The sequence below is a fragment of the Miscanthus floridulus genome, unplaced genomic scaffold (assembly GCF_019320115.1).
Source record: "Miscanthus floridulus cultivar M001 unplaced genomic scaffold, ASM1932011v1 fs_863_1_2, whole genome shotgun sequence".
In the NCBI taxonomy this organism is placed as follows: domain Eukaryota; kingdom Viridiplantae; phylum Streptophyta; class Magnoliopsida; order Poales; family Poaceae; genus Miscanthus; species Miscanthus floridulus.
Genome location: NW_027097364.1, coordinates 136,498 through 208,586, shown reverse-complemented (window position 1 = coordinate 208,586; position 72,089 = coordinate 136,498). Strand labels below are relative to the sequence as shown.

Below are 72,089 nucleotides of genomic sequence, written 5' to 3'. Positions count from 1 at the left end.
TAGATTTATCTTGCTCTCACATGTTTCTTGCGTTTGCAATTTGTCCTTTTAGTAATAATTAATCTATAAACCCTGAGCATGTAAGATTTGTACAATAATCATATTTTGTCATCATCTATCTCTCATAAAATTTGAGATCCAAATGAGATGTTTGCAACATCACCTATAATTAATATATAGGTTTTTATATATAGAAAAGCTAATGAAAGTTTGCTAGTAGATGCTTATGTTTATGGCATGTAATACTTCTAATAATTGTTGCTAGGTAATGTGACTACTTATTTATAGTTAGGAGTTGCATGGATCTGTATATATAGCAACAAAATGTTAGTTGCTTAACAACCTAAATGGTAAATGCATATAGTTGTATCTCTGCTGTTATGGCTGCATGTATAGTTTTTGTGGTGGTGATATTTTTGTAATGCAAATGATGTTTTCTGTAGATATGTTGAATACAAAAGTTGTAGATAATTTCCTTATATTGCGTGTCCTATAATTTCATTATTTTAGTCCTGATGGTTTAGGAGTTATAGATTTTAGAAGTTTGCTGTCAGGTTTTGCATGTCCTCTGGACAGATAAGAATGATTGTATTGTTTGGCTTATGTAAACATGGAATCATGTATTGGTGATGATAGGATATTTGTAGTGCTTTTCCTAAGATTTCTAAAATGTCTAAGATCTCTATTTTTGGTTGTCTAGAACTCTAGTGATTGCTATTCAAAGTGGCAATGGCAGATTCTGTGCAAATCTGGACTAGAGATGCCTTCTTAATATTGTTTAACCTTGTTAGCTGTAGAATCATCTTAAGATGATAATAATAAAGTTATAGGTAACTTAATAAGATTTCCATAGAGTTAAGAATCATGCTTGTTGGATGATTAGAATTCTAGTTATGCATTTCTGAAGTTCATGATAGTTTTCTGTCCTAATTGGTGTAGATCTACTTATTAGTGTTTTTCAACATTGTTAACCTTTGAATCAGCTCTAGATGTAAATAATAAAGTTATAGGAAATTTCTAAGCTTTCCAGAAAGTCCTAGGATCACCTTTGTTTGATGCTTATAGCTCCTAGTTATGGTTAAATTGATTGGCTGCTATGTTGCTGTCCAATTTTTGTGCATATACTTGAAGTTGATTGCTTATGCTTGATCTTGATTTTGTGATTGCTAGGAGTAGCTGGTGCTAGATGGTTGCTTAAAGTAGCTTAACTTGAGTGCCTCCTTGGTGAACGCTTGGTGTTATTTTCTTCTAACTTACCATGATAGGTTTGTGCAATAATTAGTTAAACGACTTGCTCTCTAAGTGCTTATGTCTTGAGGTGTAAACTGATGCTAGTCTTGAATGCTTTTATATGATGCATCTCATGTTACCATTCTTCGCATTCATGCACTTAAATTGTTGCATCTCATCTAGGTACGCTAGATGCACAATGCTGTGGATGTGAAGCACGTGATGATGGAGTCGAACCAGAAGACGGTGTTGGTGGACCTATCCCGAAGATGGAAGGACCCCTAGAGTACATGCCTGAACAGGAGATGCTTGCCAAGCGAGTGTCATCTAACAAACTCTGAACCTAGTGTTGGAGCCCTAGGCAAGCCCCAGAGCATTCTAAGCCTCCTATGTTTTTACAAATATCACTTGCGTCCTCTATGTTTGATGCATCCGGTTATAGGAGTTGATTGGAAACACTTGTTGCATATACTTTCCTTGTCCAGACAAATGCATCTTGAATCCTATGTAGGTCTAGGATCAAATATATGCTTAGCCATGCTTAGTCTGGTAGAAGTCGGGTGATTTCCTATCACCTAAAAGATATAGGTAGATATCTGGTCATGTTTGGTTATAATTGCTATCGTGGAAATAACCATGTGTTGATGAATAAAAGGAGACCTGGGCGGGATTGTGATAGACAAGCAACAAGGCATGGAGGTCTTGGTGCCTATTTATCCCTGTCTATGTCGGTTAAGGACCGATTCGCTGTACGTCCTCATGTCATGTTGAACAGCATGCCTAACACTTAGCTGCCCGGATAACTCGTTTTGACCATGAAGCTGAGTAGCTCAACTCAGACTGGGACCCGATAAGTGAAAGTGCGCACACTAGAGGAAGTAAGGATGTGTGGGGTGCTAGTGGCATGAGTCCAAGGGTAGGCCTGGGCCTGAACTTCCATTGTAGACTAGTAGTATCCCTAAGGGTGCGGCGCTGCTCGGACCAACAACTGTACCTAAGTTGTACCAAAGGTGACCTAAAACTACCTTGGCACAAGTTTGTCTGGGTTTATGTTAGGAATAACTCCCTAGTTGGTTGGAATCTATTTGAGTCACCATCTCTCCTGGATAGTGAAAACTTGACTGAGTAGCGGCAATGTAGCATAATTGATGGAACTTGATGGTTATGATGATGCTCAAATTAATATACACTGGATATGGTTACTAATGCTTGTTAGCTTAATCATGTGATGGCTCTAGTACAGGTGCTAAGCTAGAGATGCTTAATTCAATAGGTATTCAATTTGATACTAAATATATTAAATCTCCAAGTTATGTTATTTAAGCTTTTACGCAAAATGTTGTCCAGCTAACTCCACCAATAAAGCCTTGCATACTCCTTGGTGTCACTTTATTTTTGGTTTATGACGGGTAAGTCTAGCTGAGTACATTCGAGTACTCAGGGTTTCTCCCACCATGTTGTAGGTGAAGTTCTCGGCCTACTGAAGATGGTGGCTAACCGCCAATGGGCTTGGCGACTCTATATAGTGTTCTTATCTATATGCTTTTGTCAGAGGATGTCCCATATGCTAGCAATGTTTTTGGAACTTATATTATTGTAATCAATTGAAAGCTATGTTGTTTTCACTAATCGGTTTTGAAACCCAAACTTGTATTATTATTTGTTAACTTAATGTAAACATTATTTCTCCTACAACTCTATGTATGTGATGTGTATTTGCTTAATCGTGCGATCTTGGTTGTGATGTTGATTTACCTGAGGCCCTTCGTGACACTTGGTGGACTACCAGGTTTATATAAGTGAAAGTATGTACTGCGTCAACATGTTAAACGGGGACAGCCGTACTTGATCTTGTATAAATTAGGGTGGTTCTATCACAGATAACAAAGGAATGTATACTAATCAACATACTAGCATAGCTAAAGCAAGGGGTAAAGGTAATGATAAGAATTAAATATAATGACACTCAGGGGATAGGTCACTATGATAATGTAAACTAGTCAACTCGAGAGAACAACGAGTGAGGTAGATTCCTTTGATATTCTTATTATAGGATCAAAGTATATATATACCCAACTATAGCTAAAACTAATTCTACTCTTGTGCACTTCAGGGACGCCGCTTAGATGGTAGAGCACCTACAATAGATAACTCTACTGACTCGACTATGGTCCTATAATTTAAGAACCTGCACAATTCGGAGTGGACTACAAAGGATTGATGGGGCTATCACCTCAAGCTGCTACCACCCAACCAGAGAACAAGGTGTGCTCATAGGCAGAGCATCAGTATAAGCACCATGCTTACACAAGACTTGGCTACTTAGCCCAATCAATAAACTATAGTAAGCTAAGTGCTCTATGAACCCACACACAAAAGCAATGATAATCTTAACTAAGCAAGATATATATTCAAAGTAAGCATGTCCATGTAGAAAAGAATATATGAATTAATAATAAAGCTTACAAGATGTAGAAGTGAAGATACAAGGCTTCACTGAGCCTCCAAGACTAGATCTAGAACTTGAGCATGAGCCTAACTCGACTCTCACTCCTAGTGCTACTAATCTACTACATTGGAGAGCTCTAGACCTAATCGCTCTGGTGTATGCTGATCTGAAGGAGAGATATGAATTAGGGCTTTAGGATTTGCTGAGGGAGGGGGTAGGGGATGGTATATATAGCCCTAAGGGTCCAATGTGAGCCCTTAGATCAAACCGACTTAAGCAATGACTTAGATGCAATCCTTAAGGTAGTGGGGAACCGACATTCGAAGGAGGCTGATAGGTGGGGCCCATAGGGGCCAGGGCAGCCCTAGCTACTAGGCCAACCACTCCGACATGGCAGTGGGTCAAGCCCCGCTTTGGTGATTCACCTTCTAGACCCTTCTTAAGTCTTCCCACATTGATACCATGGCAGAATTCTATGATTTCCTTTGAGGATTAGGTCCTCCTTGGTGGATTTTCTGATTAAACCCTACTAAGTACATAGATTCACCAAAACTCATCGAATTTATTAGTTTAAACCCCTATACCTATGTGTCGGGGACCTAATACTAGGGTACCCCAGGAGGTGGAACCAATAACCATCGAACGTTAAAAACTTCAGGACGGACAAGGGCGCCGCTACGTTCCTTGCCCGAATGATAGAAGTTTGGTTCCGTCTCACTTGACGCCTTTAGGCTAGCCCCGCCCCGCCCGAGGGCTAAGGGCTAGTCTTCGCCTCCGCCCGACACCTTTGGGTCAGCCTCGCCTCGCCCGAGGGCTAAGGGTTGGCCTCCGATCCGCTCGACACCTTTGGGACAGCTCCGCCTCGCTCGAGGGTTGAGGGATAGACTCTGCCTCGCCCAACCCTCGAGGGGTGGGCTCGGTCATGCCCAAGGGATAAGGACTGGACTCTGTCTCACCCGACGACCGAGGACGAACCTCGCCCCATTTGATGTCCAAAGACTGGTTTCATCTTACCTGATAACTTCTCCTTCATTCCCTCATGATCATGGGCATAGAGCAAGACAAGATGTTCAGGTCAACCACGGCTTCAAGGACCATACCCTACGCCCCAGTAGGAAAGGTACTGCTAGGGAACAACTAGACGGGAGCTTTAGACCCTTCCGGGCGCCGCAGAGCCCAAAAGGTATTGCAGGAGCATGCTCCTCGCCCAGTAGAGTTGTAGGCGCCGCCTTTAGCTCTAGGACATGGAACCCGACGAAGATATATGACAACCACTATACTCTAGAAGAAGGTTTGCGATCTCCACGAAGGACGGACATGCCGTAGCCACGTTATGGACCCAAGGGAGCGGTGCCCGCTTCCTGACCCCTCAGGTCCACCAAATCAAAGGACCTTGCCCACAGCGCTACTCCGGACCCTGACCCCGCATCCCTCCGATAGAGACTCATAGGAGCCAGAAGGCGTGCGGAGCAAGGCTGGGCAAGGTTCATAAGTCAAGACCATTGTACTACAGCCCATACCCTGCGCAGGGCAGTATTCTGCAAACATCCTATCATTCTACAGGGGCGTCAACAATATTGTAGGCGCTTATCATCCTTCATGCTCACTAGAATGAGAAACCAGGCTGGGTAGACATGAGCCACAAGACTAGGTAGAGTACGCATTCTAAGCCCTGACCCTTATAAAGCTAGCCCCTTCATCTATAAAAGGGGATGTGCTTCCTCCAAATATAGGGACAAAAAAAACATGAGACACACACGCACAGTCAAGTTGCTACCAAGCTCTTGGCCTCCTTTCGACCCTTCCATCAGAGACTTGGGACCTATCCCTCTCTCGATCAGTTTGTATCCCCTACTACGAACCATTCACGGTGCTAATAACACGAGCAGCAATAAACTGGATGTAGGGATATTCAGCCTGAACCTAGTATAAATCTTGTGTCCTTTAGCGCACCATCCGAGCCTAACACGCATTACTACAAATTTACTTGCCGGTGCTTGTACGAAACACCGACAGTTGGCACGCCAGGTAGGGGGCTTGCGTGTTCCAAATCAAGCCTCGGATGGCCACCCTCGTAATCAGCTGGGCCCCAGGCGCACACGTGCGTTTTGGCGACCTAGATGTCATCGTCACACTAGGAGGTGAACTGGCGCTGACTCACACGGCCGCCTAGTCTCTCCCTTCCATCAACCTCAGCCATCTGAGGCTTGAGGTCCCGCTGGGCAACTCCCTTGGACCCTAGTTATCCAGGGAGGCCTCGTGCAATGTCGCCCTATTTCCGGAAGGCCCCATATGGAGCACCCCGACAGCATTTCCGTTTGGTCTCCGCAACGCTGCGGCGACCACTGGCCACCTTCTGGCACTACGTATGGTTTAGTCGCCCACGAACAATGAGTTCATGGGGATGATTGAGCATGATACGGAGACTCTCTACGAGCTCCTCAACGAGGAGCTAGGATCGCTCTCCAGCTCAGACTCCAGTAGGGGGAGGCACCACCCTTCCTGGGAATGCTTCATGGCACAGACCCCCGAGGGGAACGTCGAAAGTGTCTCTGGGGAAGAGGTTACCCCGTCAAATAACCCTGACGGTAGATTTGGGGAAGAGACAACAGCCCCATCTCACCTAAGGATGGAGCAACTAAGGGCCCATCAGCTAGAGATCGATGAGGCCGGGCAAGGGCTCGTCCGGGAGTACGCGGACATCAATCGTGAGATTGAACGCCGCAAAGACGGGGGGCACGCATGCGCCACGACGCGCACCATACACCAAAGGATCCTCACCGACGACGGGACCCTTCCTCACTTCGCTCGGGAAAGCCAAAGCATCGCCGCAGCAACTGCCTTGCTGCATGGCCTACCAGAGGCCACGACGTCCGAGGATCACCGCGCCCCCAAGAAATTCGCACGTTGCTCGAGCGTGCGGCGGTGCAGCAGGTAGAAAGTTCGCTATCTCGACGACGCGAACCCGACATAGCCAGCGCATGCCCTCAGTGCATGCCACCAAGGACGCATCCATTCACCAAACACCACCAGGTGACAGGCAGCCCTCCACCGTCCCGGTGCATCAACGCCTCGGCCATGACCGCGACGTACGCAGCATCATCGACGCTTGCAAACGCGCCCACGGCGACTATGGAGAGGTAGCATGCCACGGCTACCATCCTTGACATGGCGGACGCTATGACAGCAATGAGGACCAAAGCCCGAGCCCCAGCCAGCCAGGCCCTCAGGCCTTCAATCGACACATCCTTAATGCTGCATTCCCACTAAGGTATCGACCGCCTACCAACATCCCTAAATATTCTGGCGAAACAAATCCCGGGCTTTGGCTCGAAGACTATCGGCTTGCATGTCAGGTCGGTGGTGTGAGTGATGACGATTTCATTATTTGCAATCTCCCGCTGTTCTTGGCCAATTTGACATGAGCATGGCTAGAGCACCTACCGTCCAACACCATTCAAAGTTGGGCGGATCTGACGGAGATCTTCGTGGGCAATTTCCAGGGCATGTACAAACGCCCTAGAAACCCATGGGACCTCAAGAACTGCCGCCAGATGGCTGATGAAACCCTCTGCGGGTACATCCGGCGCTTCTCTTGGCAGTGCAACGAGCTCCCTAACGTCGCCAATGCCGACGTGATAGGAGCCTTCCTATCTGGGACAACCTGTGAATCCCTGGTCCACAAGCTAGGATGCAGGGGTCCATGGACTACCAAGGAACTCCTGGACACCACCACCAGTCATGCCTCTAGAGAGGAGGCGGTCGGAGCCATCTTCGACTGCTTCAACGGAAAGATGAGGCGGGACGAGGACATCGGTGAAGGCGCCTCCAACCGTCCTGCCAAAAGGAAAAATAAGAAGAAACAGCGCGACAACTCGCTCGTGGCCGCTACCGATCGCAAAGGTGGCCAGAAGCCCACAGAGGGCACTCCAATCCACTTCGAGAAAATGCTCGAGGGGTCATGCCCAAACCACGCCTTCTCGGCCAAACATCTATACAAGGATTGCGGCGTCATGCGCAAATACTTGTCTGGGGGCCTTAACAAAGGGGAGCAGGGGAAGGAGCCTGCTCTTGCCACAGATGACACAGAGGAGAAGGACGATGCCTTCCCAACGCTGACTGGTGCCCTCATGATCTTCAGAGGATCAACGGCCTACGACTCCAAGCACCACCAGAAGGTCGCACGCCGCGAGGTCTATATAGCTGGACTGGCCACGCCTGCCTTCCTCCGGTGGTCAGAATCCGCCATAACCTTTGACCGGACTGACCATCTGGATGCCGTCCCACACCCGAGAAGGTACCCGCTTGTCGTCGATCCAATTGTCGGCCCAAAGCGGCTCACAAAAGTACTGATGGACGGAGGCAGCGGCCTCAACATCATGTACGCCAAGATGCTCGACGAGATGGGCATCGACCGAACGAACCTTCATCCCATCCGAGCGCCTTTCCATGGCGTCGTGCCTGGTAGGCAAGCCGTGCCACTAGGGCAGATCGATCTGCCCATCACTTTCGGGGATCAGTCCAACTACCAGACTGAGACCCTCACCTTCGACGTAGTGGGGTTCCCAGGGACTTTCCACGCCATCCTGGGACGACCATGCTACGTGAAGCTCATGGCCGTCCCTAATTATATGTACCTTAAGCTGAAGATGCCGGGCCCCCACGGGGTCATCACCATCGGCACCTCCCTAGCACGCTTACGAGTGCAAAGTCAAATGCTGCGGACACGCATCCATAGTCATCGCCTTCGAAGAGCTTGCCACCCTCAGGGAGGAGGTCGTTGAAGAAGCACCCGACGCGAAGAGGTCGTCTGGGTCATTCAAATCGGCGGAAGGACCCAAGGAGGTCCCCTTGGACCCCAGCAACTCCGAGGGCAAAAAAGTCCGTATCAGGACCGTGCTCTCCTCCGAATAGGAAAGCACGCTCGTCGACTTCCTCCACGATAACAAAGACATCTTTGTGTGGAAACCCTCGGATATGCCGGGCATCCCGAGGGAGGTCGCCGAGCATACTCTCTAGATCCTCCTAGGCTCCAAGCTAGTGAAGCAATGCCTACGCCGATTCGACGAGGAAAAACGCCGAGCCATCGATGAAGAGATAGCAAAATTGTTAGCTACTCGGTTCATCAGGGAAGTACACCACCCAGAGTGGTTAGCAAATCCTGTTCTTGTGCGAAAAAAGAGCGAGAAATGGAGAATGTGTGCCAATTACACAGGCCTCAACAAGGTGTGTCCAAAGGATCCGTTTCCTTTGCCACGAATAGACCAAATAGTTGATTCCACCTTGGGGTGTGAAACCCTCTGTTTCCTTGACGCATACTCTGGTTACCACCAGATCATGATGAAAGAGTCCGACCAGCTTGAGACATCTTTTATCACCCCCTTCAGATCGTTCTACTACATTTCAATGCCGTTCGGTCTGAAGAACACTAGGCAACTTACCAGCGCTGTATGCTCAATTGCTTCGGAGACCTCATCGGGTGGACCATAGAGGCCTACATCGACGACATCGTAGTCAAGTCCAAGCGATCTGACCACCTTGTCGCCGATCTTGAAAAAACCTTTGCGAAACTCCGGGCAAACGGCATCAAACTTAATCCCAAAAAATGTATTTTTGGGGTTCCAAGGGGCATGCTACTCGGCTTCATTGTTTCCGAGCACGGCATCGAAGCCAACCCAGAAAAAATATCAGCCATTACAAAGATGGGCTTGATCCAAAACATAAAGGGGGTTCAGCGGATCACAGGGTGCCTTGTTGCCCTCAGCCAATTCATTTCACGCCTCGGTGAACGAGGACTCCCCCTTTATCGACTCCTAAAGAAATCCGACCGCTTTGAGTGGACAGCTGAGGTTCAAGAAGCGCTTGACATGGTTAAGCAATTTCTAACTAAACCCCCGGTTCTGGTCCCTCCAAGCAACGGAGAATCTCTCCTCCTATATATTGTGGCCACCATGCAAGTGGTTAGCGCCGCCTTAGTAGTAGAGTGGGAAGAAGAGGGGCACACCTTCAGGGTGCAGCACCCTATATATTTCATCAGTGAGGTATTATCCGACTCCAAAACCCGCTACTCCCAAATCCAGAAACTCCTATACACCGTCCTCATCACCAAGAGGAAGCTACGCCACTACTTTGAGTCACACCCTGTGATAGTAGTGACATCATTCCCCCTTGGCGAGGTCGTCCGTAGCCAGGACGCTATGGGAAGAACCACAAAGTGGGCACTTGAGCTGATGGATCAGGGCATTTCTTATGCCCCCCGAACAGCGATCAAATCTTAGGTACTAGCTGACTTCATCGCGGAGTGGACCGAGGTCTAGATGCCCCCAGCAGTCGTCAATCAAGAGTACTAGACAATGTACTTCGACGGATCGCTGATGAAGAAGGGCGCTAGAGTAGGACTAGTTTTTGTATCTCCCCTTAGGGTCCGCATGAGGTACATGGTTCGGCTCCATTTCCCCTCATCAAACAATACTACAGAATACGAAGCGCTCATCAATGGCCTATGAATTGCCATCGAGCTAGGCATTCGACACCTCGACATTAGGGGCGACTCCCAGCTGGTCATCAACCAGGTCATGAAGGAGTCATGCTGCTACGATGCCAAGATGGAGGCATACTATCAAGAAGTCCAATGGCTGGAGGACAGATTCGATGGCCTCAAACTCAATCACATCCCAAGGCGCCTCAACGAAGCAGCCGACATGCTCGCGAAAGTAGCGTCCGGCCGAGAGCCAGTCTCAATAGGTGTCTTTGCCAGCGATCAACACAAACCCTCGGTACGCTATGCAGGGTCGGAACAAGCCGACGATGGCCCATCTAGTCCGACCCCAAGGGCCAATCCACCAACTGCTCCACCCGACCCCGAGGTTATGGAGCTTGGAGAGGACCCAGCGGTGGAGTCCGACCCTCTCGACGACTGGAGAACGCTTTACCTCGACTACCTCCTCCACGACATACTACCAGCAGACAAGACAGAAGCCCGACAGCTAGCACGACGCGCCAAGTCCTTCGTTCTTGTAGAGGGCGAACTCTACAAACGGAGTCACATTGGGATTCTACAACTTTGTATCCCTAGCGAACAGGGAAACCTTCTGCTAAGCGATATCCACGGTGGAGTCTATGGTCATCATGCCGCACCAAGGACCTTGGTTGGGAATGCATTCCGACAAGGCTTCTACTAGCCCACAGCAGTATCCGATGCCGATCAAATTGTACGCACCTACGAAGGGTGTCAGTACTACGCTCGGCAGACTCACCTCCGAGCCCAGGCACTCCAGATGATCCCCATCATGTGGCCCTTCGCGGTCTGGGGGCTCGACCTGGTTGGGCCACTCAAAAAGGCACCCGGGGGCTTCACCCACCTACTTGTCATGATAGACAAGTTTACAAAATGGATTGAAGCTCGACCAATCTCCACGATCAAATCCGAGCAAGATGTGCTATTCTTCCTCGACATCATCCATCGCTTTGGAGTACTGAACTCCATCATCACAGACAATGGCACGTAGTTCACTGGTAGGAAATTCGTTCGATTCTATGATGAACAACACATCCTGGATCAATTGGGCAGCCGTCGCACACCCTCGGACGAACGGGCAGGTCGAGCGCACAAACAGCATGCTCCTTCAAGGCCTCAAGCCCAGAATTTTCAACCGGTTGAACAAGTTCAGCGCGCGCTAGCTCGCTGAGCTCCCAGCCGTGCTCTAGAGCCTAAGGACAACTCCTAGCCGGGCCACCGGCTACACACCCTTCTTCATGGTCTACGGTTCCGAGGCTGTTCTCCCAATGGACCTCGACTATGGAGCACCAAGAATCAGAGCATATGATGAACAGGGGGCCGAGGCATCTCACCAAGATGCCATGGACCAGCTAGATGAAGCCCGCGACATCACCCTCCTCCGTTCGGCTAAGTACCAGCAGGCGTTGCGATGGTACCACAGCCGATGGGTATGAGGTCGAGCCTTCAACATCGGGGACCTCGTCCTTCGCCTTGTGTAGAGCAACAAGGACCGCCACAAACTCTCACCGCCCTAGGAGGGGCCCTATGTCATCGCAGAAGTACTTTGCCTAGGCGCCTATAGGTTGAAAACCATCAACGGCGAGGTCTTCACCAACGCCTGGAACATTGAGCAGCTACGTCGTTTTTACCCTTAAATAAGCGCATACTCTTCCTTATCAGTTTTTGTCATTACAAAACCTCGATCCTTAGTGTCTTTCAACCCTACAAATCACAAGGGGTCAGACTTCACTCGGGGGCTGACATGAATGATACAAGTGCGCTTGCAAAAAACTTCCTGTGTTATATTTGCAAACATTCTCTAAGTTTTCTGTTCTTCTCATAAACAAGTCCTAAGGGCTAAGATTTTAGGAACAAATTCTGAATACAACTAGTAGGACTACGGGAGACCCACGCCCTAGTGGCTGCAACCTCTTTGCTCACTAGCGCAATCAGAATTAGTTCGCCTGCGTTCCTAGTTTCTTACGACTTAGACCATGAGAAGGGTCGGAGGGCACTAAAACTGCTTCTACAAAAAAGAGAAAGTTAAAAAACTGCTTGCCATAAGCAAAAGATGAAAATTTGTTCATTTTTGCACAAATTCGCCACTTACAAAGTGATTTCATTACAAAAAGGACTAATATACTTGTAAATTCAGAGGACTGTTTACTTGGAGGCTTCCCCACAAAATTATTCAATTATAGTCTCTGCCTAGCTTTACTACAAGTACTGCTGCGGTCGCCGCGCCATGCTCTCCATCGGCAACGCCCCGGGCATGTACACGGGCCAGTTCATCTACTGCGGCCGCCGCGCCACACTCTCCATCAGCAACGCCCGGGGCATGTGCACGGGCCAGTTCATCTACTGTGGCCACCACGCCACGCTCTCCATCGGCGATGTCCCACCGCTCCACGGGATCCTCGAAGGCACCATCATCTGAAACGCCGAGCACCACACTGCTGACGGTGGTGCCCCTCCACTGGGGACTACGCCATCGTCGTCAGCCGCAACCCCGACAGCGACGCCTCCACCGGGGCATCCAGGGACTACGCCATCGTCGTCAGCCGCAACCCCGATAGCGATGCCTCCGCCGGGGTGTCTAGGGACTATGCCATTGTCATCAACCGCAACCCTGACCATGGCGTCAGGGCAGGAAGCCCTTCCCGCCAAAGAAGGAACATAGCAAACAATGGCAAACTCGATGACGCACGGCGCCCACCAGTGCTCCTTCTCCTTCGGCAGCAGCGACTCCTCAGCAAGGGCTGCACGCACCATCTCATCTACGTTGGATGACCTCTGGCTCGACATCATGCTCTAGATTCACAAGAGGATTTGTGAGTTTTCTCTCTCTGGCATGACCCTTCCTCACTCAGGAACCGCCGTGACACATGGACACATTCGGTGGAAAGTAAGAAGAAGGAGAGGTAGCGGCTCAGAGGCAGAAGAAGAGGTGGGATGAGAACTCCCCTCCCCCTCCCTATTTAAAGAGGAGGCGCTGCAGCTAAGGAAAGGCGAAAGGTTGGACAAAAAACTCTCTCCCTTCCCCTCCTTAAATGTGAAATCAATGCTGATAGACACCAGAGGGGACGCGCCCTGATCGATGAGGCGCCCACCGGTCAAACGGGATACTGCCTGGGTATGGCCCGCCACTAACCCGCTCCGGACGTGGCAATTAAGGCGCCCACATGGGCAGACAACCCTTCGCCTCCCCATGTAGGACCACGGAACGATCCGATGACAGGACCTCTGTGAAGGGGAGCCCAATGGATCTCCTAGGTTGACCATGCGGCCCAGGAGAGATGACGAACAAACGTCCAAAGAAAGATAAGCATCTCTGCCTTCTTACTTTACACGTTAAAATTCATTACCGAGCTTCCGACCCCGTCAAACAGCGGGGACACAAACATCACTCGAGGGCTGCCGAGGGTGTCTACCAGTCTAGACATCCTCCTCACCCGACCCCTCCGTATGCTTGAAACAAGGGGCATGGAATACGGGCATAGAACTTTGAGTAAAACTGGATGAACTAGCAGACCCTATGCCCTGATAGCTACGGTGTTTCTATTCACCAGAATAATCATACTCAATGCCCCCTGCATCTCCAGCTTCGACATCTGCCTTCTCAAGAAGGGTTCGGAGGGGTCCACCTATAGAATCTCCCCTAAAGGAGAAGCTGTCAGGTCGCCCAAGTCAATTGAACGGCTTGGACCGCCACCGAGATACAAAAAAAATAAAGAATAGTGATTCTTATGCAGGTTACTCCAACCTCGTTGCAAACATCAGGGCTCGAACCCCACACGAACACATCTGGTAGGAGCTTTTCCATCACTCATGCCACCAAGGTAACGTTACCAACCCCGCCTTTATTTCGATTAAATTATACATTCAAACATTACATATGCAAAACATTGCATCCCAATGCTTCATGTCGCATCACGAAACGACCGTCGCCTCATTCGATATAGGCGGCAGCAGGCCTAAGGTTTGAAGGCCGACCTATGAAGGGCTCGAGGCTGCCTCATGCCGAACAGAGCCAGGGAGAAATAACTGAGATGAGCCCCAGCGGCCCTGCCTGACCCCGCTTAGAAGCGGACAAGGGACGTCTCAACCTTTTGTCGTTCGATTCTAACCTCGAGCTAAACCCACATAATCTCCATCAAGGAGAGGCCATCGGGCCACCTGAGCCTATTGAACGGCTCGAGCATATGCCGGGAGGCGGGTTAAGAAGTTGTGGAATACCACCAGAGGGCTCTACCGACCCCATCAGCAAATGATGGACCCAGATTCCACATGAATGTACCTGTTAGCGAGCTCATTGAGCGTGATACTCGAGCCGTCGAGGCAAGTGTCGTCTACTCAGCCCCTCCGATTATGAAAATCAAGGATGGGGTAACACGTGAAACACGGCCGACCCCTATCAGACCCTAATAGGGCTCAGGGGCTCGAGTCGCTCGATGCAGGGACATAGGTTCAAAGCCCCCCTGTGCCAAGCCCATAGAGTCCCCATTTAGGGAATTCTATTGGAAGGCAGGGCGAGGAATAGTGAAACGCCATCCAAGGAATTTGCCGACCCTGTCACAAAACCATGGAACGGGGTTCCATCTGAACATCCCCGTTGGCAAGCTCATCGGGCACACCATCGCTCTGGTCTCTAGTAACACCCGACCCCAACAACCCCAAGGGGTTAGATCTCACTCAGGGGCTGGTAAAGGTATGGCTACCTCCCTTCCTCTTTTCAAAACAATCATTACATCAGATTCCCTCCTCATGTCAAGACCAGCGGCAAGATTTGGAGGAACAGATTGGTAAGACCGCAAAAACCAAATGACCAAACGGCCACGAGTAGAAGGTGAAATCTAACAAAATGAAATTACGAAGCAAAATCATGAAATTGCTTCCAGACTCAAAAGTACCGACACTTGTTCACATATTACATATAAATCTTGTTCATTCGACTAACTACTTCCGCGAAGGAAGAACCGTTTCTTTCAATCTATCCGCCTAGGTCCCATGCAAGAGGTGCCACTGCCTTCTCCATCTCGTCCAGCTTAGGATCTTCATAAACAGGCGCAAAGCCTTAACTCATCACCTTCAAATTGATCTCCCGATCATAATGAGAATGGGCGACAGCAAAGGCTTGGGTGATCCTAGCATGAAAGGCATCTTCCTCAAGTTGGCCCACCCATGCCATGATACCTGCGGCACGAGCCACGAGCGGGCTAGTCTCCACCAGCTCCACCACCTTTAGGGCATCAAGGACCACCCCGACCGCAGCTTGTAGAAGATCGTGCTCGTCGCTCTTAGCCTAAAGGGTTCTTTGCACATGGGCAAGCTCCTTTTCCAGCTTGACAGAGATGTTCTTGGCGCTCAACCTTCAGCTCACCACATCACCAAGATCTACCTAGAGGGTGCAGACCACCTCGATGTCCTCATCCACCCTCTGCTGAAGGGCCATGGCCCTACTCTCGACCTTCCGCCTGAGATCCCGCTCTGTCTCTAGCTCCTTCAGGACCTCGATAGCCTGCTTACTAGCCTAGGCATCCTTCTTGAGCAACTCGTCCCGCTCCTTCAAAACCTTGGCGGCCTCTTCCTCTTCCAGCTTTACCCTCACCGATAGGTCAGCGAACATCCCATGGATTTCCTCTGTGTCCCGACGCGTCTTGGCCTCCCGCTCCTAGGCGGTAGCAAGCTGTGTGGCCATATCTGCTCATAGCCAGGCCTCCTTGGAAAGGCGATCCCACTCCGCCTTCCGCTCATGGAGGAATTGGGATTTATTCTGACTACGAGCTACAAGAATCTGAAGAAGAAGAAGATCGGTATCAGAAACACAAAAACAAGCGAAGAAAGAAGAAAATCAAGTGAATACCTAGGTAGTAGGAATAATGATCTCACACAGGGCTCCTCTGGCCTAGTCTAGGGCGTCTAGCATGGTTGAGATCCTGACATCAAGACCGTCCCGCTCCATGCTCTCAGCATGATCATCGAGCGAGAAAAGAGCCGACGTCGGATCCTGGGCGGCCATCCACTGGAGTGGCGCCCCCCCCCCGCACAGGGGAGCGGCTGCCTCCTGATAAAGGGGCTAGGGTGTCTCCCTCTTGATCCTATGTGGCACCACCGCCATGCTCGATGACCCTCTGGCCATGCCCACCTCCATCCGGCCTGCCTCATCCACCACGGCCTGGGCCACCGATGGCATCGACTGTGCCACCCCCTCAAACACCATCACGGCAACATCTAGCCCCGTCGGCCTTGGTGCGGCCGTGGCCACTTCCACCTCGCCCACCACGGAAGATGCCGCCTGCTCAGGAACCACCGAGGGCATGGGCGCCACCATAGGTGCCATCAGATTAGCCAACATGGCTCCAACATCAGCACCACTCCTGCCCAAAACAGGGGTGACACTAGGCAGTGCCATCCATCCCACCTGAATGGCGAGGCTCTTCTTGGGCGCCAGCCCTAGGGAGTGGCCCGTCCGCAAGAACCTACACAAAGGTAAAAGCCATTAGATCAAAATAGAAAGGGAAAAAGGATGTAAACAAGGGAATCAGTGGCTTACACTAACGCCTTTGGCCGGTGGAAGCATTTTGGGGATGGATCCCTAGATCCCTGCCCCAACTTGTCTGGGCGGGACCGTTTCGAGCCTGCCCCCTTCTCTGAGGTAGGGGGGCTCATCTCCATCATCTCATGGGGCGCAGCACCAGAGCCACTCCCCTCCACCTTCTCATGGGGCATGGAACTAGAGCCACTCCCCTCCACCATCACCTCGGGGTCAGTGGTGGTAGGCTCGCCTTCCCCCATCCACCGATCCTTAGCCGGTACGCCGTGTGAAGCGGCGGACTCTCCGGCCTCCACTGACCTCACCGACTCACTTCCCTCCACGTGGAACGGGAAGGGTCCCTGCACGGATGGGTGGGCACTTTTTAGTGTGTCCTTGTCCTCTAGGATGCCCCAATCCACGTCGACGACTACCTCATCATCATCATCATCGTCGTCGTCATCATCACTGCTCACGTCCTCTCCCCGATCCCATGCTTCCTGCTTCAGTCATTTCTTCTTCATCATCTGCTCCCTTGCATTCTTGTCCCGCTCAGCTGTGAGTCAATTCACCATTGCCACGACCATGTCCTTTAGCAGTGGAACCAGACTGTCTTTGAAAACTAGCCCCCTCGGCTAGTTCCAACGTCACAAAAGCGAGTATCAAAAAAATGGAGATTCAGGAAAAAGAAAGAGCGCGGGAGAAGAAGGCTTATGAATTTGAAGAACCTATGTTCTGGCCGCATTGGGGGATGTCTGGGCACTGGATACACAATGTCAAGGATGCCGCCTGCGGAATCCTTCGTCAGCTTCGTCACCTCCTTAATGCGCTGCGCCACTTTCGAGAAAGGGAGCACCTCGTCAACAGGCACTGTCCCCTCGAATGACATCCCAGGCATCATCCGATGCAGGGGAAGCACATGTGCCATCAGCGGAGCCACCCTCCTCACATGATAGGCACCGATAATCCCCGCCCCCTTTATGCCCCATTCCTTTAGGACTTGGAGGGCGGAAAGAAGGTCAGAAAGGTGTTTCTTATATTTGAACTAGACGCCCCAAGCCCACGACTCTGGAGCCTCTTCGATAAGACACCCGGTGTACCTCGGTAGGGTGGCACTCACATCATCCCTGACAAAAAACCACTATGAGTGCCATCCCTTGTTAGAAGTCACCAGACGCATGAACGGGTAACCCCTCGACTGGGTATGGCGCAGATGAACACTGGCGCATCCCATCGGCATGCTCACATCCTTCCCCCTAATCTTCCTTTTCGACAAACTAACGGTAAAGAAATACCGCCATAGATCAAAATGGGGATCGATCCCCAAGAAACCCTCGCATAGGGCAACAAACGCCGCCATATGTTGAACCCCATTGGGAGTAAGATGCTGTAGCTCTACCTCATAATAATCTAGCAGCCCTCAAAGGAATCTATGCGTGGGTACCACAAATCCCTGCTCATGGAAGATGGCAAAAGATACGACATACCCTTCGGGCGGCACCGGCTCACCCTCATTGCCAGGTAGCAGCCACTCCTGGATGGTGGACAATGGACAGAGAAGGCCACTGTGGACGAGGCCCTCCAAATGCCGAGAGGTGATGCTAGATCTGCCCCACAACTCCATTAAAGCGATTGGGGAGAAGGTGGGCGTGAGCTCGACGGTGGCTACAAGGCAGGTGCAAGCTTGACGGCGGCTGCAACACGGACGTGAGCCGATCAACGGTGGTGGTGCGGGCATAGGAGGCTGGGGCAATTAGCGGCGGATGTTTTAGACACAAAGGCAAGGTAGTGAAATACGGAACCTTGGGGGTGAACCCCGTGGTTTTATAGGGGCGATGGACGCAAGAAGGGCAACTATCCGCCTCGATCTCCGGGCCTGCCATGCGCACCGCCGTGTCATGTCATGGGACACGCACCCATAGTCCCTATCCTCCCCCACCAAAAATCATGGTGGACGATTCACCTTCCCCAAGCAAATCTAGACTCTCTACCCACCTAGGAAACATAGGGCCCGAAGACTTTTTCCCCTTTGGCCCACCTAGGGCCCAGAAGCTCGGTGGCCGGCCCAACTGAGGATGGGTCCACGAATGATCCAAAATCAAGGACGCAAGTATTACTGGGATCTCGGTCCATGGTCAAGCCCCAGTTAGGTCAGCCCTAAATGAGATCTCAGCGAACGGGATACCACGGCCCCTCGAAAAAATATCCAGTTGATGAAAAACTAAGTCCTTCAGCCTTACCCATGAAGGGTCCGATACAACCCCCCGGGTGACCCTACTCGAATCACTCGAGGGCTTGGGGGCTACACCCATCGGGTGCGCTCGCGCGCACCTTTCGGTAAAGTAACTCTGATGAAATCGAGAACACCCCCAGGCGATTCTATCCAAATCACCCGGAGGCTCGGGGGCTACTGTCGGGGACCAAATACTGGGGTACCCCAGCAGGTGGAACCAATAACCATCGAACATTAAAAACTTCAGGACGGACAAGGGTGCCGCTACATTCCTTGCCCGAATGATAGAAGTTTGGTTCCGTCTCACCTGATGCCTTTAGGCTAGCCCCGCCCTGCCCGAGGGCTAATGGCTAGTCTTTGCCTCCACCTGACGCCTTTGGGTCAGCCTCGCCTCGCCCGAGGGCTAAGGGTTGGCCTCTGATCCGCCCGACGCCTTTAGGACAGCTCTGCCTCCCTCGAGGGTTGAGGGATAGACTTCGCCTCGCCTGACCCCCGAGGGGTGGGCTTGATCATGCCTAAGGGATAAGGAATGGACTCTGTCTCACTCGACGACCGAGGATGAACCTCGCCCCATTCGATGTCCAAAGACTGGTTTCGTCTTACCTAATAACTTCTCCTTCGTTCCCTCATGATCATGGGCATAGAGCAAGACAAGACGTTTGGGTCAACCGTGGCTTCAAGGACCATACCCTGCGCCCTGGTAGGAAAGGTACTACCAGGGAACGACTAGATGGGAGCCTTAGACCCTTTCGGGCGCCATAGAGCCCAAAAGGTATTGCAGGAGCATGCTCCACGCCTAGTAGAGTTGTAGGCGCCGCCTTTAGCTCTGGGACACGGAAGCCAATGAAGATATACGACAACCACTACACTCTAGAGGAAGGTTTGCGATCTCCACAAAGGATGGACATGCCGTCGCCACATTATGGACCCAAGGGAGCGGCGCCCGCTTCTCGACCCCTCGGGTCCACCAAATCAAAGGACCTTGCCCACAACGCTACTCCAGACCCCAACCCCGTGTCCCTCTGACAGAGACTCATAGGAGCCAGAAGGTGTGCGGAGCAAGGCTGGGCAAGGTTCATAAGTCAAAACCACTATACTGTAGCCCATACCCTACGTAGGGCAGTATTATGCAAACATCCTGTCATTCTACAGGGGCGTCAATAGTATTGTAGGCGCTTATCATCCTTCACACTCATCAGAATGAGAAACCAGGCTAGGTAGACGTGAGCCACAAGACTAGGTAGAGTACGCATTCTAAGCCCTGACCCTTGTAAAGCCAGCCCCTTCATCTATAAAATGGGATGTGCTTCCTCCAAATAGAGGGACAAAAAAACACGAGACACACATGCATAGTCAAGTTGCTACCAAGCTCTTGGCCTCCTTTCGACCCTTCCATTAGAGACTTGGGACCTATCCCTCTCTCGATCGTTTGTATCCCCTACTACGAACCATTCACGGTGCTAATAACATGAGCAGCAACAAACTGGACGTAGGGATATTCAGCCCGAACTAGTATAAATCTTGTGTCCATTAGCGCACCATCCGAGCCTACGCGCATTACTACAAATTTACTTGCTGGTGCTTGTACGAAACACCAACACTATGTTTGGTGATGGAATTAAGTATAAGTGTAGGTTATGTTGATGGTTTATAATTGATGTTAGTGACCATCAATAAGTTCCCCCAAGCTTAACCTTTGCCAGTCCTTGAGCAAAGCTAAACTCAGCAATGGATCAGGAGTTGCTACTATGTTTTCATGCCTCAAAAGTACATAGGTGTTCGATAAAAAATTCTCCTCTGGATAACTGATCTGACTTTCATACTTACCCATATTATCCTTCAACTATGAGGCTTCTAAGCCTTCACTTGGGTCTTAAGTAATTGAAAGATAGAATGATCAAGTCAAGCACTATGTCTCAAGTTCTTTGTTCCACCATTATTCCAGAGTTTTTATAAATTTTCAAAATAAAACTCAGAGATTCCTTTGTATAACACTCTCAAGTCTCTCAATATATGTGGTATTTGTGGATCCTCACCAAGGCAATGAAGATGTTATGCCTTTTTCTCTTCCTACCACTAAGGCTTATGCTGGAGTTCATAGGTAGGGAAAAAGCTAGAGCTTGAAATGCATATATTGTAAAGTCAAACCTCGGAATCCAAAGAGAGTTAAGCCATACAATCAAATCAAATGTGCACGTGTGTGGATATATATGGTGGCTAACCTAATTCTTCTTTGCTCATTGAAAACATATCTCTCTTTTGAAACTTGAAAACATTTACTAGAGAACAGGGGCTATCTTATTCATCTCTCTTTCTCATTTTTTTTTCAGGCGGGCATCTAAGTACCTATTGTTTTCAATATCTCAAACACTTTTGTATGCATTTTTTTCAATTCTTCTCCATTTTGAATAATTTTTGGATAGCCCCATGCCTCTTTTCTACAACAGAACTTTGAGAGAGATATCAACAAAAACTTTGAGCATTTATTTGGTGGATGGAAAATCTAACAAGCATGTTTTTGTGTTCAACCCTAGTGTAGGAGTAAAACATTTTTGGGTGGATCTAGATGGAATGACATGTTTTTGTGTCTACCCCCAGTGTAGGAGTAGTGCAAATTTGGGTGGTGTGTACATGATCTTGATTTTAAGAGCATGACAAACCTCTCATAAGGGTCAACAAAGCTTGACTAAACTCAATGCAAAAGCAAGCTAGCATATATGTGGAAGTTTTCCTAGCCCAAATAACATGTATGGCTCTGGTGGGAATTCAAGCTTTGTCATACAAGGAAGCTCATCATGTAGAATTTTTATGTTTTTCAAAAGATAAATCTCCAGAACTTTGGTGTCACTAGGAACAAGATAAACAGTAGCTCAAACCTTCTCATATCATATCCATCAATTACCTAGACTTAGATCAAGCAGTTCGCTACACAGGAGTTTCAAGTTTAGAGTAAATTCTTATATCAAAACAATATTATCCAAAACTTAGGAGAATTCAAGGCTGAAAACTAGGTACTTGAAATAAATTAGAACAAAGCAACTATTCATCATTTCCCTTTAAGAGATTTTTCTGAGTCCTCTTTATTTTATTCAACTCTTAAAAATAGAAAACTATACACATACTTTTTATTTTGTTTTTGTAATTGAAAATCACACCTTATTAATATATATAGCTAAGATAATTTTTTATTTTGTTTTAGTTTGTTATGCATCTTTTTATTTCTTTTGTAAATATGATGCAAACTTAAAAATAGTAGAACCAAAAAGAGAAAGAAATACTTAGCTCGATACATGGAAGATGCTCCTCCCCCAAGCTAGATGTTGTCGTGGTCTTTCTTATCCGTCTAGAAGTTGTGTTCCTCGCGTAGCAGGGTGTAGCAGCGGTTCGGAAGAATGTACTTCGAATGGATGACATTACTCTTGATCATCTTCCAAAATACTCCAAGAAGAACACTAAAACTTGTGGCACATATTAGGATATAGGGTTAGCGGTCAGCCATTCAGGGATTTGTTGTCCTTGGACGTTTAGAAAGATTTCCTAATTGACCAAATTATAATAGGATGTCTATTTAATATTTTTGGATTTTCTTACTTATATAATGTAGACATAAATGTGTATGTATGGTATTTTTATATTTTTATGCCACCACTGATAAATATTCCTATGGGCTTTTACACACCATAGATTTATTCACATGGGGCTTTAAGCTTTAATGATGCAATGATGTAATGCAGTAATGAAAAACTTTTTATTATTTTTCTTTGCTAAATGCAATGCTAATACAGAAAAATAAATATGCTAAAAGTGAAAATAATTCATGCAATGCTAAAATGTAAATATGGATAACTACCGATGTTACCTCATGGCCAGGGTTCGGATTTTTAAGTCCTCCGGATAGGACTCGACTGGAGAAGAGTCCTTTACCTTTCGGGTGCATTATTCGGTCTCAGCGATAGAGACACAGATGGCTGCATCCCTTGTTTCAGTGTCTCTGATGATGATGTTACCTTCTTCCACCGAACCCATCTTGTTTTTGGGTTTTGATTTTTTGGCTTAGCAGGTTCAGTACCTTCACTTATAGAAATTGGGGAATCAATGACTCTCCCACACTCTGCTTGAAGTGTGTCCTACTCATATAGACAAGGTAGAGATCAAGTGCATGGGCTCTGTTGGTGGAAAAAGACCAACAGAACCAAAACTTTATTTACTCTTCTCTAGCCTTAGGCACATTGAATCATGATAGAGATAATGTTATGTGCATTATTTATTCTAATAGCATGGGTGATAAGATCATAAGGATGTAGCATTTTGACTATGACAAAAAGAGTGGAGTTGCTTAACCTATGGAAGGATTGTCCATCTTTATATTGTATCAAACTTTACATGATTATGACTATCATCTTCCAAAGATAAGATATGCAACATTTTAGCTCATTTGGTTAAGACTATGAGGTCAAGAAAATGATGTTATGAACAAACTTAAAGAACATGACATGTTGAGTTAATCAGGTTGGATCAAGCAAAGTTGTAACTCAAACATGTTTGTTCCTTTTTTATGTGAATACCAAGATCAAAGGGAAGCTTTTTAAATAATGACCATTTACCTTAGGATGTTACCTTCTCATTGGAGCATGATGACACCATGTGATGAAGGGTAGATGACCTGTGGTGGTCTTCTCTTGAAGCTTGAGTTGTTCATGAGCATCTTGTGTCATATGTTGTACTCCTTTCTCACTCTTCCATTATGCCATCTTTTGTTCTTTCTTGGCATTTTGATCGGACCTTCTGCTCCTCTCATTATTTCTTCTCTACAAGGGAATAGTGACAACATATACCCGGAGGATTATACAAATGATTCAAAGCAAGGATAGTGTTGTCATAGAGCTAAAGGTCATCCTCTATGCTATAATAGAGTTGGTTTTAACATTTTAATTAGTATAGAATCTTTATCTCATGTTTTAAATAATGTGCCTTTATTATTCACCACTACTTCAATCTTTCAACAAGGCTAAGGCAAAAGTGTGCAAAATTGTTTTGAAGAATTCCTCTAACCTTAATTTGTTTCTACGAATGATCTCCAAACATTCCCAACAAAATTTGAATATCCTAAGTGAGGCATAGTAGGAATCCTGCTAAAATGCCCCTAGATTGAGTGTGTCATAACGATAGCGCCGTTAGACTAGTCCCGATGCCCTTATCTAGACCTTCGAAGTTACCTATTAGGTTCCCATCATCTATCATGAGAGTTCAGCAAAAGATTTTGGCAGCAGTCTCCCTTGTATCTTGGCATTATCCCTCAATCATAGTTAAGCAAGATGGACAAGTATATATGCGCATACAAGAGAATGACATACCAAGCAAGCCCAAAGGTTCAACCGAAGAAATTTAAATAGGGTATCAAACTCGTCACCTCGATGGATGACGCACTAGAATAAGCAAGTAGTATTAGGTACAGCACAACACAAGTACACCCAACACCCTGGGTGATGAAGCAAATCAAGTTTAAAGTATCAAATAAATGCTCCCTCAATGGTCTAGAGCCGAACCAACTTTGGAGTACGATGACAACGAGGCATGACGACGATCACTGGTCAAGCGGAGTCTGGTGAGGCTACTGTGGCAGTGGCATCTGTAGGTACTACAGAAGACGGAAGGCTCATGGAGGAATCACCATAGGCTGTCCACCTGCAAAAGGGACCAAACATAAGTAACTAGTATAGTTTGGATAGCAATGTAGAAGACAAATATCATTATAGACTATGGTTGGAAATAAACGTCGGTGTATTTAAAGCACCTATCGGAAGAGCAATAGTCCCTTGAGGCATCAGGAGCAATGGATGCACCTAGAGCGGAGTGGGCTCTGCATGATCAGTAAGGGTTGGAGTAAGAACAATTTTATAAGTGAATAGAACTTCTACAAATGGAATATGAGCAAGTAAGGAGAGAAAGAAGGGTGCCAATCACAGTGTCAGCATATGGTTTTGAGCAATAACAGTAGACGTGCTGGTAGAAGGTGTCAAAGGATTGCTTGAGTTGCCTAGTAGCATGAACTTGTGTGGCAACCTTAGAGCGAAGTTGACCCAATTCTTCCTTGGTGTCCATCCTTTCCACCTGATCGGCTAAACTATTCACCTTGGCAGTCATCAGATCAATGAAGCTATCCTTAAGGAATTGATCCTACATGTTGAACTTCTCATCCAAGGCCTAACATATTGGGCCAATCGACTCCTAGAACTGAATGTTAAGGTGTGCGAAGTATGGAAAAAAGTAATCTTCTGGTGGCACCCACACACTAGCACCCTCTGTAGCTATAGTTACAACCGGTGGTAGAGGAACGTCAACCAGAGGCTAATCCTCTTATTCCAAGGCCTCCCTCTTGTTCTTGAATGGACAGAAAGGCTTGTGCACCACATCATCAACATTTAAGATAGCCATCTTGTGGTTGACCAATGCCATGATGTACGGCTAGAAGACCAAGGCACCTCTCCTGTCCAGTCTGCACTCCATCATCCTAGAGGCCATCAACTCAACCATGTTTAGCTTATTCCTAGACTGGATAGCCTGAATCGCCTCATAGTAGGGAAAGCGAACAACATCGGAGTTTCCCACCTTAGGCATGATGGTATGCCTCAGCATGCTAAAGATCAAGGAAGGATACCTCTTCAAATGCTTGCTAGCACCATGCTGTCGTTTCCTAGTTGGATTGAAGACATAGGTCTCCTGCGCTTGCATTGTTGGAAGGTCACTCACATATTTCCTAGTCTTCATTTCTACATAGTCGAGACCAATGAGAGAAGCAAAGTCCTGAAATGAAACGATGAAGCTTTTCCTGCTAGTCATCCATGTCACACAGCTCATCCTTGATGTCAACTTCAAGTGTGGCATAGAATTGATGGGCAACAGACTCATTCCAATTGTGCTTGAACTCCATCACCTTGTGAAGACCCATGCCCTAGAATTTTTGGACCAAGTCCTTGATGCATGGAAATTCATCTAGATAGGCACAGTTGATCCACCGACTTAACATAGGCCTAGTTGATGAATTCACCCCAAAAGAGTTTGTACTACATGGAAGAATGGAAGTTGGAAGAAAGAGTGTTGCTCTCCCCTGGTAGGACTTCTTGCTACAATCCTCTCGATACTTGACGGTGCTCTCCTAGGAATAGTCAATCTTTGGTCGATTTCCCAAGTGAAGAGGACGGACCCCATCTTCCTCATGCTCGTACTCGTCATCATTGAAGTCGACCTCAACCTCGTCGAAAGGAGAAGCCTCTCACTCAGATCTTTCTACTAGACCCTTGCTGATGAGGACATGACACCATCGGATACGACCATTGTTTATAAGGTGAGCTCGTTCCAACATTTGCATAGTGATTTTTAGTATAATTAACTTGGCTCCACATGTACATCTTCGTTATTTGAATGTAGGTACAAATATGTCTCAACGTGCAACGTTCATCAAAGTTGAATTTTTAGTTCATCGGCAGCTCGACAGTGCTTCATTGGGAAGGCCATAACTCAGCCATCTGGAGTGCGATCGAGGTCAATGAGCACTTGATGGAAAGCTTGTTTGATAAGATTTCAAATAGATCTGGTCTCATCTCAATATCACATCAGCAAGGCCTCCAAACCATCAACATATTCTGTCGCTGTTTCTGCTGGGAGCTACACTGTCGTTATGGGCTTGCTATTCATCCTTGGGACCCTGGCCCAAGTGGGAGCACACCCCAAGGACTTGGAGAACCCACCAATAAAGCCCTTGGACGTCCTCCTCCTTAGCCACCACCTTAGGAGGCCAGCAAGGATGTCCAAGCCAAGCCGGAAGGCCCAGTCCAACATTGAGTTCGAGTCCATCTCGGGCTCTAGGACCAGCGTGTAGTAAAACGGACGTCCAGGTCGCATACGAACTCCGTTTTTTATGATCCACATATGGATGGAAAGATAATTTCATAAGGAAACCAATGGAAGTAGTCCCACCTCAAAATTTTATCAGAATCAATGGTAATCAGTCGAAACAAGTTGACAGTCCAGAATCTGTCACTGGCGCTGCAGTCGTCGTCTTTTGGGGCAGTTGGGCCTTGTAACGTGTTGGGACACCTTTAGGACAGTGAAGAGGGATCCTTGGATGTCCCTTAGGCTATATAATCAGTAGCCACCACCTTACTTTTTTTGGGTTTTGTTTTAGATCAATCTGTCATTGAACAGTCGACGTTATCGGTTTGCAAGACCCCAACTTCGAGTGCCTAATCATTTATCTGCAATTGTCACTTTAATTGAGTTGATTTTTATCTTGTTCTTGCTTGTGTTCTTCGATTCGCAGCAGGGATTAGCCTTCTTTATGAGGTGAACCGGATTGTGACACGGTTGATAACCAGAGGAGACGTGGTGCTAAGGTTGCAGGGTTTGGGTCTTTGTGATCTGAAGCCAGATCGGTGTGTCGCTCTCCGAACAAATCGTTGTTTAACTTGAACCTGACGGAAGATCGGGACCCTCGTCCCCATTAAGTGGTAATCAGAGCTTTAGGTATACCGTCAAGTTCGCATCTTACCCTTAGTTTGAGTGTTTTTGCTTTTATCCCATAGTCCAATGCCATATTTGTTTCCTATCCTATAACCATCCGCGCCATAGCCTTTCCATGATTCAGTTTCAGAGTCCGCTTTGTTGAGTTTGTGTCCTAGGTCAAAGTCTTGTTGCTGGTTTAGATTGTGTTCTTTTCTAGTTTGTGTTGATACCTCCACCCGCCGCTATTCCGTATCACCATCGGTTTGCATCTTGTGTCCACTAAATCCCTGATTCGAGTATCTTCCTTAAAACAGTCATAACTTTTGCATCCTAACTCGAAATGGGAAACATTTTATATCTACGGAGAACGCCCAAAAATTTAAATCTATTTTATCCCAGCTTTGCTGGGTTCGCAAAAATTAGATTTGCGAAATTCGATTAGGAAAATTGAGTTTCTAGGGCCCATAAGTTTTGGTATGCTTTTTAGAGCACAGTCCTAATTTTCTATAGGCCACATCTTTTATTCAATTGAGCTCAAATTTTTTGTGGTTTATTCTTGTGTGCTCCTTGCTGAGAAAAAAATATCAAAAGAGCAAAAGCAAGAAAAAAAGATTGGACAAAAAAATAAAAGAAAAAAATAGTAAAAGAGAATAGAAGATATCGAAAAGGAGCACATAAGGAACACTCAATAGCTCTATTGTTTGTGGTATCTTTTGCCGTGTTCATATCCGTTGCTACCTTTAATACTTGTTTCCTTTCATCCTTGTTTCCTTTCTTATTTATCACAACTGGTGATAGAAACACGTATAGGCCAGCAACTAGGACAAGTGCTCTGGACATTTATTCAATATTGTTCTCTGTCACTGACTTGTGTGCCACATATATATATTTGTTCTTTTTCGTGCCTCCCAAGCTCCACATATACTTCAGATCGGTACAAAAAAAGACCCTTGCAATCTTGGTGTCACACCCTCACTAGGTATCACGAACCAGCCACCGGTTGTACCATCCACTGCTTTGCATTGGTAAGAACCTTGTAAGAACTTGGTAAGACGTGTGAGAGTGTGATTCCACTTACCCATAAATAGTTGATAGGGGATTTATATTAATTTCTAACAATATCAAACAACTGAGTTTCTATTTAAGAGTGAATTGCAGGAAATCATGGACTAGAAGTTTGCAAGGATGGACCAAATAAAGAACGATGAGCCCTCACATATAGACTATAATCATCAAGGTATGAGAGGTAAATTGACCATACCATCATTTTTGGGTCATTATGATGCTGAAGGATACCTTAATTGGGAGATAATGGTAGAACAAAAGTTTAGTGCCCACCTTGTACCTGAGCAATATAGAGTTCGACAAGCTACTAGTGAGTTTAAGGACTTTGCCATTATTTGGTGGTATGGGCTAGTTGTAGAGGATGTTTTACCTGGTACATGGGAAGAACTTAAGATAGCTATGCGTGATCGTTTTATTCCTCCTTCTTATAAACATGAATGGCATAACAAATTGCAGTGCTTAGAGCAGGGCAATATGTCTGTCCAAGAATATTATACAGAGTTTCAAAAGTGTGCAATACATTGTGGGATAGTAGAGGACATGGAAGATACCATTGTTTGTTTTTTGGTGGTTTGAGGCATGAAATACAAGATATTGTTTTCCATATAGAATTTTATACTCTCAAACGTTTGTTCTAGCTTGCTATGCTTGCAGAAAAAGAATTGCAGGAATGTCAGCAAAAGAACCATACCAACATTGGCGACAACCTCAACCAGATTTTAGCAAGGGTGGAGCAACCATTTGCGAAGGTTGAGACTACGATAAAAAGGCGAGTGGTTACTTTCGCCACTACAACAACATCTTCACCACCACCACCTCCCACACATACTTTGGAGTCTGGTAAAACTTTAAACCATGTTGAAAATGCACAAACTAATAGAGATAGAGCTGCTAATGAAAGGAAAGAATTGGCTGTTAAATCTGAATTGCCTTTGTCAAAAAATAATTATTCTAATAATGCTAGTGATAAAGAAGAGCTGTGTGAAAATGCTTTTATTATACATATGCCGCAACTAGTGAATGCGTATGATGCTTTGTCTTTGGAACCAATTACTTATGCTGAACATAAAAATTTGCTTCCCATTGCTACCGAAAAAGATGAAAAGAAATTATTGTATTCTTCAAATACTTTGGGTTATATTGAGTTTGATACTTTATATGCTCTTAGTAGTTTAGAAGAGAAACTTAAATGTGTTGAATTGTCATGGTTGTCTACTTGTACATATCATTTTATTGGAAAATATAATTGTAAAGGAGAGTATATGGTGCATCGTATCTATATTTGTTCAAATCTGAAATCTCCTTATATTGTGCAAAAGTATGATCAACCAAAGGATTGCAATTGCTATAATCTTGTCATGTCGAGTTCCCCTAGTTTTGTTATAAAGAAACATGTTAAATTTCAAGAAGGAGAGCAATGTTGGCTACTACCAACAACGTTTTCTTCAGCTAATCCCAAACCGAGGACGGTTTGTTGTCAAGAAGGGGAGGATGATGAGGACATGACACCATCGGATACGACCATTGTTTATAAGGTGAGCTCATTCCTACATTTGCATAGTGATTTTTGGTACAATTTTACTTGGTTCCACATGTACATGTCGTTATTTGAATGTAGGTACAAATATGTCTCAACGGGCAAGTTCATCAAAGTTGAATTTTTGGTTCATCGGCAGCTCGACAGTGCTTCATTGGGAAGGCCATAACTCAGCCATATGGAGTGCGATCGAGGTCAATGAGCACTTGATGGAAAGCTTGTTTGATAAGATTTCAAATAGATCTGGTCTCATCTCAATATCACATCAGCAAGGCCTCCAAACCATCAAGATATTCTATCACTGTTTCTGCTGGGAGCTACACTATCGTTATGGGCTTGTTATTCATCCTTGGGACCTTGGCCCAAGTGGGAGCACACCCCAAGGACTTGGAGAACCCACCAAGAAAGCCCTTGGACGTCCTCCTCCTTGGCCACCACCTTAGGAGGCCAGCAAGGACATCCAAGCCAAGCCGGAGGCCCAGTCCAACTTGAGTTCGAGTCCATCTCGGGCTCCAGGACCAGCGTGTAGTAAAACGGACGTCCAGGTCACATACGAAGTCTGTTTTTGATGATCCACATATGGATCGAAAGATAATTTCATAAGGAAACCAATGGAAGTGGTCTCATATCAAAATTCCATCAGAATAATTGGGAATCGTTGAAACAAGTTGACGTCCAGAATCTGTCATGGCGCTGCGTCGTCGTCTTTTGGGCCATTGGGCCTTGTAACGTGTTGGGACACCTTTAGGACGTGAAGAGGGATCCTTGGACATCCCTTAGGATATATAATTAGTAGCCACCACCTACTTTTTTTTGAGTTTTGTTTTAGATCAATCTGTCATTGAACAGTCGCCGTTATCAGTTTGCAAGACCCCAACTTCGAGTGCTTAATCATTTATCTGTAATTGTCACTTTAATTGAGTTGCTTTTTATCTTGTTCTTGCTTGTGTTCTTCGATTCGTAGCTGGGATTAGCCTTCTTGGTGAGGTCAACTGGATTGTGACACGGTTGATAACCAGAGGAGACGTGGTGCTAAGGTTGCAGGGTTTGGGTCTTTGTGATCTGAAGCCGGATCGGTGTGTCGCTCTCCGAACAAATCGTTGTTTATCTTGAACCTGACGGAAGATTAGGACGCTCGTCCCCATTACTTGTCATGCCTGAGAGTTTGCTCATCCTCCTCTCACTCGAGCATGGCCCATTCCTCATCATTGATGATGCCAGGTGATGTGGCCCTTTTGGATCTCCTCACATGCTGTGTCTTCCTCTTCTTAGGTGGCACCATGCGCTCGCGAGATGCTTGACGACTGCTTTGCTCCTCGAAGCATGGTTTCTTTTGGCTGGAACCCCCACTAGGAAAGACGATGACCAAAACTGGACCTGTGAACACAAACATAGAATGAGATCACAACTCAACTGGCTCAAAAGGGAAAGTTTAAAGGAGGAAAACTTAAACAAAAGGCAACAACATTTGCTAGCTTGAAATATTAATGGTACCATGTTACAGTCATGCACATGTTCCCTATGCACCCAAGCATAATATGGACAATGAGAACATCATTTAGGAATGGATTGGTATCTGACCAGGGAGCAGTGGAGTATCCGTGAAGATAACGGACTGCTCGCTAAAGCTATAAGCCTAGTGCTCGAGCCTAGACAGTACCTACTGGAGTCTCCAATGTAAGTTATGGAGCATCCGCTAGTTGTTCAACAACATACAAATAGGAATTCAAGCTATAGACTATGCATGACGGAGAGTCCATGGTGATCCAAGACCGTCCTCTAGAGTCAACTTGGAAATGACCAACAAATCTAGAGTTTTTATAAACCTCCTAAGGTTTTGACAGAACGTTCTACCAGGACTGATGGAGAGTCCGTGAAACATCGATTCAGCACAGTTGGAGCAACCACATGAAATGATCCATGATTTCCTTGAAGGGAAATCCACAGATTACATCATAATGTGATAGTCCAGGATGACCAAGCTATCACATTATCATCATTCAGTTGATACCATAGTTCATACATTGTAGAATTGCAAGTTTACAAGGTATTACAACACTTGGTAACACACCTAAGTACAACGTATACTAGCAGAAATGTCCACAGAACAACATTAGAGTAGCGTAGCGCCTCAGCGGGTGAAGGCTCCTCCTTCACAGGGCAATCATCAAAGTAGATGCAGAGCATTAGCGGGCATAGACTTGATCTCCTCAACCAAACTTGAGCATAGGAATAAGACCATCTATTCCTTCTAATCTCTATTGTTGTTGTCGATGACATCCAAAACCTACCAAATATCTTTTAGTATGATTTGTACTGGCCACTAGCTCCCACCCTATGCTTTGAGTTTGCTTTGTGGTAAGTGGAATGCAAGGGTAGAGCAAAAGGCCTATTTGTGGATGTAGTTTCCTATGCATGTTCATCAATATTTTATAACAATTCATCAAGTTTTAATCCTTCTTATCCACACGTTCACCCATCCCATCGCACACATCTCACCACACTCTCACTCTCTAGGCAGCAAGGACGACTCCCTCTCATGCCTTGCCTTATCAGCTAACTGCCAAAATCCAACAACCCAAGGGGAGAACAAGAAAGGACTCCTCTCACTAATCAAGGGAAGCATAGGTCATAGAAATGTCCATATCCACAGATGTGGCTATACATATAGATCGATCAACTCTATAGAGCGTGTACACCTAGAACCACAAGATCACCATCATCAGCGGTGCCCCACCTAGGCAGAAACTGACTGCCTCCCAACCAGTATGATGACACCCTACCAGTTAGCCCTGGGCCACCCCGGAGTCCACTGGCATGCTAAAACTATGAGACATAGTACCGGGCCCCTAGAGGTCACTACACTATCTTAGGAGGGTGTGGGCCATACACTCGTACCTCCCTACACTATCCACTTCCAACCTAGCAGTAATAGCATCAGTCCTAGTTGGTCAGGTAACCTGTCCCCCACCCATTCAGGAGCAAGTGGTGTGTACATAGGGTCCTATGATCCGGTTCTCTCGACATACCAGTCCTTAGGGGGACCAGACATGATATCTTCTCAAAGGGGATAACCAACACTGCATGCCTCGACAACACCTCCATCCCGGGGCTTCATCCCACAAAGACACTCCACCCTAGGACCTCCTCATTTCACATGTACCTACCATAGGTACTTCTCATAGGGAATGCCCAGGTCACACCCCCTAGCAAGAATCATCCAAAGACTCATCGTATAATCTTGTCCGGTTGACTCAACCCTCACCACACACCCAAGACACACCCCAAGATCTCTCTAAATTATCACTAGTTTTAGTAGCACCATGTGCCTTAGCCACTCACAAACAATCCTCCACCAAGCATCACATCACAGATATAATGCATAATAGAAGTAAGTAGTAAGTAGTAAGCGAGCGTCTAGCCTAACAGCGGGTGTGCAGGGGTAAAGGTTGCACCAAGGTAATGGCTTCAAGCAATTCTACCATGCAACCTATCATAGTTCATTTGCATGAAAGTAAAGCACTAGCAGCTACATTATTTCATGTCTAATAGGATTCGACGAGGTTGGGTGGGACATGGCACCTATTGATTGATTATCTCTGAGGTCCTCAGTGTACTCGTAGCCGTTCTCCTCTAAGTCCCATTGTCATCTATGTCTCCTCCCTCCAATGGATTCTGGTTCGATCAATGTCATCCCTGATGCAACCACCTTGCTCGTACAACAAACAAAGCAAGGAGCAATCAACCACTAACCAATAAAGACTGCAAATAAAGAGGCAACAACACACGGGAACATCAAATAACGCCAAAAGAAACACTGAAGGAAAAAGGACTTAGCCCTCATGGAGGATGTCCGATCCTTGGGCAAGAGAGAAACATAAGTGGTTATTCGCTAAGCACAAGCTTAAGTCACAACCTAGCCAGTACTTCTTGGGCTGATTGTGTCGACATGTATGGCTTCAAGTATAATGGCCTAGACCCTAGCTCAACATAGTAAACACCACGGAAAAACAAGGCTAGCCCTCATAAAGCTAGTCTATTTTCCTCAGGCTTAAAAGGGGCGAGGGAGAAAGTCAGCTAGTCATGTCCATGTCACATCCTCGGTATAGATGGCACTCTTATGGTCGATCGGGTCGACTCACATGGTTTCGAGAACATGACATAGATGCTACCCTTGCTAACTAGAAGTGATAGTCTGGTCTTTGATCCTATCATCATGGCTAAGTATGGGATCGAATAGAGCAGGCTAAGGGGGAAGGGAAATAGTTCTAGTCTCTCCCAATCTATATGCCTTGGTAATCAATGAGAACTAAAGAGTGGGTGGAATAGGAGAAGAAAAGAGAGGAGCACTGGTCTGCTTTTTCCAATCCTCATGCCATGGCAAAAGATGAGGTATTGAAAAGGAGCGACACACAAGGGAACACGAACGCCTGAGTCCACTCATAGGGCACCTCGACTAACATGCACTAAATGGCACCAAGACACCCCTAGGGTCTTAGCGGTGTGGTTGTCAGCATGAGAACCTAGAGAGTGCTATGGTCTAAAATAGGTACAAGCATACAAGGGGCTTGAGCGCAAAAGAATCGAAAGAGGGGGGTGGGAATATGGATTCACCTTCCTTTGATCCGTTTGCTATAGTTGTCAATGAGAATCGAGGGAATGGAATCAAGAGAGCAACAATGAACACCAAATGGGCACAAACAGGTGAAAAGGGACTTTGGTTCCATGGCGCTTCGATCCACATGTCATGGTAAAAGACATGGACCAAAGAAATAGGAACAAGAAGATCAATCCACATCTTACTAGATCTACTGGGATCTATGGAGTGGAGAAGAGAGGATAGAAGAATAGTCTCCTCATTCTCTCAACCAACACGCCATGGGAAAGGGCGAAGGGTTGAAAGAAAAGAGACACAAATCCTAAGGTCTCTTGATGCACACCAACTCATAGGGCACCACTGACCTATGTGCAACTAGATCGGTGCTTTGCTACTCCAAGGGTTGATAGCTGGTGTGGTTGTCACCGCGAGGACTGAAGAGATGCTATAGTCAATGTGGCACAACCATACGAGATGGTTAGGAAGAACAAAGGGCAAAGGAGAGCAAAAGAGGTAGAGCCCGATGGTCATGGCGAGGCAACTCGTGGCCATGAGATCTACCTACATGACTTGGCTTCCATTGGCTCCACAATGGTCATCCCCTTTCTCCCACTAGGCTAGGTCATGAATGGTTCACCAAGTGCGGGTGGAAGCGCACCAACATCGAATCCATTATGGCCTCATCCAAGGGCCGAATAGGGTCGCTAACTATCGTAGTTCGATGGAGACAACTAAAACACAAGATAAGGGACATGCTTCGATGTCACGGCCACGGTGATATGAGCTCGTGATCGCAACATTCAAATACATCACTCTCTCAACCGGCTCAAAGGCACGGTCCATAGGAAAACAACACAAACACTCAAAGAACCGACAACCCAATAACACAACATGGAGTAGCACATATCCATAGTGCAAGAGATAGACACCATAGCATAAGAGATAGACCGGCATGAAGCCACAACATAGGCATAGATAGATCATGTATGAATAAGTATAGATGACAAGTATGAATGAAATGAAAAGCAGGAGCTGTGTCGACATCAAGGATGGTGTCGACAGGGTTTCAAAAGGGTCGACCTTGGCGGTGAAGATGGTGAGGCTTACTATGTTGCGTCCAGGCAAGCTACGGCCAGCTACAACAAGCTTTGGCTAGCTGTGGCTTTCTGCAGCCACCCTTGGCTAGCTGCGGCCCACTGTTGGCCTATCCAGTGTGACTATGGCTAGCCAGCATCGTGCTTGACATGGCAACGGACAACCAGAAGTTGGCTGCTACTACTAGACGTGGCTCTAGTTGTGTGAGAGGTGACCAAGCTCTGGCAGCACTGAACAGGGCAGCCATGCCAAGGAAGATGCAAGGCGCAACCTCCCTACATGGTGTAGAACATGGCATGAAGGCCAGCCTCAGGCATGAAAGGCAACAGAAAGTAAAAAAGGCTGAAGCTTTGGCTTTGGGGGCTCACTAGTGATGGAGGAGGCTCAGCCGCTGCGTGGTTTGGCTAGAGCAGTGGGGTTGTCGGTAGAGTGGAGGTATGGCACCGGTGAGGAGGTGCTATGGAATGGAGGCGAAGGTGGCCAAGGCCATGGCAAAGTAGACTAGCTCAGAGCAGTGGGAGTCAAGGACACACTGGCCATGGACATTAGGGATGGGGCGGTGCGACTCAGGAAGGGCATGGCTTGGGTGGAAGGAATGATGATGGCATGGACAACACAGAGCAGAGGATGGCGATGGTGTAGTTGACTTGGTGGTGAGGCTATCCAAGTCGGAGCCATCGATGCTTGGGCATCAATGAGGCTAGAGGTGTGTCTGGTGGTGCCAGGTCATCGGTGTGCATCGTCGTGGTCACGGAGACAAAACCAAGGGTGTTGGACTGGCTCAAGGTGGCATCTTGATGTGGGATCGATGAGGGGGAGCTCAATGATGGCGTGATGTGTTCTGTGCTCAGTGAGGCCTATTGGTGGCTTGGGAAGAACAGCGAGGTCACACATGGCTAGCTGCTTGGTGAATGGAGCTTGTTAGGGTGGAGCAGGTCACATTATCGGTGAAGGGGTTCAGTGGCATGGTTGCATGTTCAGCAGCTTTGACTCCTAGTGGTGGCTGCTATGGTCGGTTTAGCGAGGAGGCAGAGCACGATGTTAGGGTGATCGTGGCTCGGGTTCATAGCTCCCCATCATGACATCGAGGCAGCACAATGGGGTGGGCATGATGTGCTCATGCGGCAAAGATAGGGCTCGGTGGAGACGGTGAACAGGCAGCAACGCTAGTGAAGGAGTTTGGTGGAGCGGAGGACAAGGTGGCATAGGCGTTTGACAAAGGGAACGATGGCATCATGGGGGCGACATAGCTCAGCTTGAGGTAGCTCATGGTGGTCATCATTGATGTGTTGACAGAGAGCACGGCGCGTGTGGTTGATGTCATGGCATGGTGAGGCGATGAAGGGTGTAGGCCATAGAGGTGGTGGTGTGGCTCAGCATCCATGGAGAGCAGCAGGGCATTAGTGGTTGCTACCAGAGGAAGCAAGGGTGAGAAGAGGAGGAAGAGAGTGGCAGTGGCTGGTGGGAAGATGAGCGGTAGCCATGGCTTTTATAGCGGCACCAGGATAGGATTGGTAGAGCTATGGCCATCCTTGGTGTCCATGTCGGTAGTAGGACACATGGCACAAATCACATGGCAGTGTTGGGAGCGTAGGGGCGTGGCTGACCAAGCGAGCGGCGGCAGCGGTGTGGGTTGCGCCCTAGGGTTTAGGGCATGGTGGCTTGGGCCTCTGGGCCACGTGATGAGCGAGTAGGCCTATAGGTGGAGGAAGGCATTTGGGCCATGGGGTGCAGAGGCAGGGCCGAAGGGAGTGGTTGCGTAGGCTAGGCCTTGGCTCCCGTATGGTCTAGAGGGAAAGCCAAGGTAGGTTAGGCTGACTAGCCGCGTGGGCCTACTGTGTAAGGAGGAGGGTAGGCCAGGCTAAAAGATGGAAGGGAATAATGGAGGGGGCTTGGCCCAAGAGAGAGGAAAATGGTTTTCCATTTATGATTCAAGGATTTAAGAGGAATCCCAAAAAGGAATTGTGGGGAATTGCTACTGGACTTGTGCACTCCAACTCCAAACAAGAACCAACTCAAGAACAAGGCATACTCCTACAATCAACTCTATTTGAATGCAATGATTTAATGGTAAGCTCTCCTAGGTTTGACTAAGGTTTGACCTAGTGACTACATGATTCACACATTGTAGGAAAATTTTAAAAAGCTCATATTTTTGGTTGCACAAAAACCCAAGTTGTTATACTCCACCCCTCTTATAGGAATCTCATCCTCGAGATTTAGGGGTCACTACTATTGAAGGATGACTCGATGGGCTCATCTAAGGTTGATGGCTTTCACCAGATCTTCAACATGCATTAATGCATCTGGTTTGCAAAGAAGATTTTTCAAGAAAGATTTTAAAAGAAGGGCTTGAAATGTAGTTTACATAAAACCTTTGAATGGAGAGAGGTATTTTGATAAAAAATGGGTGAGGGCAATTTGCTTGAATCAAAATGGTTTTTGAAGAAAGGTCATTTCTCAAAAGAGCTTTTTGAAATTTTCAATAAACTAAGGTTTATAACCAAAAAATGAATGAAAATGACCTTTCTTTCAAAAAAATTCAAGACACAAACAAGTGTTTGAAACATCGTTTTCAAAGCATTTTGAAACTTCTTTCTTCCAAGTAGTAAGATGAACATAGGGGTATAGGGGAAGGAAAAAAAAAGGTAATAATGAGGGGAAAGTTGTAGAGGGGGGCTAACAAGTCTGGCACTCCGTCCACCCAATGTAGAAGGCTTGCCGAGTACAAAGTAGAGGGTACCGCTACTCCTGCTGTTCCTCTAATTCTTTCCTTTCTCACTCCCTACTCTAGGTTTAGCTAGAAGCTAATGGAATGTATGTAGCCCTTCTCCTTCTTCTTCTTCAATGTGTATCTTTTGAATGTGGAGAGCTGGGTCTTCTTATATAGGCTTGGAGGAGGTAGGTTTGCTTGTATTTTAGGAAAGCACCACATACAACTACCTCCCCCAGCATTGAATGCACCGCCTTAGCAAGGTGGGACTGGGCAGAGCTGGGGGTGGTACGCCCACACCATGGGGGTGGCTATGCCCTGGGCCTGCTCACTCGCCACCGCCTTGCTCTAGTGGGTTACTGGCTAGGACTGGATGGCTCCAACACTGGTGTTCTGGCCCAAGTCTGAAGTTTGGATGGGCTTTGCTTGTTGTTTTGCTTGAATGCGCTTTCTTCGGTTGTGCATTTTGGTGTATTTTCACATGTTGTCCTGCAAAACATGTATATACCAAAACTCATGGAAAATGTGAGTTGTAAATGCTTATTGTAAGTTTTGGTATTCATATTTGTTTTATTTTGTTTAAATGTTTGTGGTAAAAATATGAGTTAAGCACTGCCAACAAGCTCCCCCACATTTAGTCCTTTGCTCATCCTCGAGTAAAGTTCTAAGGACCATTCGGGTTTATCTCCTTGATTTTGAAAATCTGCAGTACAAATTATTCCAAGCTTCACCTAAACCTTTGAATTTCCAAGTGTCTACCAAAATATCTTAGGGCAATTGAAAAACAGAATAGCTTGGATTCAAATCTCCTCACTCTATTCCTGCTCAGAAACTTGGGTTTTTGTATGATTTTGAAAACATAAAGATAGCTTTTGATCCTTGAATGATTCTCTCAAGTCGCTCAAATTTATAAGTGGTTCCTTACCAAGGTATATTTTGAAATTTTTCCTTCTCTTTTGATCATCCTACTTCTAAAAAGCTGATATGGAGTTTTTGGGTAGGGATGAACATTTTGAGGCACACTTACCTTGCATATGTTGTAAAGTTAAATCCCGGACCGCACCGAAGAGAAGCGTCATACCCTTACATCAAAACAGTGCAAGCGTGTGGAATTTTCAGTGGAATTATACTCCTCTATTTGATATGATATCTTTTTCTAGCTTTTTGTTTTTGAGACATGGCTATCTTATTCTTTCTATGAGCCTTTATGTGCTGATCATTATTTTTGAATAATTTTGGGACCTTCATTGTGTCCCTATTTTTTTCTATACTTTGGGACCTTTATGTGTCCCATTCTTTTCTTTTAGCATAACCTTTTTGTCTCTTTCTAAGATATATGCTAGAGACATCATATTTTAGAGCATGGAGTATTTATTTTGGTGATGGCAAGAGTATTTTGACAAATTGTTCAATGGTGAGAATACAGACACAACCTTTCAGTTGGATGACTCTTTTGATGACACCAATAGGCGCTTTGTGCGGAGAATCCAAGAATCTGAGGTCAGAGAGGCGTTGAAAAGGATGAAAGGAGGTAAGGCGATGGGACTAGATGGTATCCCAATTGAGGTGTGGAGATGCCTTGGGGACTTAGCTATAGTATAGCTAACCAAGCTGTTCAACCATATTTTTTCGATCGAACAAGATGCCAGATGAGTGGAGGAGAAGTATATTGGTACCGATCTACAAGAATAAAGGGGATATTCAAAGTTGTACTAATTACCGGGGAATTAAGTTGATGAGCCATACTATGAAGCTATGGGAGAGAGTTATTGAGCATCGCTTGAGAGCAATAACGTGTGTCTCTATAAACCAATTTGGTTTCATGCCCGGAAGGTCAACCATGGAAGCCATTTTCTTAATAAGACAAGTTATGGAGCGGTATAGGGAGAAGAAGAAGGACCTCCACATGGTTTTTATTGACTTGGAGAAGGCTTATGATAAAATACCAAGGGATGTTATGTGGTGAGCTTTAGACAAACATAAAGTCCCAACGAAGTACGTCGGGCTCATTAAGGACATGTACAACAATGTTGTGACTAGAGTTCGAACAAGTGATGGAGACACTGATGACTTCCTGATTAGGATAGGACTACATCAAGGGTCAGCTTTGAGCCCTTATTTGTTTGCCTTAGTGATGGATGAGGTCACAAGGGACATACAAGGGGACATCCCTTGGTGTATGCTTTTCACGGATGATGTAGTGCTAGTTGATGAAAGCTGGACATGAGTGAATCAGAAACTGGACTTATGGCAGGGAGACTTTGGAGTCCAAAGGTTTTAGACTCAGTAGAACTAAAATTGAGTATAGGAGATGTGACATCGGCACTACTACTCGAGAGGAGGAAGATATTAGTTTGGAAGGTCAAGTAGTGCCTAGGAAGGATACCTTTTGATATTTTGGATCAATGCTACAGAGAGACAGGGATATTGATGAAGATGTTAGCCATAGAATCAAAGTAGGTGGATGAAGTGGCGGCAAGCATCTGGTGTCCTATGTGACAAAAGGGTACCACAGAAGCTAAAAGGCAAGTTTTATAGGACTGACGATTAGACCTGCTATGTTGTATGGTGCAGAATGTTGGCCTACAAAAGATGACATGTTCAATAGATAAGTGTCGTGGAAATGCGTATGTTGCATTGGATTTGCGGTCATACAAGAAGGGATCAAGTTCAGAACAATGATATATGTGATAGATTAGGGGTAGCACCAATTGAAGAAAATCTTATCCAACACTAGTTGAGATGGTTTGGACATATCCAACGGAGACCACCAGAAGCACCAGTGCGTAGTGGAATCCTAAGCCATGATAGTAACGTAAAGAGAGGCAGAGGAAGACCGAAATTGACTTGGGTAGAGGCAATAAAAGGAGACTTAAAGGATGGAATATACCCAAAGACTTAGCCTTAGATAGGAGTGCTTGGAAGATAGCTATCCACGTGCCTGAACCTTGATTACTTCTGCTAGGTTTCAACTCTAGCCTACCCCAACTTGTTTGGGACTTAAAGGCTTTTGTTGTTGTTGTTGTTGTTGGAGTATTTATTTTGGTGATGGAAAACATGTTGTAGCGTATTTCCAGTATAGGAATAGCTGATTTTTTTGTGGTGTGTACGTGAGTTTTGATCTTGGGAGCATGAAACATCTCTCAACAGGGGTCACAAAACTTGACCAAACTCAACAAAAAGTAAGAGGCATATGTGGAAGGTTTTGTGATGAATGATCATATATGTCCTTGGTAGGTATTTGAATGTCATTCAAGGAACATGCTATTTGAATTTTTGATTTGCAAAATAAACCCCAAGTACTTTGTAAGGAATGAGCAAGCGTCATGTCATCCTACTATATCTCATTTATCAATTACTTAGATAAATTGGGTTCCCTATTTATAAGTGTTCTCGAGTTTTTAGTAATTTTAGCAAGGAATAAAAAGTATGCAAACTTTTTAATCATAGGAAGACATGGAGATGGAGCATTTCTTTTTTACTTTGTTTTAAATTTTATTAAGTTTTAAAAGCTACTATAAAATATGGAGTGAGAGAGAAAGTTGCACAAACCGAGTTTGAATTTGACCGTCTCTTGTGCAACCAAGTCAGAGGTGAGTGTGGTTCCTCCCCACACTTGTTTTCTTTCCTATTTTTTGATTTTGACAACAAAAAGAACAAGAAAACTAGTGCAACAAAATATTTCTAATAATAATAAAGCTTTATTAATAGATAAAGGTACAGGCGCATTACATGACTAGAAATCAAATATGATTAATGAAAACTTGAAATAAACAAACGCGCCCAATTTATTCTGGCGGGAGTAGCCTAGAAAGGTTCATCTAGAGCATCTACCACTCCTATGGCCTTAGTCACCTTTGCTAATTTTTGGTCGAGCTATAAGCGCAAGCTATTGATGTCGTCGACTAGATCTCTAATTTTGAGGAGGTTAGTGGCTAAGCTATCATTAAGGCCCCAAAGGAGATCTCGTAGGCTATCGTTCTCGGCGCTAAGAGAGGCGATGGAAGGACTCTTGGAAGGTGTGTTTTCCTCATCACTACTCTCATATTGCCCTACAGGTCTTTTGATAAGCGGGAGCTTCCTAAACCTTTTAATCCTAAGGGGTGCAACCAAGGATTCTGACTCCTTTTCTAGTGGAGCCGGTATAACACCCTAGGTGTTTGTCGCCAGTTAAGCATTGGGTTGAGCTCAAAGATGACATGTTAAATGGTGATGAAGGTGTCAAGATCAAATCTACAAGAGTGAGCTCCAACTTAAACTTGGACAATGCACCTTGCTTACATATGGATCCTTGTTCAGATTATGCAAGAGTAAGGTTAAATATGCTCATTCCATGTACATTACATCAACATGCATCCATCTAAACTAGTGGAAAAGTTTCATGAAGTTTGGAATCAAGAAGTCACATGAAATGATAAGTTATAATCTTTCTTGGATTGCTTTATTAAGTGAATGGGATTATAGATCATCAAACAAACCTTGCTACCTTTTCGAAATGACTCTAATTGAACTCTACAATAAAAGTCATGAAGGGTTCATGTTGAGCTGAGGTCAAGAAAATGCTCCAATCGGTCTAAAACTCTGATTTGAGCTTTACCGTGATGCTAATTTGACATGTGTTGAACAATCTCTTACATTGCTTGCATGGAGTTGCACCTTAAATAAAAGTTGAAGTTTGAGTGGAGTAGAACAAACTTTGTTTTTGGACCAAGAGCCAGATCAATTTGGAACTAAGTCAAACTGAGGTTTAAAAATTGAATCAACGGCTATTTCAAGACTTAGAATTATTCTAAGGAATTCATCATAATCGGCGTTGGCATGTCGCTTTCTCATGTTTTCGTTAAGCAACTTGACTTGACCCTAAAATAAAAGTTGGAGTTTACATCTTGGAGAATGACATACAAAAGGTTGGGATCAATTTGACCATGTTTGGACCAAGTAATTGGAGCACAAGCAGAGCAAGGCGTAAACATCGTCAAGTCATTGACACTATCCACTTGGGGCTTGATTAATCGCTAATGGAGAGCTCTAATGACCATGTTCTCTAAATAAAAATGAAGGGCAGTTCGTGGGCTTCAAACTTCGTTTTAGGCCCAATGTCCAATTCACACCCGAGATGACCCAAATCGGCTCCTCACCTCACCCTCACCGTCGCTCGCCACCTATTTGGAAGTTTGCCTCAATGAACGACGTGTGTTGTGGATGTGGCCGCCATGCACTCCTGCTCTCTGTCGTGTACCTTGCGCCTCACTCGACGTAGTGGCACACTTGAGCGACTCGCCATCACTCCCTCTGCCCTCCCCCTGCGCTTTCTTTCGCTCTTGGTGCTGCGCGCGCGCACCAGAGCGGAGCCACCATGGCCGCTGCTGCTCCCTCTCCTACAACCCTCCTGCGTTTGCACTGAGTGTTGCTATGCGTCCAACGCCTCACGCCGCCCCTTCCGCGCCCATTTTCCAGTCACCACGGCTGCTATATCGCCGTCGCCACCGGAGCAGCCACCGGTGTTTTGCCTGTGCATGCGGCCAGGCCAACCTAGCCCACCTCCGACCGACCTGAGCAGCCCCACACGTGTGAGAAGGTCCCTGGATGCCCCCTACCGCTTCGCCGACACTGTAGACGACCATAGCTGCCGGAGCCGCGAGCCCAGCCGCTCCCCTGCGCTGTCGTCGAGAGGTGGGAGAAGGTGGACCACGCGCGGAAATAGAAGGTTCTCTAGGGGGTTAAGTGAAGGAACCGTGACTCTGGTGAATAGTGCCTGAAGGACCTCTTCGCTGATGTTTGATTTATATTTTTCAGCAGGGACCCCAATGCAAGTTTTACATTCCTTTCTTTGATTCTTTACAGATTTGGATGATCATCTTTGAAAATTCATAGTAATTAGTAGAAAAATCATAAAATAGTAAATGATGACTTTTTGGAATCCTTGTGAAATTATCTATGCAGTAGATCTATAATATGTCATACTTTAGTTTAAATATAATGCTATAAAAATAGATTTATGCAGTTAGGTTTTTGATACTAGTTGTGTCTTGTCGTTTTCATAACTACAGTTGTTGTGGTCAAATAATTGTGAAATGTTTGTGGAGTGCTACTAAGCTTATTATTGATGTCTGGTAAAAATTTCAATATTTTAGGCTTGATAGTTTAAGATCTATAAAAATAACAAATTACCTGTATTGCTTTGCTCCTATTCTGAATAGTCCTGTATGTTTGAATGAATTGGCTTAGTTAAGTTATGAATCATGACTTAATGAAAATACATGAGTTGTAGTACTTTTATTAAGCTTTCCAAAAAGTTAAATATCATGATTGTTGGTTAAGTAGATCTTGAGTTATACTTGCTTAAATCTCTGTGGCTGTTTATGCCCAAACCCAGAGAGGGTTTCCTTTTTCTTACTGTGGGGCCTTCTTAATAGTAGAATTATATTTAGGTGTTTACAACAAAGTTGTTTAGAACTTGCTAATCTTTCTAAAAAGTCTAGAACCACATTTATTGGACATGTATAACTCCATTTGTAGCTGTTTGAAGTGGTATATCAGTTTCTGTCCATGTTTTAGACAGAGATTCATTCATTGGATTAATTGACCTTGCTAACTGTAGAATCATCTTAATAGAAGAATAAGAAAGTTGTAGATAACTTTATAAGATTTTCAAAAAGTTATGATTCATGTTTGTTGGAGGTCTAGAACTCCAATTATGCTTCTTTGAAGTTGCTATCAGTTTTCTATACCACTGCTGTTGGGCTGCATGTGCAGTTCTGCTTGGGCAATTATTTTCGTGGTGGAAATGATGTTTGCTGTGGTTGTAGTGAATACCAAAGTTGTAGCTAATTTCATAATATTGCTTGTGTTCAAATTTCATGACCATAGGCCTGATAATTAAGGAGCTATAGAGTTTGTAAGTTCATTGTCAGATTTTGCATGCTCTCTGTACAGATCTGAATGATTACATTGTTTGGCTTAGCTAAGCTTTGAATCATGTCTTGGAGATAATAGAATAAGTGTAGCGCTTTTCATGAGATTTCTAGATTGTTAAATATCACTCCTTTTGGTGGTTTAAATCTCCTAGTTATGAATAAAACAAGTTACTGTTGTGCCACTATCCAGCTTTCTATACATGTGCTAAGTGATTGCTTTAGCTTGCCCTTGTTTAACTAAACATGTTGGTTAGTTCTTGATCGATGCATGTGTGCAATATCTGAACTTAAGTTCAATTGTGTGCCATACCTAATATGCTTACTATCCCTCTATAATAGGTTATGTGATGTTTAGTTAAATAACTCTAGGTGCCTATGTCCTGCATGATCTTATGGTTGCCTTGAATGCTATTATATGATGCATCTCATATTACCATTCTTCATATTCATGCACTTGCATCTTGCATCTCATCTAGGTACGCTAGATGAATCACGTGAAGGACATGAGGTTGGAACCGAACCCGAAGACGGTGTATGGTGGTCTTTTCATGAAGATGGAAGGATCCCTGGAGTACATGCCTGAACAGGAGATGCTCACCAAGCGAGTGTCATCTAACAAGCACTGACCTAGTGTTGGATTCTAGGCAAGCCCCAGAGCATTCTAAGTCTCCTAGTGTTTTACAAAATTTTACTTGAGTCCTTTATGATTGATGCATTAGGTTATAAGAGTTGATTGGAACCACTTGATGCATATAATTTCCTTGTCCAGAATTACTACCTTTAACCCTATGTAGGTCTAGGATCGAATATATGCTTAGCCATGCTTAGACCGATAGAAGTCGGGTGATTTCCTATCACCTAGCGAGATATAGGTGGATACCGACGCACTGGTTGGCTATATTTGCTATCGTGGAAAAGAACCATGGGGAAATGTAAATCGAGGCCGGACGGAGTCTATGGTAGTTTGACTCATGTGGTTCTGTCTGTGCCGATTAAGGACCATACCGTTGTTGGACCTCTTGACAAGATTGAACGCATGCCTATCACTTAGCTAGCCAGGATAACTTGTTCCGACCAGTGAAGCCGAGTAGCTCAACTCAGGCCGGGCCCCGCTCTATAAGAGTGCGCACTCTAGATGGTAGTAAGGATGTGCGGGGAGCTAGACTGAGCCCAAGGGCAGGCTGGGCCTAAATGTCCTGGCATTTGGTTGTCCCTGATTGTACGGCGCTAGGCGAACCCGCGAAATGTGTACTTGAGTTGTACCAAAGGTGACCTAAGACTACCTTGGCACAGGTATGTCTAGGTTTGTGTTAGAAATAAATTCCCAGCTGGTTGAAATTAATTCGAATCAGCCGTATCTCCCGGAGAGTGAGAAACTTGGCTAGCTCCAACCTCATAGTAACTATATTATGGAATATGATGATTCGGATAAACATGGAATTACAATACCTGCTATGGTTACTATTGTATGCTCTAAAAAGATATACCACATGTGTTGGCATAGGATAGTTGCTAATCTAGAGATGGATAGTTATAATTAACTTGATGATAGAATTATAATTGTATAATTGAGTTAATCACTTTTTATGCAAAATGTTGTCAAGCTACCTCCACTTATAAAGCCTTGCATACTCCTTGGAGTCAATTTTATTTCTGGTTTATGACGGATAAGTCTAGCTGAGTACATTCGAGTACTCAGGGTTTATCCCACCATGTTGCAGGTGAAGTTTTGGCCTACTGAAGATGGTGGCTAACCACCGGTGGGCTCGGTGACTCTATGTTATCTCTCATCTATATGCTTTTATCTGAGGATGTCACTTATGTTAGCAATGTATTTGAAACTTATATTAATGTAATCATTTGAAAGCTATGTTGTTTTCACTAATCGATTTGGAAACCCCAAACCGTACAATGGCAGCCCAGCAAGCGGTCGCACTGTCATACTTGAGCCCATATAAACCTAGGTAGTCTATCGAGTACCATGACGGGTCTCGATAAATGATCCACAAACAACCAAGATCATACATGATTCAACATACATGTCACATATTACATAAAGTTTGCAGATACATTTCCATCATCAGAGTATGAAACAAAGTTATTACAAACCAAGTTTGATAGATAATAGCAGAAGCAAATTAAGTTTGAAAGTAGCATTTGCCAATATAGTTTAGTACAGTGCCAACATACGATCAGTAGTCCACAAAAGCATATAGATAGATTAATAAAGAAGTCTGCCCAAGGCTTACTCCTCATCCACAGCGGGATAGAAGCAACTCTTGCAATAACCATGATATACTGTGCCATCTACAACAATGGGAAATAAAACCCTGAAGTACGAGAAGGTACTCAGCTAGACTTACCCGTCATAAACCAAAAATAAATTGACTCTAAGGATTATGCAAGGCTGTATAAGTGGAGATAGCTTGACAACATTTTGCATAAAAAGCGATTAACTTAGTTATATAATTATGATTTCCATTATCAAGTTAATTATGACTATCTATCTCTAAATTAGCAACTATCCTATGCCAAACAAGTGGTAAACCATTTTAGGAGCATACAATAGTAACCATAGCAGGTATTGTAATTCCATATTTATCTGAACCATCATATTCCATAATACAATTACTATAAGGTTGGAGCTAGCCAAGTTTCTCACTATCCGGGAGAGACGGCAATTCAAATTGATTTCAACCAGCTGGGAATTTATTCCTAACATAAACCTAGGTCTACTAGCCACAGTAGCCTTAGGTCACCTTTGGTACAACTCAAGTACACATTTCGTGGGTTCGTCCAGCACCGCACAATCAGGGACACCAAATGCCAGGACATTCAGGCCTAGCCTACCCTTGGGCTCAGTCTGGCTCTCCACACATCCTTACTACCATCCAGAGTGTGCACTCTTATAGAGTGGGGCCTGGCCTAAGTTGAGCTACCCAACTTTGCGGTTGGAACGAGTTATCCGACCAGCTAAGTGATAGGCATGCGTTCAATCTTGTCAAAAGGTCCAACAACGGTACGATCCTTAATCAGCACAGACGGAATCACATGAGTCAACCTACCATAGACTCCACCCGGCCTCGATTTACATTACCCCATGGTTCTTTTCCATGATAGCAAATATAGCCAATCGTGCTTCGGTATCCACCTATGTCTCGCAGGTGATAGGAAAACACCCGACTTCTACCGATCTAAGCATGGCTAAGCATATATTCGATCATGGACCTACATAGGGTTAAAGGTATATTTCTGGACAAGGAAATCTTATGTATCAAGGGGTTCCAATCAACTCTTATAACCTAATGTATCAATCATAAAGGACTCGAGTAATATTTTGTAAAATATTGGGAGACTTAGAATGCTCCAGGGCTTGCCTTTCAGAAAGGAAGTGGGGCGGTGGTCAGGGCACTCTAGAAGCTCTTCTAGGGTCTGCTCCTCTTCTTCGGGAGCTGCAGCTTGAGAAATCTCCTGCTGGTCCCCTTTCTCTCCTTCGTTGAATTCCAACAACGTTATCTGCTCTATCGATCCTATATGCATGGATATGGCATAAGATATTGCGAATGCATACATGCTGACAAGTATAGTATGATGATACATGATGAATGCATTCTTGTAAGTATTCTTAACAGCATGGTGTTAACGTAATAACAAGTGTATCACATTTTACTGAGTATGTGCATATCTCTTCTTGATTACTTAATCAAACACTTCAACAATTCATTTACTATACCACAAATAACAGCTACTTGTTTTACTCATAACTGAAGTTCTACTTATCCAAATGCTATGATCTTGGACTTTATGAAAATATTATAAAATTGTCTACAACTCTTATTTAATCACCAAAAGCTAATTCACAATCTGTCTTAACCAAAATAGGCAATCAATCTAGTGTTGTCCAGAAATTCCAGAGATCGAGCATTTTGGAATACTAACTTTAAACAGCTATAACTCCTAAACCCTTTGGCCTATTGTCCTAAAATTTTGACACAAGATATATGAAGAAGTTACCTACAGCTTTGTTATTAACCATTTTTACAGCAAACATCATTTTTACCATGCAACATACTAAACCACAGAATCTGTCCAAAAACCTTTCTCACCCGAAATTATAAAGTAACGATATTTCTATTGCATATAAACATTCCAAATTTGACCTCACCAATCATACCAACAGTACAAGGACATCAAATACACTCAAGAAATCATAATGTCCAATCCCAAACTATTCATTTAAATACCTTTATCAATTTAACTAGATAATTAGGGTAAATAATGAACATACACCAAATGTGCACAATAAATTCTCAGAAAATTACATTAGACTCCTAATGCTCACAATATGCTACTGTGAAAATTTCATACCATTTGCTTATGTATAACATCCTATGCAAAAATAACAAGCTAGCAAGAGTTATTTTAGTGAAAATGGAAAATCCTATAGAAAGGTGTCAAGCAACAGGTTATATATTTTTCCTAGCTAGAGCATATCAATACAAAACCCATAAAATTGGAATCACATTTTTATCATTTTTCTAGCTCAATGATATCTAATTTACAAAACGGTAAGCATACAAAAAGCACTCATTTAACTATATTTAAATCATCTTGAAAAATACCAGAAAATGCACATTTCATATTTTTATAACAAACTACACTTCCTAAGGAATACAACAAAATTTGGTTCACTAGATTTGGATCTCTACAACCCTACATATCATTTTTCAAAGTTTGCAATAAAACTGAAAACAAATGAACTAGCTTTCTCCATCGAGTCACTGACAGCTGGAGCCGTCAGTTTAGTCGACCCCACACGTCAGCTACGGCAATACAGAGCACAGCGTGGAACAACCGGAATTCGCTGATGGCGACCCTCTCCGGCGACGGCACCGACCCAACTATGATCCCCATGACCTCCCGCACCTATTGAGCTGACAAGCTGGACCTATTGCCAGAGCTAAGCATGGCGGCGGCGTCAATGGCAGCACGGTAGAGCGAGACGACGGCGCTACACCAGCGGTGACCACGACAACTCGATCTAATGAGTCTACGAGCTACTACACACGACGGAGGTTCTAGAGCACCAACCGCTACAGCGAAAGGCGGTCGGAGGCGGTGCGGCCACGACGACTTACCGGGCACAGTTAGTAAGCAATGTGGGTGCGGTGAGACTCTAGGGATGATGGTGGAGTGGCTGCGGTGCTCGGCGGAGGTGGCGCGGTGCTCGGCGGAGGTGGCACGGTGATGCGGTGGAGGTGGCAACATGGCACTGCTGCGGTGGCGAAGAAGCGACGTGATGCGGCGTAAGGCGAGCAAGGTGGCCGGCAATGGTGACGGCGGCGCTGTCCACTGCTGCGGCTGCTGCGGGTGGGTGAAGGAAGAGGCAGAGAGTGAAATGAGAGCGCGGGGATGGAGCAGGTGAGTGCTGGGGATGATGAAGGCGTGTTGTGGCTCAATGTGGCCTGGCTGCTCAGACCAGCGGTGATGCGTGGCTTCACTTCCACCACACGGTGGCCATGCTCTATTGCCGGTCGGCCACTGAAGACCGAACGAGTTGGCCATCAGAGCCCCAAACTGAGCTTGACGACACGGTCTGACAGCGATAAAACTCCTGATCTGTAGCTTGTTAGTGCAAACAACCTAAACAGAACTTGTAGCCCTAAGTTCCAGCTACAAAACTCCTTTAGAAATCAAGGTCTAATTTGCAATGGATAGAGAGTAAAATCAACTCAAAGTAGTGACCATCAAACTGCAAGCACGCAAGACTTAGAAAAATTTTCCTAAGTGCTGAAATAAATGAAATATTGATTCTTGTGAGCAATTTTTAAGTATGTTAGGAGCTAAACTAGCCTATGACCCAAAAATAAAAGTTGTCCCTCTCATCCAACACTACAACTTTACTTTAGTGCACACATCCATGCAAAGTCTCTATCATATAGTTCAAACTTGGTCAAACCCATTACATTCAAATGATGACTCATCCTTGAACTATGACTTAGTGACCAAATTAGCTCTAGCCATGAATACCAAGGTTGCTCATAATGACACTCTAAACATGTTCAAGCTGTTGATAAGGTCACACAATCATTTCATACACTAGGTTACACACAAAGCTTTCTAGATCACCTTCATAGCATCACTTAAGTACTTGATCATGCAAAGTGATCTTCATGAACATTGTTTCACTAGTCATCCTAAGTATAGCTATGATGTTTTAGTGACTCACATCAACCATCTACATGTATTCACTCATGATCATATGCATATATACAAGGAAACATAAAATACAAGCATGTTTCGTATGTTTGAATCATATGTTTCAATTGTAAAAGCTTATATATGAATGCTTGATGCTCATACTCATGCAATGCAAGTCAAATTATGCAAGCTTAACACCTAGGGTGTTACAGGTACGCTCAAGGAATTGGATATATGCGAGGAGTACAGAATCATCTGGCGGTAATCTTAAGTTTGATCAGCTGGAGACCCAAGAGGCAGTATCAAGGATACTGAAAATATGCTGAAGACAAGGAGAAGGGCTCATTCAATCCTTCCAAAGAGAGGGACAAGCTTAGCCTTGGCTTGGGAAACAAGGAGCACATAGGCCGTACTAGGGGGCTAGGGAAAAGGATGACCTGGAAGCAAGGATTCGAAGAGGACAGTCACATGTACAAGAAACATGGTAGAGACTAGGAGACTAATCTTGAGCTCCAAGTGAAGGCTCTAGTTGCAAAGGCGCTAGGAGGAGCAAGGACTATCTACGGAGCTATGAATATTAGTGATGCCGTCGGGAGAACTGGCATTAGTTGGCAGCCCTCTGAAAGTTCCTAGCAGCCAAGGTTCCACTACAGCTACAACCCCCCATCGATCGCATATGAGAACCAACTAGTTACACCTTGGTGTTTCTCAGTGGTCGGCTAGAACACTATGATGGAGGTGGCAATGGGTGTGGCACATCCTTCCTGTGGCTTACACCACAATAATAAGATACCAGTCGGACTACACTAGGGTCGAGGTGCATACCGTGAAGCCCGAGTTCATGTAGTGGAGGATAGACTACGCAACTCCCGAGGGGCTGGTGTTACTCAGAGATGTTATTGGGCAGTTCATCCTCTAGCACAAATGGGACATTATATTGACTGCTTCTTCACCGCATCCCCCTCTCTAAAATTTGGAGCGAGTTGTTGAGGTCGAGGAGATATTTTCACCTGTCTCGTGACCACCACATTCCTGAGATGCCACATTCTTCCCCACCTCCTAGCGAGCATATGCCTAATGAGATGCCACTACCTTCTCCAGCTCAGTACTGAGCAAGTGCATGATGAGATACCATAGTCTTCTTAACAAGCACAGCCGATACATGAACAACGAGTGCCTCCTGAAGAAGGTGATGCACAAGAAGATGAGGACGTGCCTGAATGGGAACTTCGAAAGAAGCATCCAATCACCATAAGGCCAATTTATGTTTTGATGAAAGATGTCTTGTTTGTGTCCAAGTGGTATTCCCATGACCAGTTCAAGCCTGAGAACCAAGTTAAAAAAGTCCCATCACGGGGTTCTAAGGAGGCCATCACTAGCAAACTCCACCAAATTGCAAACAATGTTCAAATGTTGATGCTATCAAATGGTCAAAGGATTGCCTGAAAACATATGAAAGAGGCAAGCCCTTTCTACCAAACCGGGACATCCAATGCCTACCACTTGGAATGAGAAGGTTCCATGATTGGTATTTGTGTGTTCTCCCAATGAGCATAGACCTGATACAAGCATGCTTCCCCACCGATATATTTGGAAGCCCAGTCGGGAAAATTGTCTTTGACTTCAATGACATGCAAACATGCTTTCACCTGGGAGCAATGGAGATGAATCTAATTTGCACGTGGTGCCTCTAAGTCCTTGTCCTCCCGATATGATATGAATGTAATCTTTAAATTTTGCTGTAACTAACCCACGCCGTGATTTGTAGAATGCAAGTGCACATTGTCAAACAAATTCTAAGTGTGAAAGCCGAGTATATAGACCCTCAAGCTATAGCCCAAACAAATTTTAATTACCCTAAATAGTGGAAACTGGATGCCAAAGAGCTAGCTGCTGCAAAGACTCTTCGAGAGAAAGAGTACATCCGTACGACGAAACTAAGGGAAGAGTTCCTTAAGGTTGTGGCATACATTGCCCTCGCTTTTAAAATTCTCCAACAGCACTCTACTATATGGCTACCATACAACTTCGAGTAAGTTCAACTCTATACTTAAAGCTTTATTCGATATATTTTATTCGATGCAAAAGAGCTTATCTAGTTCTATGATTAAATCCATGCAGCAATCACTGGATTTGTATAGCCGTCAATGTTGGGAGGAGCATGGCATGGGTCATTGATTCAATAGATAGGGATCCGGTGACATACAAAGACTTCATATCGATTCTTAAGACGTATATATATCGACTAATCCTCATTAGCTTATATGTTTATGTGCATACTTGTAACGTTCACTTTTGGATACTAACAAGTAGGGATGAAAACTGGATCGGATACGGACAGATATCACTGATATTACATTTGTTTTCATATTTCTGTCCTAGATTCGGATTCGAATACGGATAGTGTCAACTATGTTGGATATGATACGATTAGATATCGACATCATAAATATGCGATTTGAGTATTCGGATACGGATACGGATATGGTATCAGATGTTGGATATCCGGACTCAGATATGGACAGATCTCAACCCCTCTGAACGGATTCGGTTTCGAATACGGTCGAAAAATATCCATACCGTTTTCATCCCTACTAACAAGTTGTATTTGCTAAAATAATTCGAACAGGGCATTTAGGTTCTATGTCACTACACATCACGGAAGGCATGATCCAGCAAGGAAGGAAAAGCTGGCTATAAAAACACTATATACGGTAAGTGTAACTTACTTCTTCAGTACTCTTTTACATGGCTCTTAAAAGCATTACTTAACATTTTCATATGCAAAATACACAGTGTCCCAAGCAGAAGCCTGGGAGTGTACATTGTGGATACTATATATGTTCTATGATAAGTAACACCGATGCCTACAGGAGACACCCCTTAAGGGTAAGTTTGAACCTCTTCATCCGTAGTATAAAAACTTCGTACATGGTTTGAAATACTAAACCGAAACTTATTCTCTTGTAGTGGAAAGAAGAGAAAGGAATGAAAAGAGACCCATACAAGGATGACCAACGCTTAGAGCTCATCGGCGACCTTTGTAACTTTATATTGGACCAGATTGTACACGTCAAAGGCGCCTACTATGACTGAGAGTCTGACTTAGGTAGAAATCCACAGTACCAACACCTTCGTGAGACTGAAAGGCTAGCTCTAGGATATTGATAACAATGTGTATAGAATTTATATATTTAATGATAGATTGTATATATTCTTGTGAATTGGACTTGTAATTGTAGTTTATATAATACTCTTGTGCTTGTAGTCTAAGGGGTTTGGAACGTTGGTCGCGGGGCGTTCGGCAACGCGAACGCGGTTCGGAACGCTAGTCGCGGGGCGTTCGGCAACGCGAACGCGGTTCGGAACGTTGGTCGTGGGGCGTTCGGCAATGCGAACGCTTGATGAAATATGCGGAAACAAACATTGTTCTGGTCGAATTTGAATTGTAAATTTAATTTTTTTTGGCGGTAAAACGTACTGTAGGGGCTACAAACTAGGTATTATAGAGGCGGTTGGTACTACAGCCGCTCCTACAAATCAATTTGTAGAGGCAGCTGGTAATACGAGCCGCCCCCTACAAATCGATTTGTAGGGGCGGTTGTAGAGACGGTTCGGTAGGGGTGGCTGGCCAAACCGCCCCTACAAAGGGTTACGAGCCGCCCCTAAAAATCGTTTCTGTAGTAGTGGATGATGGACTAAAAAAATAGCCGAAAATTTTATCTCTTTATTATTAGATATAGATATATCATGCAGTGTGCCAAACAACCTATAGAGACACTATTATGTGAATTCTTCATTTGTGAGTACCTCAGAGAGTCTGAGAAATTCATCATCGGCTAAAGAGAGCTAGTCAATGGACAAAACTGGTGGGCAAAGAGACACGTCACTGAGAACGATATAATAAGATGTCTAGCGGACATATGTTCATTTGTCATGCACCATTGTGTGTATGAAAAGGGAGACTACTTCAACCGCGAGAGCGACTACGCATGGATGACAAGTACGAGAACATTAGAAACTGTCCGGAGAGGCTAACGCTAGGGGATTACGGTAAGGACCAGACACGAATGGGATATATGTATATATACATGTGTTCTCTGCATGCGTTCTCAATATATATTGTCTGTGTTTAAATTGGGAAAACAAAATTCAAATTCAAATTCAAATAAAATGGCTATTTTTTAATGGAAAATGATTAACGGAGGCGGGTATACTAATTAAAAAGGAGCCACCTCCATTAATCTATTAGTGGAGGCGGACACCTTAGTGCTGCCGCCTCCGTTAATACTTATTAACGCATGCGGTCTTCTTATAATGACAACCTGCATTAATGGCAAAGCGCCCGCCTCCATAAAGCTACATTAATGCAGGTTTTTTAGAGGAGGCGGACAGTTTGCCCGCCTCCCATCAACCCAAAATGCACGCCTGCAATAAGATTTGTGTAGTAGTGAACCTGGCACTATCCCAGACACCAATCAAAAGAAAGAGCTGGAACCCCATTATTAATTGCATCAGTTGGATAGATAGCTAGATAGACTAGAGATTGGACACTCATCATAAATAAATGCAACCTAGCAAGATTACCACCATTCATGGTGATCCATCTGATTTAAATTAATATAGGCGACCACATAATGTGTTGAAATGTGGCAACCTACCAAAATACAGTTGATCAAACGAAGATTTGGTATATCTTCAAAAGAAAAATGTTTTCACAATATACGTCGAATATTTCTGAGACCATAAAGATTACAGATGTCACTAGGAGAGTAGCATTTTCCCACATACGAGTTAGGATAGAAATGTAGCAGCCCTACTCATCCTTTGAGTAAACGACAATTATGTTGGGATATCACAAAGTGTGCTAATAAAACCAACAATGCTTTCCTGTCGAAAACATCAATTGATGGTGCTAATTGCAAAGGCAATAAGCTTCATTTCATTTTTGGACTTGTGTCACCGAACTTTGGTAGTGCCAGTAGTGTGTTCAACCTCGTGAAGCTCTCCAAGGACCTTTCATCTCCACTTATATTTGATTCACTTCCATCATCCACATCTTCAGGTATTACACTTCTATTATGGAGCTTGGGCTTCCTTGACTGAGCTTGTGCCCTTTGACTTGATCCAGTTCCCTTGCTAGTAACAGAAGACACTGATAAGCCTGTAGCAATGTCCTCTACGTCGAGAAAAAGACATATCGTTGCACAATCATCAGTTTTGGACGTTGGATATTTAAACCTCCATGCCTGATTTGCTAAATCAACAATAGAACGAGCTGCAGATGAACGCTCAGAACATGAAGCAACCACATCCATGACTTCCTGATTGGTCAAGACATCCCACACCTATAGGCATAGAGTGCATATTAGAGCAATTTGGGCTCAAGTAGTTCACTTGCGAATCAAGTAGTGCATATTTGAGTTTCCATATATTGAAATCAGATAACCTATTGGAAAGCACATAATTAACATAAGCACCAATGTTTTCATTACCCCATCTGTAGCAAGGATAATGAATTCATCCTTCTTACTGATTTGTCTATAGGTGACTTCAGGCACACAGATTAACCCGAAATCCTTTAGACAGAAATCACCAAAAGCGCGTGCCATTGCTAGACCAGGGGAGTTACAATTAGGAAGCCAAAGGCGAGATACATCTGGTTCATCCTGATGAGCAAAAACCCTTCCGTTACATCGTTTGATTCTCCTTGCTTCTCCTACAAAATAATATATTGCATTATTCTGAGTTTTCGCCATTATGATAATGTCAAATTACGGACTCGGAATGGAATTGAATGAGCACTTAACAGTGTTGAGTGATAAGTCAATACACATCGCTAGTGCAATTGTACATAAATAAACATATAATATATAGGACCTATTATTCAAACATGTAATAAAAATATAAAGTTTATTTTCTTTTAAATTAAGAATCCCAAAAGTTCAAACATGGGGACAGGCCCCGTTTTATTGATGAGGACACTAAACTTGATTCGGATGAGAACATCACCACTTTTAATATACACAACTAACACACCTCACCTTGCTATGTAAGGACAAATTAATAAGGCTCGAGCACGATAATTAAATATCTTGGTGACATTTTTCCTAAGTACCTTTTTGGTGATTGTGAGAATAGATTGCTACCTAATGATATTATTGTTCTTAGTAATTATGTAGAGCACTAGGATGTATTTGGAGAGAGACATCCAGCCAGAGAAGATCAGTATGGGTGTCAAGCCAAGTTGAAGGCTAATCCATATTACGTTTGAGTCAACCTCGGATTTCTAGAGCAATCCATACTAAAATTGTCGTCCAAATTGCATATGGACTTCTTTTCAATGGTCTATATGTGTACAAAAAGTTAAGGAGACAAGATTTCCAATGACACTGATCTCATGTCAAAATTCCTTCGAAGTCAATAGGAGTCTTTGATAAAATGGGACGTATAGAATCTGTCGAGATGTTGTGTCACCATATATTGGACAGTTGGGCCCATATATCGTGTCGGAGTCTATTAGGCATGCGTGTTGAGGTCCTTGGCTGCCCCTAACACTTTTATATTCAGTAGTTGTCTCCCAAGTTAAGATTTAGCTTTGCTAAGATTAATGTTTCATTGAACAATTTCACCATTCATCGGTTCATAAAACACCAACTTCAAGTGTTTAAGTTTTTTCAGCAAATTCAGTTGCGTTAGTTTTCTTTGATTCGCAGATAGAGATTAACCTTCAGGGTAAGGTTAACTGGACAGTGCACGGTTGATAACTAGATGATACTTAATGTCGTGACTACAGGGTTCGGTTTTTTGTGATTGAAAGCCGAATCATGTTTCTCAGTTCTCCACCATTTCGAGAGTTATTCTCATGTAAGGAAGGATGAAGCACCCTATTCCTATCAGATTTACGGATCAAAATCTCAATGATGATATAATAACCAGGGAAAACATATATGATCTCTCAAGTGCTCGATGGGGTTCACTAGTGGTTATAGACTAGACTATGCTAATACGAGTTGCCATTCACTTTACATGTTTCCAACAACTTTGGATACTTTCTTGATTATAACAGGCCTTTCATCAGAAGATGACTCGAGGGCCTTCGGTGAGGTTCTCCGGAGAAAAGCCTAAGCTTAGGTAGGTGATGGCTAAGCTGTCTGGAGCGACACATGGAGCTTCGCTGCTGGGTGGAATGTGGATGAAAGCCACCATATAATCAGGAACGAAGCCTATTCTGCTTCCATATAAATAGAGGGACTCAGTACATAATTGAGCGAAAGAACAGAACGATAAAAACCTAATGTTCCATCAAGCATCGCAAACATCTTTGTCTAAGATTGGTGGAGGTCTCTGATTGCATCTTAAAGTAACTCCAAGAGTTTCTCTGTATCCTTCCTACAATTTATTTAATTATATTAGATCTCCAAATATTTCCTTCCTCTATTCCAAATTTCTTGCTAGCTAAAGATAAAAAGCGGAATTGACTCTCTAGAGTGTGCATAAGATGTAAAAAATTATTGGAGGATGGAAAGACATAGAGAGCGATTTGTATTCAAATAACTCTCGAAATGATAATTTAGAGGGTGAGTTTAAGAAAGACTATTGGAGATACTCTTAGTTTTAGAAATTGCTTTATTTTGTGTAGCGAAATTCTTTCATTACCTTCACCATCAGTTCAGTAGTTAATAAGTCCTTTGGCAAAGGTCGTAGTTGACGAAGACACATGGATCCCAACAAACCTAAGTTAGTGCTCAAGTTTATTCTTTCTTTCAGCTCACTGTTTCGTTGCTGGTCATATGCGTTGGTTCTTTGGACCATGGGTTTTCGTTTCTTTTAGCCATAGGGTTTCGTTGGGGAGGCCATAATGGGTATAGCCCCTAGAACATAGGAAATTCTAGCTCGCCGTATAACTAGTTGCAGGAAACATGTTTGATAAAGTGTTACTATGTAACTGCTTTGGAATTACAACCTGATATCGCTAAAAAATGCTATATATTCTACTGTTCCAAAATGTAAGCCATTTCAGTTTATATTTAGTTAAGCTTATATGACTTTTACCAAGTTTATAACTACAAAAAAATATATTAACATCTACAATATAAAATAAATGCACTATCAAAAGAATTTAAGTGGATTTTATAATACTAATTTGATGTTTCAGACGTTGGTGCACTTTTCTACAAATTTGATCAAAGTTAAAAAATGGCTTAGAATAAAATCAAAATGACCTATGTTTGGGAATCAAGGGAGTATAGAATTTAAAAATAATATGAGTCTATAAATTGTTGTTGGTAAGCATGCCTAGTTCGAAGCTTGAAATTGCTGAAAAAATTGGAGAACATATAAGAGAAGTGTGATTTAACCTGTAACAGGACCTTGGGCATGATACAAGCAAGGTACATGTAAGTAGGAAAATGACGTTGTAGAAAACCCTTTTAATGCTCATACTTTTATTTTTTCATGTTCCTAAAGAAATAAACATATGCTTTTAAGCTAGTTATCCAATAACATATGTTTTTTTTCTAACACCAAGTGTCGTTCCACTCAAATAAATAAATCATTTAGAAAGAGAGACAGAATATTTGTGAAGATACCAGTTCTACTACTACTACACAAAATCATTCTGAAATCAAAATATGTGGAAGATTTTACAGATTCAAGAGAGACATGACTTATTTTGTTATTAATATTTTTGGATAGTCATGTATAGACGAGATATTATGGTTGACAAAAACCACCGGTGCAGATAATATGTGCCAGACATGTTGGATTGATCGAGTCCCATGATCGGAAATTTCATCCGCAATCTAGAAAGTCTCTAAGATAGGTTATAATCTCTAAATTATGGTCAGACGTCTCCATATCCTATTAGCTGGTCTATTAAAATTTAGTTTCTATCATGTGTGGCAGGCTGGCAGATGCACATCGTTGCCACTTGACAATTGAGCAAATAATAGTATCCATTATCTGTCTCCTCCCCCCTTATTGTTACCCTCTCCTAACAATGGTAGCTACCTAGAAACAACTGTAGAACCGGTCAAGCTTCACATTGGAGCTGAAAAGGAAACAGAAGACACATATTTTAAATTTTGGAAGTGACAGAGAGTTACTTGGATGATCGGGTTTCAAATCAACTGTCAATTGATGAGCAACCAAACGGCCGTTTTGATCTCTGGTTCCTAATACAGCCCTAGAGTCACCTAAGTTCCCAACAATAAGATCCTGGCCCTGATAATAAGAAGGCAAAACTTTAAATTATAGACATATTAAATTCTCATGTAATAGTAGTACAGACCACTTTTTTTATAGGTAAATGAGCAACCAAGTTACCTGCTTGATTAAAGTAACTGCTGTACTTCCACTGCAAATGCTATCGATATTCCGATGTAATTTAAGTTCTTTATCTGTTACTCTAAAAGCCTTTCGGAATGAATCTTTCATTGAGGAAAAGAATTCCCGACGTTCTACTTTCTGTACAGACATTGGAGACTTGCCTTCTTCATCTGCGTACGGAGATAAAGTTTCTTCTAGAATTGAGCCATCTGAATTGCAAATGGGGCTCTCCCCAAAGTCATCATATATCAAATCACACAGCTTCGAAGGGAGAGTATCTCTAACTTTCCTTGCTACAATATGGCCATGCGGACCATGGCCATCAAAAACTCCACAAAAAACCGTGTCTGATCTTCCATTAAAATTCTGTACATAATGCAACAATATCTCCAAGGAGTTATGATCAAATGTAAAGAGAATACAAATATATAAGATAAAAAATTTGGAAACAGGCAAATATAATTATTCATTTGAAGGAGCCATTGTCAAAGGTGGAGTATAACTTAATGAAAAATTTTCACTCTATTTTTTCTAATTACATTTCATGCTTATGCAGGTCATGCTTTTATCACTACTCCCTCTGTTTTTATTTACATGTCGTATTAGGTTTGTCCTAAGTCAAATATTTGTATCTTTGACTATCAGTTTCAAAAAAGTTTTATAGTAGATTCATGAGATAAGATTAATGTTCTAAGATTCACTATGATTTTTTTTCATTATATATAATTCATAGGTTGTAAAACTATATGGATTTTTGAAATGATGGTCAAATATATAGTAATGTTTGATTTACAATATACCTAATGTGACATGTAAAAAATAATGGAGGAAGTACTACGCAAACTAGTTTTAGAGGTGTATTTGTTTTAGACCCTCCATGGAAAGCGATTCCTAGGGTTGGTGTACCAACCACCCCTAGAAATTGAAGCATTTCAAGGGACCTTAGATAATGTGGACCACCTTAGAAATATATAAGTGCTGCACAGAATTTATAACTTGTATAAATGAAGTGGCATGAAGACAAACTTTATGTTAAAATTGAAGAACGTGATAACTATTTTTGAGATAGCATAGTGGCCCATACATATGTTTCAAGTACTCAGAAGTTCAAGTTACAATTTTTTAATTAGTTGAGCAACCGTGGATTGACAAATGCTATATACTAAGTTGCAGTGCTCCACAAGATCGAAAATTTCAGCCAGATTTCAAGGAAAACTTGACAATACTTCCAAGAAGAGAGTGGTGCCCAAAGGGTCACCATTGTTAGAACCAACATATGCTTGCCAAGATTTTTAGTCAATACATACAGGCACCTCACTAGCTCGCAAATGGCAGGAACAAACAAACCCACAAAACTCGTCGAACTTGCATCACCACCACACAGAACCTAAGGCTAACGCATGCTACAACTATAGCCAGTCACGCACAGCCCACATTGCCACACACAATGGTCATTAGCCATCTGTCACCTGTGGTCTGTGGACACCATCGATTTTCCTGGCTACTTTTTTTTTTAAGAACCGTCCTAGCTAGCAAGTATGAAGTTACACAGACGTGGGCAAACCAATGGCGCAGCTTTACCACAGTGTGGCCACTTGATGCAACATTCACCACATGATGCATGCCAGCCACTCACAGCTGTTGCTGACACTAGGCCGTGAGTAGCACCACAGCATGCACCACAACCTCAATTCTAGAACCTAACAGGACCGAGTCAGATCCATAAGCGCCGCAACGATAGACGTTGCAGGCCGAGATTTGGTTGTCGCTAGCTAGCCCATTCCCGGATCCCCATGCTGCACGGTGAAATTTTTGTGCATGACACCAGCACCTTGCCGCTAGACCCAACTGCGCATTGTGATGGCTTCAGGGAGAAGAGGCCCCCTCCTCCACCCTCTCTGCAGCTCTCCCAATTTTTGGTGGGTTGCCCTAGCTATGGCGAGGCACAGAGGGGGCTGGCAGCTGTGAGGTCTAGAGCACTCCCCATGTCACATTCTGCTATTTAAACCTCAACCATTTAATTATGAAACTTCAAGAAATATGTACTTGATCCGGTCATAGGAAGTTTGTTTTTGACATAACACAATCTACAAAATACAACTTTGACAACTAATTTATATATATTATATTTATTGACATAGAAACATAATTATTCTGAAGCTACTTTTTGGTATACCAGCTTTAAATGTTTAAATTCTACTCACAATAGACAACTATGAATCAATACTTAGATATTTTTGTCTGCACACATCCCAAAGCATAATCTTTTTTACTACATTAGTAATAAATAAGGATATTATTTCCAGATGATCAAATCACAAGTGTTTTTTTATAAAGCAATATATTGTTTGCAATTTCCAAACGTCTAAGCCTACAAAGTTAATTGAAACTCTATGATGTTGCTCCATCCTTAGTGCTAAACCATCCTTTGAATTGTTCCTTTTAAAATGTTGATTGATACATTAGATTGTATTTTTAGGAAAAAAGAAAAATCAAACAGAGATTCCATGAGAACACAATGAGAAATCCAAAATTCACTATTTGCTTTATGGTTGTGCAAGGAGGAAGAATAATGTTTTGGTGTTGCAGTCTCTACTAGCATTCTTTATTTAAGTTGGAACACTGAACATTTGATACGAACAAAAAGTATTATGCCCACTCCAAGATGAGTCATCTCTCCTTTGCCTTCCGTGGAGCCTCTAGTAGCACATCTAAGACAATGATGGGTTATCCACCTATACGGGCAAGGAACAGCCAAAGTGTAGAAATAGGATAAGGTAGCACTGTAGCAGGCAAAGCCAATTTAATATGTTCCAAGTGGAAGTGCACGCTGATGTATGCATTTGAAGCATCAAAACTAACAAAAGATTTGAACCTTGTTCCTAAATCGGTCAAGCACTTGCCATCTATCTTCATTTTTCACCTCTTTAAAGAAATGATGAAAAAAAATAAAAGGCAATCAAACATAGTAGACAATGGCATCAACTCTGTATTAGCAAACCACATGACAAAAGGTTATGGAACCAGGAAAAGATGATTTCTTGCATATCAACGTTGCTTAGTTTGCAAATATCACTATATAGTACGAAAAGAAAAAGATTGATAAGCCATGCCAACTCATTGAATTGGTTCTTCCAAAATACAACACATTTCAAGAAACTGAATTGTTTTTACTATAGAATTCTATCCTAGGAAGATAAAATGGTGCGCAGCTCAACACATCAAAATCTTAATGTCTGTAGCTTATCCCAATAAATACATTGATTTACTCTCGATAATCCAAGGCAGATCTTGACAACTATGATTATTTCAGATTAAAATAATAGAGAGAGTAAAAAAAGGGAAACCAAGACATAAATTAGAGATAGGTCTCACTATTACATACATACCTACCTACTAGGAAGCCATGTCGTCTTTGTCAGCAACCTTCTTACATTGTTATGTTAACAAACATGATACATTGCCCATCCTATCGGTGATATGTATCTAGGGTACCTCACCGTATGGAAAACAACCCAAAGGGGATGAGGTACACCAAGCAAGCTACACAAGAAGTCCAAAGTAGACGGGGTACCTTATCTACTTGAAAGACAAGGCACAACATGTATTTAGAAACCAACTCTATCTTAGGAAACCCACATATAAACCGATCATGACTCTATCTATAACCCCACCCCCGGCCCTAGACTATATAATGATGGGGTGAGGAGCCCCCGATCGGTATCTGAACACAAGTTCATAGCAACCCTAGGCAAGTAGCTAGCCATCAGTGCCCTTGTAAACTTGAGCACATGAGAATAAGAGATCTACTCCAAACTGGACGTTGGGTACCACGTACCTGAACTAGTATAAATTTGCATCTCATGTGCTGCCCTTTTGATTCCCTATGTGTGATACTGCTGATCTTCATTGCCGGAGCAAATAATTCTGACACACCCCATTCCTAGTAATCCTCCTAGATATACCGCCTCCTACTGCAACTTGCCATCTCCTCCAAATCCTCAAAGTAATACCTTCACTATTTCGGCGAGTTGTTGCTCCATCTCTAGGCATGACACAATTTAAAGTGGGCACCACATCCTGCACATAATCAAGCTATATGTTGCCCCACTATCCAAAGGCATAGCATCACACACCTCGATTAGAACCAAAGCATCACTACCATATGCTTCTATTGCAGTTCTACCCAAGATCCCATGTCGCATGAGGGAAACAACAATGGGACCCACATGACTAGTCCATAACTACTATTATTTTCTCACAATATTCAGCCCACAAGTAGTCTATAATGAGGGTCCCACTAGAGACAAAAAAGCCCCCTTCCATCCTTCCATCCAACAAGAGAGAGAGAGGAGTAGGAAACAATAGTATTTTTTATTTCTTATCGGTAGTCCATAATCTTAGGGGTAGCTTTTGCTATGGACTACTCTATTGACAAGTTTTACAATGTTTGAGCTACCTGGTAGGGAATATTTTAGTCCTATGGACTACTCTTATTGCTACATTGTGGTTGCTCTAAGTGCCTCCCAATATTTACCTTTGCATAAGAAATAGGTGGTGGTGGCGGTGATCCCAATCGTGACCATATACAAGAAGGGGTAGGATAGTTGGCCAGTACAGATGAAGGCATGCCAAGGTGCAGTGAAAGTGGCTAAATACAAAGATAAAAAGGTTAGATGGGGAGTGGTCAAGAGTAGGGTTCTGGTGCATCCAACAAGGAAGGCAGGGAGGGGGAACAGTATGAGAGGCATGGAGAAACATTAGATGTGCATAGTTTGGTGATGCATGCTTTTTTGCTACATTGTCTGGAAGCATCCATTCTTTAGAGTTTAAACAAACCAATTCATTATGCAATAGCATAAAGTCTAGAAAACAAGGTAAACAAAGAACAATGATTTGTTACATCCAACCATTTCTTAATTTGAATATATCACTATGCTTGTAGGGAAAAGATGAAGATTGGTGAGCCATATTGAGTTTGTGTGTCAATGATTTATTTCTATTAAGACATATCACATTTTAGGGAATTGAATTGTTTCCACTATGCATGCTTTCTCGAAATATGAAATGGTGGGCAGATCAGCACATTGGATTCATACTATTTGTTTTCTAGTTTGGGTTATCCTATTAAAACCATGGATTCTCTAAAAATAAAAGGTGTATCTAGATAGCAATTAACGTTCCTAATTATACAAAATGAGAGAGTAAAAAAACAATAAAAGAACTTGCACCAAGGATACTCTTACAGAGATAGGCATCATATTTGGTGCCCTTCCTTCCCTGGCACGAAAATAGTCAAGCCACATCATCTACCTCATTCCTTGTGATCTCCTAGGCACCTACTCAATCCATCTTCCAATTAAACCTTGGGCCCCACCCCTACTACCGTGGTAAGTCACACATTCGGCATGACATTGGTAGTGCTCAGCACAACGTATGGTATAGGCAGTCGAAGCACCCAATGCCTCCACCACCAGATGGTAGTGTCTTCATATGTACTATAATTTGTAGCCACTATTGTCGTGCTATCTTAATTGATCAACTCACTAGCTTTTGCTTCACCCAATACCCATGCCACTCGAGATCCCACCTCCCTATGTCAGTTTGCTACCCAAGATTCTAGCTGGAGAAAGCATTAGCAGTGGTGCTCCTTATTGTGACCACTTCAAAAAAAGAGGGGGGTAAGAACTGACTAGAAAAGGCAAAACCACATCAAAAGGTGGTGGTGCATGAGGCTAAAAAGGTATGGTGGTAGCTAGCATGGAGAATGGACAAGAATAGGTTCGTGGTGGATCCGATGGTGATAATAGATATGGAAAATACTACAATGAGAGAGGAGGAACAAGTGGTTGTGCGTAGTTTTAGGGATGCATATTTTGGAGCTACAATTTCTACAATCTTTCTATTTTCAAAGTTTGAACATATATTGACCATTTCATCAAGAAAGGCTAGGAAAAATAGTAAACAACTGACATCATTTCTATATTAGCAAAAAACATAACTAAGGATGATAAAACTCTAAGGCCTTGTTTGGATGTAGGCAGATTCGCATCAATCCACATGTGTTGGGGTGGATTAGAGTGGAACTTGATCTAAATTCCACTCCAATCCACTCCAACACAACATCCAAACAAGGTCTAAAGGATGATTTGTTACATCCCCTGATTGCTTAGTTTACAACAATAGCTATGATAACAGAGAAAATGAGGATTGATGACCAACACTGACTCTATGTCATCAATTGTTTCCATCAAGATAAATCACTTAAGGAAATTGAATTGTTTCAATATATAGTATTATCCTCAGAAAATGAAAGGTTGGATGGATGCACACAATTGGATTCTTAATTTCTAGTTCAATATACCTTATTATATGCATGGATTTGTTCTTGATACTTAAAGATGCATCACAATGATAACGAACTTTAACAATTTAAAAAGAAGGCATTGTAAAAAAGGTAAACCATTTCATAATGTAAAGAAATCAAGGTCGATGGGAACATAAGAGGGAGCGCTATACATACCTCCCAGACAACCATGGCATCCTGGTTGGTACCCTTCTTCCCCTGTCGTGTGAACATGCAAGACAAATTACCCACTCCATTTCCTATTATCCTACCATGAACCTCCTCTTTCCTCTCTTTTCCATCTCTCCCTTTATGCGTGGCTCCCGCAACCATGGCTGACCGCTGTTCTACTGTCAGGCATGATCCCATCGATAGTGCTCGCACAATATCCTGTAGGCAGTCAAGGCAGCCACTGCATCCACCACTTGATGGTGCCGCCATCATCACCCCTGCTGTCGTCGCTATCGCCACCTGTGTTGCCTTGATTAAAATCAACTTCAACCTTTCCTCCACAACAATTGTTGCCCAATATCCCCTCCCTACATTAGCCTAATACGAGCAAGTCTAAGAAATAGTGCTCCCTTTTAGGATCACATAATTGGTAGGATATGGAGGAGAAACAACCTATATACATAGAAGACATTTGGGGGTAGTGGTGGTCAGAGAAAAAGGAAAATTGTAGGACAGGGACTAGACAAGAATAGGGTGGTAGTGCATATGACGGGGAAAACGGGATGGAAAATAGTACAAGGGGCATGGTGGAACAAGAGGTTGTGCATGGTTTGGGTGACACATGCTTTATTTTTGCATTGTCTTTCAACATTGCATTGGTTAAGTTTAAAGTTGACCATTTCATCAAGAAAATACCATAATTTTTATATGTTTTTGATACATTCTTGTGCCCTTGTGCATCATTTTGTGGTATATTACTTGGAACTTGATTGAAATATGATATTAAATTGTAAATGTCCTAAAATAAAGTAGCACACAACATTGTGTATTAAGATATAACTAAAATTCCTCTTGACAGGAGGTTTCAACTCCGGCAATCGAGATCAGTGTATCACACATAGGGAATCAGAAGGGTAGCACATGGGACACAGATTTATACTAGTTCACATATATGGTACCCTATGTCTAGTTTGGAGTAGATCTCTTATCTCGTATGTGTTGATGGTTCTTAAGTACCACTTTTACCGTTAATAAAAGCAACCAACATGCAAGATCCAACATAGTGGTAGCGCTTAATTCTAGCAAATTCCATAGGTGTTAGTCTTTATTTGCATGTAGGTGGCAATGTAGAGAAATACTAGAAGAACAACAAAGATCCATACTCTCGTCCAATCAGAGCTCGCCGCGCACACATACACATGGATCAAAAGGGAAAACCCATTTCTATCTAGTGGAGCTCCAAGGTCCCTAATACTGTTCATGACTAGGGTCCACAAGGGAACCTCCCTACCAAATTCAGGCCCAATTGGCCTCAAAAAGGGATTAGCCTATCCTAGGCCTAGGGAGGGATCGACCAATCCTCCATTGATCCCAATCGAGCCCAAACTTTGTCAGATTCCTCTCTACTGCCTCTAGGATGCATCCAAGGTGGTGAAGCCTATGGTAGAACTGCTCGAAATAACATGCTTTCAGAGGCACTCATCTTCAACTAGACACTAAGCACCCCGAAAGTTAGCTACATCAGATAGTTCTGTCGAGCACACCCCAAGGGAGAAATCAAAACAATCCACATTTTACATTCAGAATCCAATAATGAGCACTGAGCTTACAATACTTAGTCCATTTCATACAACAAGAGTTTTGGGAAATTATTTATTACAATACCAAAGTTCAGAGTGCGATAATTAAACAGCAGAACGAAAATAAACATCTAGTGGAAATGATATAATGATCTATCAGTGCCCACCAGAAGAATCCTCCACATAAGAGCTACTCCTCAAGCTGCACCTACAATAGGGGTAAAATAAACCTTGAGTACATAATGTACTCGCAAGACTTACCTGACTAGTGGGAATAGTTTTCTAACTCTAAAGAATATGATAGGCAATATTGGTTTGTTGTTTTCTTTTTGTTTGCGAAAAGCATTACTAGAAGTACGTACTTAAGATCAAGTTTAATTAGCAGTCACGATTACTTCATTAGCTAACCATTCTAGCTAAGCACTATTCTACTTTCAAGCAAGGGTTAAGCAATCAGAACCATTTCACCATCTTTTATCTTCCCGTTCTTACTATGGTGCTAGACCATAGCCAAGTCGTACCGTCTCATGGAAATGACGATTCGTGAACCAATGTATCCCAGCTAGGATACCCCAAAACACACTGCTCCTGTTTGTATCCTTGGCACAAACAAGACCAACCCATTCCACTCCTGTCATGGGGTCCAGGTCCCTAGTCCAAACATGGACTCCAAGCCCCTACACTTGAGACCCGGTCTCAGTATGGTACTTAGACCTCCACCTTTTCCCGCCTCCAATCAGTCAGTCCAGAAAGAGATAGAACCCATGACAAGAGCATAATGAGCCTTCCCACTCCCATAAGCAAGTATATGCTTAGGATAATAAGTCTATGACCTGACTACCATCCACATCAACGAACGGTCCTTAATCGACACAAACAAGGAAAATAGTGTACCCAAGCTAAGCCCCGTTGGCCGCAGGACACAACCTATTACACCCACCAATACCCATACCATATCCCTGCCCTGTCTCCATTTTTCCTTTCATCATCTTATTATGAGAGTAATAATAATCCCCTATTGTGAGCAACGGCAGGTTACTCACGCTATCGATGACCTAAGCATAGCATCTACTCGAACCTACACTAGTAAGACTCTTAGGATAGATATATCTATGCATGTGGTTTCCATAAAATTCCTGTAACATAAATGCACAATACATATATATATGATGAATTACAAAATAGAGGTTATGCACCGAGGCTTGCCTTGGGCAGGCGTGGTGTCAGCTGAGTCAGTCAGTGGTGGCTGATGTAGACTAGGCCCTGATCTTCCGAAAGGTATGATAGCGTCGATTGGTGGGGACTCAACGTTCACGATCTAGGCTTCGAACCAAGATTGATTCGGACCCCTGCAACCATTATACCACTACTCCATTGGTTATCAACCACGTGAACACGATTGACCTCGCCGAGAAGGCTTTCCTGCAAGCGAATCGAGAACACAAGCAAGAACGGGATGAACGCAATATGAAATTGCAAATAAATATGAGGCTTATGATAATGAGAAGGAGTTCAAGTTTTTATTCGAAAGGACTAATCACCACAGGCAAACAAGATCAAGAACTAGGGCCCTGGTTCACAGCAAGCGGCCTTGGCGGCGACAGTTGCAGCAAAATAATGTCTATTTCACGAGGAAATCTAGAACTAAACAAAACCCAAACCCTAAGGAGAGAAACGGCTGGTATTTATAGAGTCTTGGGCGTCACCCCCCTGGACACGGCCCCTAATGGGCCCAAACATGATACATGGTCCAACGGACCAAAAGACAGTGTCGCAGCACCCTGATAGATTTTGGACACTGAATTGTTTCAATGATTCCTGTTGATTCCGAAGGCCTTTTGATGTGAAACCAATTGAGTAATTAGCTTTCCATCCATATGTGGATTGTCGAAAATGGAGTCTAGATACGTCCTGGGTGACCAGTTTAAGGCAGACTGGTCCTAGAGCCTGAACCGGACTCGAACTTGAGTTGGACTCGGCTTCCACCATGAAAAAGATGAATTGGACGCCCACGCTAGATCTCCTCCTCTACTTGGCTTGTATGCGATGAAGTAGTGATGTTCTCATCATCCTCCCTTTCTTGAATTGAAGTCATCCTCGACAGAAGTAGATCGTCTCCTCCATTGGATGACAGCAACGATGGTTCTAGAAGAAGACGTTCATCTTGGCACCCCATCCTTCACAAAGGCGGCTACCATGGTGGCTTCCCTATTGGGAATTCATCCTCCTTCTCCTGTAAAAGGTTAGTACCAACAAGAGGCATAGCACTAGGAGTAGGACCAAGTGGACATATTGTTGATGTACAAGTTAGAGCATAACATGGTTCATCATGATCAACAAGAACAGATTTAAGAGCAAATAAAACTTCTTTCATGTTACTTGATGGTTCATTTGTTGGTTTGCTTAAATCTTTATCATGGCCTTTCTTTTTCTTTTCAGCAAGTTCCTTTTCATATTGCACAATTTCAGCAGGTGATAAAGGAAGTAAAGCAATGGTCTTTCCTTTAAACATAAAAGTATATCTATTTTGCCTACCATGATGTACAACATTATTATCATATTGCTAAGGGCGGTCTAACAAAAGTGAACAAGCTTGCATAGGCACGACATCAAAATCAGCATAATCATGGTATGACCCGATAGAAAATTGCACACGAGCAGATTGTGTTACCTTTGCCTTACCACTATTGTTGAACCACTGAACATGGTATGAATGTGGAAGAGCACGTGTAGATAAACCAAGAGTCTTGACAAGCTCAGAACTTACTAAATTATTGTTGCTCCCTCCATCAATTATAGCACGAACACGGAAATTATTGACAATGAGGAACATTTGAAACAAATTATGGCGTTGTAGCTTGTCTACTGGCTCAACTTGTGTACTCAAAACACGCTGAACAAGGATTGATTTGTAGTCTGCAGTGCATGCCACACTATCAATTATCCTCATCAGGATCTTCAGCACTATCCACAAATTTATCTGCATAAAGATCAGTTGCAAGTGCAAATTCATTCTCTTCATCACTAGCACTAGCATACCCACCATCATCAGTAGCAATATATGCAGCGTTTGTTGGGGCATTCTTTAGCAA

General features: G+C 43.8%; 1 protein-coding gene across 1 annotated transcript; it reads right to left on the bottom strand.

Annotated features, from left to right (window-relative positions):
- Nucleotides 1-56,147: 56,147 nt before the first annotated feature.
- Nucleotides 56,148-67,834, bottom strand: LOC136533346 (probable protein phosphatase 2C 75). The gene is made up of 5 exons (XM_066525906.1): nt 67,424-67,834; nt 60,898-61,266; nt 60,678-60,795; nt 57,066-57,289; nt 56,148-56,918 (listed from the first exon to the last, which is right to left on the bottom strand). Exons 1-5 carry the CDS (start codon nt 67,688-67,690, stop codon nt 56,508-56,510), a joined length of 1,389 nt encoding a protein of 462 aa, XP_066382003.1. The 5' UTR covers nt 67,691-67,834; the 3' UTR covers nt 56,148-56,507.
- Nucleotides 67,835-72,089: the final 4,255 nt, after the last annotated feature.

Coding starts and splice junctions, on each gene's coding strand:
- LOC136533346 (XM_066525906.1), bottom strand. CDS start 67,690: ATGATGGCGGCACCATCAAGTGGTGGATGCAGTGGCTGCCTTGACTGC. Junction 61,267..67,423: donor ATGCCATGGTTGTCTGGGAG/GTATGTATAGCG, acceptor CATTATGTACAG/AATTTTAATGGAAGATCAGA. Junction 57,290..60,677: donor TTTGAAACCCGATCATCCAA/GTAACTCTCTGT, acceptor ATTATTTTGTAG/GAGAAGCAAGGAGAATCAAA.